Genomic DNA, 72,089 nt, shown 5'->3' on the forward strand with positions numbered 1-72,089 from the left:
CGCAGCGGAACTCAGGGACGGAGTAGGGGGAGCCCTTTACAGCGGCAGGCCGGCAGCACTGAGCGGTGCTCAGGTATGGGGTAGGGGGAGCCCTTTACAGCGGTAGGCCGGCAGCACTGAGCGGTGCTCAGGGACGGGGTCAGGGGATCCCTTTACAGCGGCAGTCCGGCAGCACGAAGCGGAGCTCAGGGATGGGGTAGGGGGAGCCCTTTATAGTGGCAGCACAGAGCGGAGCTCAGGGATGGGGTAGGGGGAGCCCTCTTCAGCAGCAGCACGCAGCGGAACTCAGGGACGGAGTAGGGGGAGCCCTCTTCAGCGGCAGCACGGAGCGGAACTCAGGGGCGGAGTGGGTGGATGACTGCTCTCACTCTCAAATCCCTTGCAGACAGTGCTGGACTCGGGGACAGCGGCAGTGGGACAGGTGGAAGGTGTGTGTGGCCACATGGCGGCTATGACGGCGGGACACAAGCGGCAGCAGCGGAACCTAGTTACGACCCTGAATAGGACCCACATTTCAGAAGCCCCCCTTCCTCCTCGGGTGGATGTAATGTAAATACCAGCAAGGATTAATCATTACAATAACAGCCATGGGGAAGGGGAATTTACTAGACGTTTTTGATCCCGGGAAGGTACTGGAAACACTGTGTACCAGCCTGTGGAAACGTGCAAAGACTAAATATACCATTTGGGCTGCTGATAAGGAGAGTCAGTCAAGCAGTGTCAGTCTGAAGGGAGGAAGGGAGCAGTACCTAAAGGTGTGTATACATGGTGCAATATGCATTTAACTTTCCTTATGATTTTGACTATATATACAAAATTGTAAGGAAAGTTAGTGCATATCGCACCGTGTGTACACAGCTTGTGATGCCAATGCGTTGTCCCGTGAGATTGGCATTGCAAGGAAAATAGACTGCGCAGGCTGCCCAACATTGACTATATTGGCGGGCTGGGCTCTGGCCCCGTCGAATAATCAGGGTCAGGCAAATAGCGCATTGCGCCATGTGTACACGGTTTAAGATAGAGATACGGTAGCGCTGTTAATCATGACTGGTGGCATTAGTGCTGTGTCCGGCAGCTGCAGTGGATGGAGACAAAATATGTCTGGAGAGCCAGCATATCGGACGAAGAGAAGAGAAAAGACTGCTGGAGAAGTTGCACCCTGTCATTAGTGAGGGATAATTAATAGGAGGATTAACCTGTCAGTCAGATATGGGCAGTTGCAGCAGACACAGAACAGCCTTGGGCAGGGGAAGGGGGGGGATGGATTACTGAGTGGGATAGACCATAGTGGGATAGACCATAGTTTGGGCTGATATATCCAAGGAAAAGGAGGTACTGAGGGTGATGCACAGCATCTCAGAGAACTGACTGGGGAGGAAGCCGATTGTGAAGTACAGAGTTTAGAGTGGAGTGGAACATCTGGATAAGGTAATAAAACAGCGCTTCAATCTCTTTCATGGACACATAATGCAGCCTGTAATTAATATAAAGCTTTCAGATAATTAACCCAATATTAATAGTAATTAAAAATAGTAATTAATATACAGCTTTCAGATAATTAACCCAATATAAGGGAAGTCCTTAACTAAAAGGAAATTAAATCCTTTCAGACTGTTATAGAACCTAGTGATAAAAGCCTCAGCACACCACTGTGAGGAATGCATCACTAAACACTAATAACTGTATAATAAAACTACAGACAGTAACTGTTTATGCTGATTTACACTGACAAATTGTTTTATAAATATATAAAAAGAATTCTACTGCATGCAAAGAGGGTAAGATACAAATATTTTACTTTAAATGAATAGTGTCAATAGATTGGGGGAGAACAAAGTAACTATGACAGCTATTATACAGGGTTTGGTATGATATACCGCCGCCCGGGATGCCGAACGTCAGTATCCTGACATCGGCATCCTGAGCAGTAGAATAGCAGCAGGGAGGAAAGCGCAAAGAAGCCCCGTGCAGGTTCGCTTTGCCTGCCACGCTGCGGGCGTGACACACAAGTTCTATTCACCCTCTGTGGATGTTGTGAACAGCCATAGAGGAGGAATCACCTATCTCACAGGTATCCCGGTGGCGGTATGGTGGCTGCTACACCCGCCACAGGTTCTATTCTCCCTCTATGGGTGTCGTGGACACTCATAGAGGAGGAATCATCTACCTCGCCGGTGGTATGGTGGCCCTGTCGGGATCCCGGCGGCGGTATTGTGACAGCCGGGATCCTGGTGAGCGGTATGCTAGCTGCATACCATTATTGGGTAACACCTTAGAACTATTAATGAAGGATTCAATTCAACAATGGAGGAAATCTCTTAGGTTCAAATAACATTTATTACACTGCTCAACAAAAAAAAAATTTTGTTAAGTGCCTGGAATGTTAGTATTGATTTTATTGGTTATTGGTTATATTGGATGTGCTAATTGCAAATACAAAAACAGTTTTTCTCTATCAGCTATACTTTTTGAGCATAAAAGTTCATTACTTACACAGCCACTTGGACCGTTTCCCAGAAAATTTTGGTGATATGAGTGAAGAGCAAGGCAAAAGATTTCACCAGGACATTAAAACAATGGAAGATCGCTACCAAGGAAGATGGGGTATACATATGATTGCAGATTACAGCTGGAACTTACAAATAGACTGTCCAAACACAGGGGCAGATGTATTAACCTGGAGAGGGCATAAGGAAGTGATAAACCAGTGATTTGTGCAAGGTGATAAAGGCAGCAGCCAATCAGATTTTAACTGTTAATTTACATATTGGAGCTGATTGGCTGGTGCCTTTATCACCTTGCACATATCACTGGTTTATCACTTCCTTATGCCTTTTCCAGGTTAATACATCTGCCCCAGAGGGCCTAATTCAGACCTAATTGCTGCTGTGCGTTTTCGCACAGCAGCCGATCAGGTCTGAATTGCGCATGCGCCAGTGCCGCAGTGCACCGGCGCAAGCCAGGCAGCCCATGGCCATCTCAGCCCAACGATCGCATCTTCCTGATTGACAGGCAGAGGCAGTCACTGGGCGGGAGAGGGTGGGCTGGCAGTGTTGGGACGCCGTTTTAGGGGCACGGTCCAAGCAACGCAGGCCTGCCTGGGCCGTGTGGGGGTGGGCCGCGATGGCTGCATGATGTCACATGCAGCTGCTGCAACCCGGACAGCGACGGGTAGCTCCCTGCCAGCATGCAGGAGCTGCGCTGGTAGGGAGCTACTCTTCAGGTACAGTACAAAAGCATCACCGTCGTGCGATGCTTTTGTACCTGTGCGCGGCTACGATCAGGTCAGAATTAGGTCCAAAGTCCATTCAAGTATGTCCCACAAAAGAAGCTTCTAAACTAATTTTCTTTTCATTTATAGTTTAATTTTATTATTTTGATGAAAGAGTGTTATTTGAGTCACTATAGTGTCACTGTAATGTTAGCGTGATTTAAGAATGTCACTAAAATATTCTCGAAAATATTTTTAGACTATGTTTTTTAACGTTTTGTGTTTTCTTTTGTGAATCATAGGCCTAATATTAAATAGGGTAACACAAATCAGACAATATTTATAACTAAAAAAATTTGAGTTAATAGGCGAAAATGAATGTTATATTTGAAATCATCACACCAAATATACATAAAATCAGCTAAGAAATCCTCAACACCAAAACACGTGTTGGGCTGTGTTATACATAGAGAATCCTTCTTTTTATATCTATCTACCTTTAGGAGTCTGGGAAACTGTTTTCTTTCTTGGGCTGCGGTTAAAGGGTAGACTCTGTTGCTGACCCATTTCTATTTATTCTATAAACTGTAATATAAATTAACAACGTAGGACCTCAGGGGGTATTCAGGTTTGTTAGCAAACTAAAAAGTTAGCAATTCGGCAAAACCATGTGTACTGCAGGTGGGGCAGATGTAACATGTGCAGAGAGAGTTAGATTTGGGTGGGTTATATTGTTTCTGTGCAGGGTAAATACTGGCTGCATAATTTCTACACTGCAATTTAGATTTCAGTTTGAAAACACCCCACCCAAATCTAATGCTCTCTGCACATGTTACATCTGCCCTACCTGCAGTGCAACATGGTTTTGCCCAATTGCTAACTTTTTTGCTTTGCTAACAAACCTGAATAAGGCCCTCAGCTTGAATTGCTATTGAGACAGAAATTGTGATTTTCTCAGTCGTGCTTCTGTTAAAAATCGCATGTGAAGAGCTGCCCAGAAAGGTAAAAGACGCCCACCGATGCAATCACAAATTGCGATGAATACGCAGAAATCGAGTACCATCAACAATTGCGGTTGACCCAGGGCTACTCAGAATAATGAGAATGCAGTTGTACCTGCGCCATGTTTGTAGTTGCAATCCATTGCAACTGACGTCAGATACACACATGAAAACGGCCATGATCCACCTGCGTTTTTCCAACCTCTCCCCACAAAATGCCATGTTAACACCCACGAACGATCACTATCTGCCAATCAAATTGCAATCGCATTTCACTAAACTGCAATCACAATTTAGACTTTGTGCATGCACAATGCGTTTGCAGTGCATGTGCAGACTGCCGGTAATTACCCGATTTGCGATTTTGCAATTTTGTAACTGAAGCTGAATGACTCCCTTAGTCCCCAGTTATATAGTAGTTACAGTACTATATAACTCGGGCGTCATTACATCCAGCCCATGGAATCAGATTTGTGAATATAATTATGTTAGCTGAAGGGGTGTATTTAATGTTTTAATATAAATATATATCAAACACTAAAGTATCAGATTGTTTTCAGGTAACACTGGGAATGTGTAATATGTAATGAAAATGTTTATTCCCACAATAAGAAATAATAGTTGTGGCTGTCATTTATTTTTATATTTTCTTTATAATATCACATAGACAGCTGTTTGAGGTCAGAAATCTGTGCTGAAAATCTGTACACAGGGATTGATTCAGGTTGGATTGCTAAAAGCGATTCAAGCGCAAAAAGTACGATGAGAATGCTGGCACATGCGCAGGACCTGTCCCATGCATGTGCCCGCATTTTCTGCAAGCGCCCACAGAAAATGCGAATGCCTCTTCCTGTCAATCAGGCAGAGGCGTTCTGCCGTTCGCAGGGCGAGGGAGCGGCAACGATCCATTTCCTAAGCAGAGATGGAGCGTTGCGGGGGGGAGGGGGGGAATGGGGGCGGCGTCATGAAAATGGGGTGTGTGGCTTGGGCGTGATCGTGGTGGCTGCGTGACGTCACTCGCAGCCTCCGCGATCAGAAAGATGGCTGCGTGCCTCCTGCGGGCCCAAGCGGGAAGCAACCCTAATTTTTGTGATCAAGCCGAAATCGTAGTGCGATCGCAATTTCTGCTTCGATCGGCATGTTGGGCGGCATTGCCCTGTGATGGTTGGTCCCCAGCATGCAATCACAATAATTGCAAATTCTAGTAATTAGCAGAATTTGCAATCCTTACTGAATTGGGCCTATAGATCTTAAATTCAAAGAAGGGTTCTTAAATCAAATAGTCACAACTATTTCTTATGGTAATATATATTATATTTATTACACACTTCATATATTACCTGAATACAATCTGATTGTTAGGGGTGTGAGTGTTATAAAGTTGATATATTTTTATTAAAACTTATATGCACACACCACAAAAAGGGTAAAAAGAAAAAAAAAGTTTAAACATCCCTTGTGAGGCGGCAGCTGTATTTCTTCAAGTATACCTCAAATTCTAAAGTTAAGTGACAATGGGGGTCATTCCGAGTTGATGGCTCGCTAGCTGTTTATATAAGCCATACGAGCACATAGTCACCGCCCACAGGGGAGTGTATATTTATTGTGCAAGGGTGCGATCACTTTTGCAGCCGAGAGTTGCAAACACAATTTGTGCAGTTTCTGAGTAGCTCAGAACTTACTCAGCCACTGCGATGACTTCTGCCTGTTCAGTCCCGGAATTGACGGCAGACACCCGCCCTGCAAATGCCTGGACATGCCTGCGTTTCTACAACCACTTCCGGAAAACGTCAGTTTTCACCCAGAAACTCCTCCTTCCTGTCAATCTCCTTGAGAACGCCCGTGCGAACGGATTTGTCGTAGAATCCATCGCTGGGCGCCGATCCACTTTGCACTCGTACGACGCGCCTGAGCATTGTGGCACATATGCATACGCAGTTCTGATCTGATCGCTGCGCTGCAAAAATCTGCAGCGTGCGCTCAGGTCGGAATGACCCCTAATATTCAGATAGTAGTAAAGAGTGTCTTCAGTGTGATAAGTATCTGTTAGTGTAACTATTACATGCGTACCAGATGGTGAATATTCCATAATTATCTATATTCTTTTTATCTTCCTTGGTCTCTTGTATCCAACCAGAATACTCAGATGCAATGTAGGCCATAAATTCAGAAAATGTACTGTATACAGTGTAATAGTGATGTGTCTGTTCAATGCTCTCATTCTCATAGAGGGCCGATGCTACCCACTCAGCAAAGTGATGTAAAGCAGGGAGGTGCCGGGAGAGACATTGGGGGTCATGTTTTGTTGCAGCGCTGAGATCAGGTCAGAACTGCGCATGCATATGCTCCGCAATGCGCAGGCGTGTCGTCCCCCAGCGACGGGGATCTCTGGACAGTGACCAAATGAACGAAGAAAGAGATCGCACCGGCGATCGCAAGAAGATTGACAGGAAGAGGTCGTTTGTGGGCAGGGGCGGATTGGGAACAAAAAGCCCACCTTCCTTGTGGAATGGGCTTTTACTGATTTAGGATGCGGCAGTCCAACCGCAGAATGCGCCAGCTGAATTGTGCTACAAATCCAGCGAGCAATAGTCTGCTCAGAAGCAGGAGCACCCAGTTTGTTGGGTGCATACAGGATAAATAGCGAGTCAGTTTTCCTGACTCTAGCCGTCCTGGAAACATAAATTTTCAAGGCCCTGACTACATCCAGTAACTTGGAATCCTCCAAGTCCCTAGTAGCCGCAGGCACCACAATAGGTTGGTTCAAGTGAAAAGCTGATACCACCTTAGGGAGAAACTGAGGACGAGTCCTCAATTCCGCCCTATCCATATGGAAAATCAGATAAGGGCTTTTACATGACAAAGCTGCCAATTCTGACACACGCCTGGCTGAAGCCAAGGCCAATAACATGACCACTTTCCACGTGAGATATTTTAGATCCACGGTTTTAAGTGGCTCAAACCAATGTGATTTTAAGAAACTCAACACCACGTTGAGATCCCAAGGTGCCACTGGAGGCACAAACGGGGGCTGAATATGCAGCACTCCTTTCACAAACGTCTGAACTTCAGGTAGTGAAGCTAGTTCTTTCTGGAAGAAAATCGACAGAGCCGAGATCTGTACCTTAATGGAGCCTAATTTCAGGCCCATAGTCACTCCTGCTTGTAGGAAATGCAGAAATCGACCTAGTTGAAATTCCTCTGTTGGGGCCTTTTTGGCCTCACACCAAGCAACATATTTCCGCCATATGCGGTGATAATGCTTTGCAGTTACATCTTTCCTGGCTTTAATCAGCGTAGGAATTACTTCCTCCGGAATGCCCTTTTCCTTCAGGATCCGGCGTTCAACCGCCATGCCGTCAAACGCAGCCGCGGTAAGTCTTTGAACAGACAGGGCCCCTGGTGCAGCAGGTCCTGTCTGAGCGGCAGAGGCCATGGGTCCTCTGAGATCATCTCTTGAAGTTCCAGGTACCACGCTCGTCTTGGCCAATCCGGAACCACGAGTATTGTTCTTACTCCTCGTTTTCTTATTATTCTCAGTACCCTTGGTATGAGAGGCAGAGGAGGGAACACATAAACTGACTGGTACACCCACGGTGTCACTAGAGCGTCCACAGCTATCGCCTGAGGGTCCCTTGACCTGGCGCAATATCTTTCTAGTTTTTTGTTTAGGCGGGACGCCATCATGTCCACCTGTGGCCGTTCCCATCGATTTACAATCAGCGTGAAGACTTCTGGATGAAGTCCCCACTCTCCCGGGTGGAGGTCGTGCCTGCTGAGAAAATCTGCTTCCCAGTTGTCCACTCCCGGAATGAACACTGCTGACAGTGCTAGTACGTGATTTTCCGCCCATCGGAGAATCCTTGTGGCTTCTGCCATTGCCATCCTGCTTCTTGTGCCGCCCTGTCGATTTACATGGGCGACTGCCGTGATGTTGTCTGACTGGATCAGTACCGGCTGGTGTAGAAGCAGGGATTTTGCCTGACTTAGGGCATTGTAAATGGCCCTTAGTTCCAGAATATTTATGTGTAGGGAAGTCTCCTGACTCGACCATAGTCCTTGGAAGTTTCTTCCCTGTGTGACTGCCCCCCAGCCTCGAAGGCTGGCATCCGTGGTCACCAGGACCCAGTCCTGTATGCCGAATCTGCGGCCCTCTAGAAGATGAGCACTCTGCAGCCACCACAGCAGAGACACCCTGGTTCTTGGAGACAGGGTTATTAGGCGATGCATCTGAAGATGCGATCCGGACCATTGGTCCAACAGGTCCCACTGAAAGATTCTGGCATGGAACCTGCCGAAAGGAATTGCTTCGTAAGAAGCCACCATCTTTCCCAGGACCCGCGTGCAGTGATGCACCGATACCTGTTTTGGTTTCAGGAGGTCTCTGACTAGAGATGACAGCTCCTTGGCTTTCTCCTCCGGGAGAAACACTTTTTTCTGGACTGTATCCAGAATCATACCCAGGAACAGCAGACGTGTCGTCGGAACCAGCTGTGATTTTGGAATATTCAGAATCCAACCGTGCTGGTGTAGCACCTCCTGAGATAGTGCTACTCCCACCAATAACTGCTCCTTGGACCTTGCCTTTATTAGGAGATCATCCAAGTACGGGATAATTAAAACTCCCTTTCTTCGAAGGAGTATCATCATTTCCGCCATTACCTTGGTAAACACCCTCGGTGCCGTGGAGAGTCCAAGCGGCAGCGTCTGGAATTGGTAATGGCAATCCTGTACCACAAATCTGAGGTACTCCTGGTGAGGATAGTAAATGGGGACATACAGGTAAGCATCCTTGATGTCCAGGGATACCATGTAATCCCCCTCGTCCAGGCTTGCAATAACCGCCCTGAGCGATTCCATCTTGAACTTGAATTTTTTTATGTATGTGTTCAAGGATTTCAAATTTAAAATGGGTCTCACCGAACCGTCCGGTTTCGGTACCACAAACAGTGTGGAATAGTAACCCCGTCCTTGTTGAAGTAGGGGCACCTTGATTATCACCTGCTGGGAATACAGCTTGTGAATTGCCGCTAGCACAGCCTCCCTGTCTGAAGGAGTAATCGGCAAGGCAGATTTTAGGAACCGGTGGGGTGGAGACGCCTCGAATTCCAGTTTGTACCCTTGAGATACTATTTGCAGGATCCAGGGATCCACCTGTGAGCGAGCCCACTGATCGTACCTGGCTCCGCCTGTGGAGCCCCACCGTCATGCGGCGGACTTGGAAGAAGCGGGGGAGGACTTTTGCTCCAGGGAACCTGCTGTTTGTTGCAGCCTTTTTCCCCTACCTCTGCCTCTGGACAGAAAAGACCCGCCTTTTCCACGCCTGTTTTTCTGAGTCCGAAAGGACTGTACCTGATAAAACGGCGCCTTTTTAGGCTGTGAGGGAACATGGGGTAAAAATGCTGACTTCCCAGCAGTTGCTGTGGAAACTAGGTCCGAGAGACCATCCCCAAATAACTCCTCACCCTTATAAGGCAAAACTTCCATGTGCCTTTTTGAATCTGCATCCCCTGTCCACTGGCGAGTCTATAAGCCTCTCCTAGAGCAGAAATGGACAATGCACTTATTTTAGATGCCAGCCGGCAGATCTCCCTCTGTGCATCTCTCATGTATAAGACTGAGTCTTTTATATGCTCTATGGTTAGCAGAATAGTGTCCCTGTCTAGGGTGTCAATATTTTCTGACAGGGAATCTGACCACGCAGCGGCAGCACTGCACATCCATGCTGACGCAATAGCTGGTCTTAGTATAATGCCTGAGTGTGTATATACAGACTTCAGGATCGCCTCCTGCTTTCTATCAGCAGGTTCCTTGAGGGTGGCCGTATCCGGAGACGGTAGTGCCACCTTTTTAGACAAACGTGTGAGCGCTTTATCCACCCTAGGGGGTGTCTCCCAACGTGACCTATCCTCTGGCGGGAAAGGGAACGCCATTAGTAACTTCTTAGAGATTACCAATCTTTTATCAGGGAAAGCCCACGCTTCTTCACACACTTCATTTAATTCTTCTGATGGGGGAAAAACTACGGTTAGTTTTTTCTCCCCAAACATAATACCCTTTTTAGTGGTACCTGGGTTTATATCAGAAATTTGTAACACCTCTTTCATTGCTTCAATCATGCATCGAATGGCCTTAGTGGACATTAGACTAGACTCATCATCGTCGACACTGGTGTCAGTATCCGTGTCGACATCCGCATCTGCCATCTGAGGTAGCGGGCGTCTTAGAGCCCCCGATGGCCTTTGAGACGCCTGGACAGGCACGTGCTGAGAAGCCGGCTGTCCCGCATTTGGCATGTCGTCAAATTTTTTGTGTAAGGAGTCGACACGTGCACGCAATTCCTTCCATAAGTCCATCCACTCAGGTGTCTGCCCCGCAGGGGGTGACATCCCTTCTATAGGCATCTGCTCCGCCTCCACATCATTATCCACATCAAACATGTCGACACAGCCGTACCGACACACCGCACACACACAGGGAATGCTCTAACAGAGGACAGGACCCACAAAAGCCCTTTGGGGAGACAGAGTGAGAGTATGCCAGCACACACCAGAGCGCTATATAATGCAGGGACTAACTGAATTATGTCTCCTATAGCTGCTGTTATATATACTGCGCCTAAATTTAGTGCCCCCCCCTCTCTTTTTTACCCTTTTCTGTAGTGTAGACTGCAGGGGAGAGCCAGGGAGCTTCCTTCCAGCGGAGCTGTGAGGGAGAAATGGCGCCAGTGTGCTGAAGGAGATAGCTCCGCCCCTTTTCCGCGGACTATTCTCCCGCTTTTTTATGGATTCTGGCAGGGGTAATTATCACATATATAGCCTCTGGGGCTATATATTGTGGTATTTTTGCCAGCCAAGGTGTTTTTTAATTGCTGCTCAGGGCGCCCCCCCCCCCCAGCGCCCTGCACCCTCAGTGACCGGAGTGTGAAGTGTGTATGAGGAGCAATGGCGCACAGCTGCAGTGTCTTCTGCCGCCGATTTTCCGGACCTCTTCTTGCTTCTGGCTCTGTAAGGGGGACGGCGGCGCGGCTCCGGGACCGAACACCAAGGCCAGTTCCATGCGGTCGATCCCTCTGGAGCTAATGGTGTCCAGTAGCCTAAGAAGCCCAAGCTAGCTGCAAGCAGGTAGGTTCGCTTCTTCTCCCCTTAGTCCCTCGCTGCAGTGAGCCTGTTGCCAGCAGGTCTCACTGTAAAATAAAAAAACCTAATTATATACTTTCTTTTTAGAAGCTCAGGAGAGCCCCTAGTGTGCATCCAACCTCGGCCGGGCACAAAATCTAACTGAGGCTTGGAGGAGGGTCATAGTGGGAGGAGCCAGTGCACACCAGGTGACCTAAAAGCTTTCTTTAGTTGTGCCCAGTCTCCTGCGGAGCCGCTATTCCCCATGGTCCTTTCGGAGTTCCCAGCATCCACTAGGACGTCAGAGAAATTTGTACTAGTGGCCCCACATGGGCAGCACCAGTGTAAGGTCTAGCCATGGGCCATGGCATGGCAGCAGCACCCTCCCCCCAAGACTTTCCAGATAGTGGGCATGTCCAGCATCAAGGGGGAAGTTAAAAGGAAATAAAATTAAATATTATGAGCACATTATATGATACACCTTTAGAATTTAGGAAACTATATAGTTCTTTAGAAAGATATATTTTCTTGCTTATTACACCAACCGCGTATCCCAATCACTATTCACTCAATCTTATATGTCAGCCAAGCAGGCAGACAGAGCATACACTAGATCATCTGCAATCACAGGCTAAGTGGCAAAAAAAATTTCATATAAGCAAATTATTTTGCATCTTATTCATTATGTCTATAAATAGGACCACATGTCCTCAATCAAAACAGGCATCCGCAGGTGCGTCGGCCCACCGGGGATCTTCCCTGTAAGGCCTATGGCCAATCCGCCTCTGTTTGTGGGTGTCACCTAACCTTTTCCAGGGAGTGTCCTGAAAAACGCAGACGTGTCCAGCCATTGGAAGGGAGAGTTCCTGAAGTCAGCTCCGGACCGGATGATTGCACTGGAAGAGTAAGTCCTGAGCTGTGCAGAGACTGCACAAACTTTTGTTTGTGCAGCTCTCTGCACATCAGATCGCACCTCTGCACAGCGATTTCCCCCTCTCCCTGTAAGCAGCGACTACCTGATCGCAGAGAAGCAAAAAATGCACTCTAGCAATCAGGTCTGAATTAGGCCAATTGAGCTTAATTCAAAGTTGATCGCAACAGCAAATTTGTTAGCAGTTGGGCAAAACCATGGTGGTCATTCCGAATTGTTCGCTCGGTAAATTTCTTCGCATCGCAGCGATTTTCCGCTTAGTGCGCATGCGCAATGTCCGCAGTGCGACTGCGCCAAGTAAATTTGCTATGCAGTTAGGTATTTTACTCATGGCATTATGAGATTTTTTCTTCGTTCTGGTGATCGTAATGTGATTGACAGGAAGTTGGTGTTTCTGGGCGGAAACAGGCCGTTTTATGGGTGTGTGCGAAAAAATGCTACCGTTTCTGGGGAAAACGCGGGAGTGGCTGAAGAAACGGAGGAGTGTCTGGGCGAACGCTGGGTGTGTTTGTGACGTCAAACCAGGAACGACAAGCACTGAACTGATCGCAGATGCCGAGTAAGTCTGGAGCTACTCAGAAACTGCTAAGAGGTGTGTAGTCGCAATTTTGAGAATCTTTCGTTCGCAATTTTACTATGCTAAGATTCACTCCCAGTAGGCGGCGGCTTAGCGTGTGCAAAGCTGCTAAAAGCAGCTTGCGAGCGAACAACTCTGAATGAGGGCCCTTGTGAGGTGTGAGGTGTTCAGAATAGACTGAAAATGAGTGGAAATTATGGGTATTGAGGTTAATAATACTATGGGATCAAAAAGACCCCCAAATTCTATGATTTAAGCTATTTTTGAGGGTTTTTTGTAAAAAAAAAACCGAATCCAAAACACACCCGAATCCGACAAAAAATTTTCAGGGAGGCTTTGCCAAAACGCGTCCGAATCCAAAACACGGCGTGGAACCGAATCCAAAACCAAAAAACAAAACCCGAAAAATGTCCGGTGCACATCACTACTTTATACACATTACACCAGGTATAGCGCCATATACACGTTACACCAGGTAGAGCCCCTTACACACATTATGCCAGGTAGAGCTCCTTACACACATTACACTAGGTAGAGCCACTTATACATGTTACACCAGGTATAGCCCAAGATCGTGAGTAAGCGTCATCATTCACTACCAGCTCCAGTTCCTGCCGGCCGCAGCACCGACTGGGACACGGAGTTGTTGGTGAGTGATTACACACATGCAACTTACAGACTGCATATAATTTACAGCTTCTGGGGTTGCCTGGGATGGGTGATGGGTCTCCTTCTCCTCATGGCCGAGGGCTGAGGCAGGCAGACTGCAGTCAGGCTGAAGAGGCTGCACTGTCTGCGCACTGCTTACGTATATGGTGCTGTGCTGCTGCTGGTGGCGGGAACCAGGACTGCCTATGTGATGGCCATGTCTCATTCTATTCGGTGCTCAGGCTGCTCATGAGTGATCGCAGGCGTGCCGGCCCTGATACTCCTCTTGCATCTTCTCTCCAGGACCATCCACTCCAGTGCTGCTGACGTATCTGTCCAGTGTCCATCCACTCCAGTGCTGCTGACATACCTGTGCAGTGTCCATCCAAAAGAGTTTTAAAAAAAGAAGTTTTTAAAAAATAGTAAAAAAAGTAAAAAAAAAGGAAAATGTTAATTTTTTTTTGTTTGTACAAATTATTGTGTATGCTGAACCCCAGTGCATTTGTTCACGTGCATATAAAAGCACTGTGACTCCATTTAACTTGAGCTGAGCAGTGAATTAAAAAAATAAAAAATATATATTGTTCTATTGTTTGTATTGCATCTGTGTTCTGTACCCGTGTGTTTGTTCACGTACATATAACAGTGCTGTGACTCCACAGTGTGATCTGAGCTCTGAATTTTAAAAAAGTTTAAAAAAACTATATTGTTCTATTGTTTGTATTACATTTGCTGTACCCCAATACATTTGTTCATGTACATATAAAAGTACTGTGACTCCATGCAGTGTGAGCTGAGCTGTGGATTAAAAAAAAGAGAGAAAAAGAGATATATATTTTGTTCTATTGTTTATACTATGTCTGTGTGCTGTACCCCGATGCATTTGTTCACATACATAAAAAAGTGATGTGACTCTATGCAGTGTGAGCTGAGATGTGGCTTTAAAAAAGTAGAAAAAATATATTGTTCTATTGTATTTACTGCTTCTGTGTGTTTGTTGATATGGAAAATGATCATTAGAGAAGAGCAGTAGCAGCAACCAACTACTAGTGCTGCAGCTGCTGCCAGTCATGATAGTACAACATCTACTAAAGGTGGTCCAGGGGCAGCAAGTTTAGGAAAGGGCATGTGAAATCAAAATCTTTCACAATGTTGAAATAAAAGGGGTTGAGATGTCACCTTAAAAAATGACAATTCATTGCCCCTCAAAAAAGAACACTAAGACTAAAATGATGTGTTCCGAAATCACTTGGAAGAGTCTAGTGGTGTCCATGTTAGCTATTTGTGTCTGACATTTCTCACACTGTCCTCGTAGAGATGTCTCTTTTGTCTCCTTTCACCATTTCTACACCATCTGCATGTGTGGTGAGAAGTACAAGTAAAGGTGGTGATGAGGACATAATAGGAATTGAGTATTCTTGTGTGTAAATGGAACAGGATGAGGGGGATAATTGTGTACTACTACTCTCTGGCACTAATAAGGAGAATGAGGATGTTGATGTTTATGTAAGTAAGCCACCAGTGGCTGCAGTTTTTGCCTGTGATAAAATTAATTTATTGTGATGCCTGGGCATAAAATAAAAAAAGCCACATCTAAGGTGTGGGATTGTTTTTATCCAAATCCTGACAGCGTTTGTGAAGGCATCTGCTCCATTTGTGAGACCAAAGTTAGTAGAGCTAGGTACATTAACCATCTAGATGCCTTCTCCATGTCATTTGCAGTGAGTTCATGAAATGTATTTTAAAAAATTATAATGTAATTAACACACTCATCATCAACCTCCTCATTAGTGATTGTAGGGAAATCCTTAAAAATAATTGGATTGTGGAGGCCTAAACAAACCAAGCACTTCAGCCACAAAAGGTGCAGTCCCTGTCGCTGAAGTGCTTGGTTTGGTAAACTGTGCACGTTCTTTAGTAAAGTGGGTCAGACGGCCCAAGGACAATTCCATCTTGCACCACTTTTCTTTTCATAATGGGCTGTATTTGGGAGGGGGGGGCATTAGTGATAGTCTTTGCCTAATTTGCACCACATTTACTGAAATACATGTTGTGTGTTTGTGCCACTGCTTTATTGCATGGTTTAGCCAGCCATCCTTTAGCCAATATTGGTGAAGAATATTGTAAGCTTTGAGGTGGTCAAAATTGACTGTAAATGACTGGAAAGTAATAATGAGGTTAATAACACTGTAAGAACAAAAAAAGCACAATTTATGTGATTTTAGTAGTTTTTATCAATTAAAAAAAATCCAAAACTAAAATACAGAGCTCGGCACACATCTCTAGTAATATTATTATTATTATTATTATTATTAATATTATTAATTCATTAATTTTTTTTGCTAATATGATGCTTATAGATCCAATCCTTTATGTTATTCTCTACCCAGAATGCTACTGACTGGCATCTCCAAGCTAGTCACTCTGCAGAGAGCGCTGACCTGCAGTTTCCCTAAATCACTGCAGGTGAGTAACAATACATTCTACTTATGTGTAGTGAGGAAGCAATTCAGGTGCTAAGACATGGTCACTATTACTGACGTGGTCACTATTACTAATGTGGACCCTCTTGTCATCTGTGGTTCCAACCAGAGCCAGATTTACACACAATATATGAGCCCAAGGGCATAGACGTTTCTATAATGGGTGCAATGTGTGTGGTGCACACGTGCCCCGGGGTCCAGGAGGGACCCACATTGCACACACTGCACCCATTTCTAATACTTGTCTTTCCGTAATCCAGCATCAGGCGCTGTACTTGTGGTAAAATGTCCACCAAAATGTCCACCGCGCATGCGCAGTAGTGATTTTGGTCCCCAGAATGCTACAATCCTGAGCACTCATGTTTTGTTATTGTTATAAATTACCTTTGCTTCAGTTTGTGGAACTACAGGTCACAGCTAGCTCCTGCATAGTTGTCTCCCAGTGCCTTAGCTCCTGCACTCAGAAACTGACTTCACAGGTGTCTGGATTCTGTAATTACAGCTCGTTACCTGAAAACTACTATTCAGCTGGTCAGCCTGCTCAGTCTGCACTGCAGCTGCATGTTATATCAATTACTGGGGGCCTGTCTGGTGCTCACAACTGATTGGTCTAGCCTGTTCTTTTAAGCCTCTCAATCCCAAGAGGCTTTGCCAGTTATAGCTACTCCATGTGGTGTTCTGCTCTCTGGTTCCTCTCTGGTTTCAGTTCATCTGTCCAGTGGGTATTGCCTTGTTCCAGTATTGAATTCCAGCTTCAACATCTTGCTGACGACTTTAGTCTGCCGACTGCCGTTAGCTTGTCTCCAAGTGTCTGCACCCCAGTCCGTCCGTGTGTCGCTACCTCCTGTGTCACCCCTGGAGTGCCTGCTGCTGTTCCATCTCCACGGCCCCAGCGTACCATCTGGCCGTATGCACCCTGCCACCTTCTCCAGTTCCTGTTTGTTCCTGTGTATCCCTGCGGTTGGTCATATACAACACCTCTACCACAACTCTAGTCCAGTTCAGGTATCAAGTGACCCAGACAGGGGGCCGCGACCTGCACGTCGGAAGCCGCAAAGCCCATATCCCCTTGCGGGGTTCCCTGATGAAAACCTCCCGGCATGTTAGACTCCTCGCCTCTGTTCTGGGTAACGTCAACCACTTGGTACCTGATCCCGAATTCCGGATTCTGCACCAGTTCCTGACATTCTAACTGGCCCACCACTTCCTGGGCATGGACCCGTCACAGCAAAATCCGGCTCAAATCTTGGCTGGTCAAATACAAAATTTGACGCAGCAACTGCAAGATCTAAAGCTCCGAGTTTCCACCCAGGAAGAAACTAGCAGGTCATTAGTTGTAACCAGAGCTCCTGGGCCTGAACCAAAGCTGCATCTTCCAGATCGGTTTACAGGTGACTGGAAACAGTTCCAGAATTCCGTGATAGCTGCAAGCTATATTTCAGACTCCGGCCATTATCGTCTGGTTCTGAGGCTCAGCGAGTAGGTATCATCATCTCCCTCCTGCAGGGGGAACCCCAGTCCTGGGTGTTCGGATTAAAAATGGAGAATCCCACCTTGCACATAGTGGATGCCTTTTTTAGCGCCCTAGGAATTCTTTATGAGGACCCGGACCGAGCAGCTTCTGCAGAGGCTCACTTACAAGCCCTGAGACAAGGGAAAAACACGGCCGAGGTATACTGCACTGAGTTTCGCAGATGGGCAGGTGATAGTGGTTGGAATGACCCAGCCCTCCGAAGTAAGTTCCACTTAGGCCTCACTGAGCAAATTAAAGACTACCTTGTCCAGTATCCTACTCCTGAAACCCTGGACAAGCTCATGCAGTTAGCAATTCGAGTAGATCGTCGGATCAGGGAACGGAGGATGGAGAAAGGTGGAGGGTCACCATCTCCCTCAGCAGTAGCCTTGGAAGAAGCCGAAGATTCCAGTGAACCCATGCAGATTGGGGCCTTTCGTCTTTCTGCTCAGGAAAAATCTCATAGGCGATCGATGGGCCTATGCTTATATTGTGGAGCAAAGGGTCATTTTGGTAATGTTTGCACCCTGAAGTCGGGAAAAGACAAGACCCAGGGGTAAAAGGGGAGTTACTCCTGGGTCTGGCTGGAATCTCTCCAAAAAATTCAGTCTTGCTTCCAGTCCAAATTAGTCTACCTACAAGTTGCAGTCAAGGCTTTTGTTGATTGTGGTGCAGCTGCCAACTTTATGGATATCTCTTTCGCCCGGTCCTGGAACATTCCTATACTAAAGATGAAGCCTTCTGTGACTATTTGTGGCCTTGACGGTAACCCCCTCCTCAGTGGGCAAGTGTCTCAGCAAACTCCTCCTGTTCATTTAACTACTGGTCTTCTGCATTCGGAGAAGATTAGTTTCCTCCTTGTCAATTGCCCCATGGCCTCCATAGTCCTAGGGCTTCCATGGTTGAAATCCCATAATCCATCCATCTGCTGGAAGACAGGAGAACTCTTACAGTGGGGAACAGAATGTACAGGAAGATGTTTGTCCTTGCCAGTGCGATGCTCTCAAGTTATAAAAGAGGGGCTACAGACTCCATAACATTCATTTGCGGATGTCTTCTCCAAGAAAGAGGCGGATACTCTTCCCCCCCATCGACCTTACGACTGTGCCATCAGTCTGGTATCCGAAGATAAATTACCTAAGGGTAGATTATATGCTCTTTCTTTGCCAGAAACTAAAGCCATGGAGGACTACATTCAGGAAAGGGTTTATTCGTCCCTCAAAATCACCAGTAGGAGCAGGATTCTTCTTTGTGGCAAAAAGGACGGCTCCTTACGTCCATGCATTGATTATAGAGGACTCAACAAAATCACTGTTAAGAATTCTTATCATTTGCCTTTGATTTCCGTGTTGTTTGATCAACTCCGGATGGCGGAAATCTTCTCTAAAATTGATCTTCGGGGGGCATATAACCTCATACGAATTAAGGCCGGTGATGAGTGGAAGACGGCCTTCAACACTCATTCTGGGCATTATGAATACCTTGTTATGCCATTTGGATTGTCAAATGCTCCTGCCGTCTTCCAAGATTTTATCAATGATGTGCTCCGAGAATTTCTGGGAAAATTTGTTGTGGTCTACTTGGATGACATCCTGATATATTCACGGTCACTTGAGCAGCATCGAGTCCATGTCCAGATGGTGTTGCAAAAGCTCCGGGAGCACCATCTATACGCCAAGTTAGAAAAATGTGAATTCGAAGTGAAGGAAGTCGCTTTCTTAGGCTACATCATCTCTCCCAAGGGGTTCTCCATGGATCCCAGTAAGCTTCAAGCAATTCAAGATTGGGCACAACCTACTAACCTTAAAGCTATACAACGCTTTCTTGGGTTCGCTAATTATTACAGGAGATTTATTCGTTCATTTTCAGACATTGTTGCACCTATTGTTGCTTTGACCAAGAAAGGTGCGGATCCGTCACATTGGTCACCTTCAGCTCTACAAGCTTTTCTCAAGTTAAAAAAAGCCTTTATATCTGCACCTGTTCTTAGTCATCCAAATCCTGACCTGCCTTTTGTTATGGAAGTGGATGCTTCTGAAGTGGGAGTGGGAGCAGTCCTATCACAGAAAGATCCAGTGGATTCTAAACTTCACCCGTGCTCTTTTCTGTCCAGAAAGTTCTCTCCTGCCGAAGCCAACTATGATGTTGGAAATCGTGAACTGCTTGCTATCAAGTGGGCTCTAGAAGAATGGAGGCATTGGTTGGAAGGGGCGAGACACGTGATTACAATCCTCACTGACCATAAAAACCTATCCTATATTGAATCAGCCAAGAGACTGAATCCAAGACAGGCACGATGGGCATTATTCTTCACTAGATTCAACTATGTGATCTCCTATTGGCCAGGATCGAAGAATCTTAAAGCAGATGCCTTGTCACGAAGCTTCCTTCCAATTCAAAATTCATCCTGCTCTTCTGAACCAATTATTCCTGTTTCCAATATCCATGCTGGTCTTGCTCAAGATTTAGTCTCCCAGATTCAAGCCAAACAGTCTCTTGTACCCATGGGGACTCCCTCAAGACTCCTCTTTGTCCCTAAAGAGTACAGGAAAGCAGTTTTGTCTGAATTTCATGTAAAAAGAGTCTCTGGGCATCCAGGGATTTCTAAGACTCTGGATTTATTGTCTCGCTCAGTTTGGTGGCCTTCTATGTATCAAGATGTTAGAGAGTTCATTCTTGCTTGTGAGATCTGTGCTCAACATAAAACTCCTCATAAAGCTCCCATGGGACATCTTACGCCTCTTACGGTTCCCTCAAGACCTTGGTGCCATATTTCTATGGACTTTGTGGTTGATCTTCCTAAGTCATCGGGGTACAATACCATTTGGGTTGTGGTAGACCGGTTCAGTAAGATGGCTCACTTTGTTCCTCTTCGCAAGCTCCCCAGTGCCAGGGAATTGGCAACCTTGTTTATCCAACATATCTTTAAATTACATGGATTACCACAGGACATCGTCTCCGACAGAGGAACTCAGTTTATTGCTCAATTCTGGCGAGCTTTCTGTTCAGCCTTGGATATTAATCTTAGTCTATCCTCTGGTTATCATCCACAATCCAATGGACAGACTGAGCGAGTGAACCAGTCTCTTGAACAGTATCTCCGTTGTTATGTTTCCAAGTACCATAACGATTGGGTGGACCATCTGGCATTTGCTGAATTTGCATATAATAATTCCAGTCACTCTTCTTCACCCATGTCACCCTTCTTTTGTCTCTCTGGGTTCCATCCTAGGTCTAACGCTTTTGACATCCTGCAGCAACAGACTTCTTCCCTTGATCCTGTAGCTCGTCTGAGGAAAATTTGGAGGAGAGTACGTCTGGCACTCAACCAAGTCTCTGTTCGTTCCAAACAATTTGCTGACAGACGACGAAGACCTTGTACTTTTAAAGGAGGTGACATGGTGTGGCTGTCCACTCTAAATATCAAGTTACGCCAGCCCTCTCAAAAATTTGGGCCTAGGTTCATTGGTCCATTCCGGATTATTAGACAGATTAATCCAGTAGCCTTTCGACTCCTTTTACCAAAATCACTTAAGATCAATAACACTTTCCACTGTTCCTTGTTGAAACCAGCATTTGTGTCCCAGAGATTTGGAAGATCTCCTTCCAGAAGGCCTGCCGCTGTGTTAGTCCAAGGTCACAAGGAGTTTGTTGTGGAAAAGATTCTGGATTCCAAGTTCAGGAGGGGTCAAGTTCATTTCCTCGTGCATTGGAAGGGTTACGGTCCGGAAGAGAGAACCTGGGTACCAGAGCGGTTTCTTCATGCACCCAGACTTAAGAGGTCTTTCTTCTGTGAATTTCCGGATAAGTCTGGTTCTAGGGGTTCTTAACCCCTCTTCAAGGGGGGGGGGGGTACTGTTACAATCCTGAGCACTCATGTTTTGTTATTGTTATAAATTGCCTTTGCTTCAGTTTGTGGAACTACAGGTCACAGCTAGCTCCTGCATAGTTGTCTCCCAGTGCCTTAGCTCCTGCACTCAGCAACTGACTTCACAGGTGTCTGGATTCTGTAATTACAGCTCGCTACCTGAAAACTACTATTCAGCTGGTCAGCTTGCTCAGTCTGCACTGCAGCTGCATGTTATATCAATTACTGGGAGCCTGTCTGGTGCTCACAACTGATTGGTCCAGCCTGTTCTTTTAAGCCTCTCAATCCCAAGAGGCTTTGTCAGTTATAGCTACTCCATGTGGTGTTCTGCTCTCTGGTTCCTCTCTGGTCTCAGTTCATCTGTCCAGTGGGTATTGCCTTGTTCCAGTATTGAATTCCAGCTTCAACATCTTGCTGACAACTTTAGTCTGCCGACTGCCGTTACCCTGTCTCCAAGTGTCTGCACCCCAGTCCGTCCGTGTGCCGCTACCTCCTGTGTCACCCCTGGAGTGCCTGCTGCTGTTCCATCTCCACGGCCCCAGCGTACCATCTGGCAGTGTGCACCCTGCCACCTTCTCCAGTTCCTGTTTGTTCCTGTGTATTCCTGCGGTTGGTCATATACAACACCTCTACCACAACTCTAGTCCAGTTCAGGTATCAAGTGACCCAGACAGGGGGCCGCGACCTGCACGTTGGAAGCCGCAAAGCCCATATCCCCTTGCGGGGTTCCCTGGTGAAAACCTCCCGGCGTGTTAGACTCCGCGCCTCTGTTCTGGGTAACGTCAACCACTTGGTACCTGATCCCGAATTCCGGATTCTGCACCAGTTCCTGACACAGAACCATGTTTCTGCGCATATACGGTAGACTCCGGAACAATGCTGGAGTCTATTGTGACGTACAGAGGATGAGGCCCACCCGGAGGTGCACACAGGCCCCCTCCTCTGTCTAAACACCCCTGCCCAATGGTGCATTTGGGTATTATACACAGGTGCAGCAGTATATAATGCTGGAAACTTGGTGAGGTTTGATCAGAGGTGTGTGGAAAAGATAGGCAAGGGAGGTAATGCCTCACCTCCTATAGACTTTTTACCCAGAGTTTTGATTCTAAAAATGATTAAAATAATACAAAGAAGATATTTCTAATATATTCTTTGTATTTTTCATATACTTTATATAGTCACAACGTATACTGGCATATACTTTAGTATGACAGGAAAGACTCTTCCTAATCTCACCACACGTCACTGCACAAAGATTACAGACAGATTAGAAAGTTGATGTGGATACAAACAGAAAATATATCACTTAGCGCAAACCAATACTAGGTATGTACTATCTTATAAGGATACTAGGTGATTCATCACGCCCTACGGGTGCTCTTCTCACCGTCGTAAGGGGCTACACCCCCTTAACCCTTGCATGCCCTTGTGGTGTGCAATATTTTTATTATATGGATTATTACCTCCAATTATAATTGTGTGAGTGGTTAAATATTGCACGGACAAAGGGCGTGCAATGGTTAAGGGGTAATAGCCCCTTGCAATGGCGTGAACAGTGCCCGCAGGGCCTGATGAATCACCTAGTGGGTGCTGTGGTTGGGGGAGTGGTGAGTGCGGGGGAGTTGCGGATGGGGTCCAGGGGAGACATGGGTTGGGGAGGGGCGGTTGCGGAGTTGCCGCGGGTGGGGGAGGGGCTGGTGCAGTGGTGCCGCAGGTGGGGTCCTGAGCCACCGTGGGTGGGGGAGGAGCGGTTGCCGTGGTGCCACGGGTGGGGGCGGATGTGGTGGTGCTGCGGGTGGGGTAGGGGTGGGTGCGGTGGCGTCGTGCGTGGGTGAGGGGCATATGCGGGGGTGCTATGGGTGTGGGCAGGGGTTTGGGGCCACTGTGGGTGGTGGTGGAGGTTGCCGCGGATGGGGCCCGGAGGTACTGCGAGTGAGGGAGGGGCGGGTAATGCACCTCCTGCTTCTCCTCCTGGAAGTAGCTAAGCTGCTGTCCTCCCTTTGGCAGTGGCTCTCCCGGAGACTCGCACAGCAGCCAGTCACTATTGATAGCACTGGTGTCCCAATGCGCCGCATTACGGGGAAGAAGATGCACTCAATAAACTACAGCTCCCAGCAGCCCTTAGTGCCGGAATGCTTTGGCGCTAAGGGCTGCTGGGAGCTGTAGTTTATTTAGTGTGTCTACTTCCCTGTAATGCGGCTCGTTGGGACACTGCACTGTCACCTTTTACACTGATTCAGCGTCCTTCCGTGATATCACCCACTCTATCCGTTACATTAGCCTTCTCAGGGCTTCCAGGCCGGCAGCCCAGGTGCTGTGTTGTGGAGTCAGGGCCTCTGGGGATCTGGGAGCGGCTGTGGCAGGAAGGCACTTCTGTGACATCACGCGCAGAGGAGGCTCCGGGGCTCATAGAGTATCCGGCGCAGGGAGGGTTATGAAAGTCTTCCGCTGCGCCGCTTTCATACACATCTATGCCGGTGGCCACAGCAGCTTTTGTTCCACCTGCGCCGTGGTTTGGTAGTGGGGATTGTTGATGCTGGAGGGGGCAGGCGGACTGGCAGCAGGACATAGGGTGCTGCAGTAAAAGGTTTCTTTTTTTCCCTATCTACAGCGCAGAGACTTGCGTCATACCCTCCAGCTGTACCTTTTTGGCAGGTACAGTAGCTTTTCTTATGGTCTGTACTGATTTTTGGCTCTCCAAACTTCTATTGAAAGTATAGGAAAAGGGGCGTGACCACGCCACTTTACCTGTGACCACGCCCGCTTTTCGAATTTAATGTATAAATTGTTGGAGGGTATGTTGCTGCAGATGCAGTGGGCCTATTTTGGGGTGTGGACCTGGAGCTGCAGCTCTATCAGCCCCATTGTTAATACTGCTCTGGGAACACACAGCAGCCAAATGGCAGAGCCTCCCATTGGATGTAATCAGCTGTGGACTGGGTGTGATAGTTCTGATGCTAACCCAATGAGAGCTCCTAGCTACACCCAGCGTTATACACACAGCACAGAGTCACAGATATGGGCTATTATATAGGAGATGTGTGGATCACTATAACTATATCTCCACATGTAGAAGGAAATATATAGAAACCTCCTTGATAATGTCACCATAAAACACCATAAAAGGAAGGCTGCACTTATCAAGTCACAAGCTTCAGAGCCAAAACACGTTGTGATAAGGACAGTAGGCTGCCAGGTCGGGATCCCAGCAGTCAGAATACTGACGCCTGGATCCTGACCGCCAGAATTCAGGCAGTAGCGCCACAGCTATTCCCACTCCTGGGTGTCCACAACATGGAGCGGGAATAGAACCTGTGGTGAGCGCAGCGAGCCACGAGCCCGCTAGGGCCTTTTGTTGCGCTTGCCCCCTTGCCAGCATTCTGGCAGTCAGGATCTCAGTGTCGGTATTCTGACCACCGGGATCCCAACCGTTGGGATCCCGTACCCAACATGCCAGGTATGCTGGGATGATGTTCTAAGGATTGCGTACCTGTACCATAATCAGCTCCACTTCGCCCCGGATCCGGGATATGGGGGTATTCTGACATTCACTTACAGGTATACATTTTCTTGCACCCACCTTTTCTGGTACGCCTCCATCTGTCCACTAATGGTGGAATTGTTATATTTTTATATATTTTATGTTTTGTTGTGTAACCACCTTTGCATTAATCCTACGATATTTCACTATGTGGAGATCCTTGTTTTTCTCTCTGTCTTTTCCATACATATGGACATTGGTTTAATGAGAGGGGAAAAGAATCCTAAGATTACAGTCTAGAAGGTGGAATTACATCTTATTTGGAAAGAGCATATATTTGAGGAAAAAGGACATCTAAGAGACTACTACATCCGGGATCAGTGTGAGATTCCGGCGGTCGGGATCCCGGTGCCCCCTCGTGGGCTTGCTGCGCTCACCATGCTTCGGGCCTGCTGTTCTATTCCCCCTTGGCTGGTGGCGTGGACCATCATCCAAGTGGAGATACCAGCTAGTGGTTGGAATTTAAACCGCCAGTATTTCACCTGGTGTCGGGATTCTGGCGTTGGTATCCTGACAGCCTTCCTTATGTTTTATGACATTATCAAGGAGGTTTCTATATACAGTATTTCCTTCTACATATGAAGATATACTATATTGATCCACACATATCCTTATAAGACTGTACATACCTAGTTGTGGTATGCGGTAAGTGATATATTTTCTGTTTGTACAGTATCTGCTTGTTTAGGCTTTGGAGGGACTACCCTTATTATCACTATTTTAGCAGAATTCGAGTAAAGTGCAGGTTCCTACACCCGATTTTTTGTCCTTAGAAAGTAGACGTGACCCTGCCCAAACAACATTATTTAATATTTTCTTCATTTTGCTACACCCAGATGCTGCTACCCTGTAGTGTATATAGTATTTGCCTCTTTCTGCATCTTTATGGAGCCATTTCTCCATATATGACCTATTACTCTTTGCCAATAATTCAGGTGTCTGGAGCTTTGTATAATATGATGAACGGAAACCCTTTCAGGCTACAAGTATTGGTGGACCGATGGCCAGACTTCACTTCTGTCGTATGTCGCCCCCCACTGGAGGTGAGTTAGTGGCAGCTGATTAAAAATCACCACAGACCATGGCTTCACAGTTTCCTGTGTTAAATTACTTAACCCAGCAGCTAAAACAATGTGCTGTATACATGTTTCTAATGTTTTCACTACTCATTTGTCATCACTGTATTCATTTCTTCTTGTTTTCCCATTATGAAACTTGGTTACAAAGCTGAAAATAATGTGACTGTCTGCAGGCTGTACCTTTTTTAGACTGTGGGATCAATTCAGACCTGCTCACTGCTGTGCGTTTTCGCATAGCGGGCGATTATCGAACTACTGCGCGTGCGTATGCACTGCAATGCGTACGTGTGCCAACAAACAGTGACAGGAAAATTTAGATTGCACGGCTGTTCACAAGGTAATTGACAGGAAGAGGACGTTTGTAGGTTGCAACTGACCGTTTTCTGGGAGTGTCTGGAAAAACGCAAGTGTTTGGAAAAGGAGGGGAGGGCTGGACTGCACACCCTATTACTAAAGATATTAAGAGGTGCTATCATGCTGAGGCTTCTAATTCAGGGGGTAATTCCAAGTTGATCGCAGCAGTAATTTTGTTAGCAGTTGGCCAAAACCATGTGCACTGCAGGGGAGGCAGATTTAACATGTGCAGAGAGAGTTAGATTTGGGTGTGGTGTGTTCAATCTGCAATCTAATTTGCAGTGTAAAAATAAAGCAGCCAGTATTTACCCTGCACAGAAATAAAATAGCCCACCCAAATCTAACTCTTTCTGCACATGTTATATCTGCCTCCCCTGCAGCACACATGGTTTTGCCCAACTGCTAACAAAATTCCTGCTGCGATCAACTTGGAATTACCCCCACTATGCTGGAGGAAGAGAGATGCAGATGCACACTCCTAGCACTACGAACACGGGTAGTAAGAATAGTTTAAATAAACCCTCACAATTCACATGGAGTATAATTGCACACATTTTCGCAAATATGCAGGCCCATGTAATGCGGCCAGGTGACTTCAACACATGGGTCCCTAACATTACTAATACTGTCACATTATATCAATTTATTCAGGACTGTAAATGCCGATTTACGTACAGGAATAAAAGCAACACTTTAAAAAGACATTTCATATACTTTAAATGAAGCCGCTGCGGCCGCTATACTTAATCCACAATCTACGTACTTATTACCCAATTAGCGTACAGAGTCCCGTACCGTGTATGGACTTTGCGTACAAACGCCGCGCTGGCTGTACAAAGTACACACAGCGCGTACACACTCAAAGATACACCGTGAACCCTTAACAGCTATGCATGCAATGATAATACACTTTAAACCTTAGCAGGGAAAGGAAGACACGACACCAGATTGTGATTAAACTGCTGGGTTCCGACACCACAGCATATTATTACTAAAAGGGGTTACAATAACAAAACAATACAATACAAAAGAATAATGGCTACAGTCAATGGTACATACTTGTTTGGATTTCGCCGTGCTACCCAGTCTGGTCCTCAGTCATCTAGATAGATAAGTTTAAGAGTCTTGAGAGAGACCGGGCCTGCAGCTAGCTCTTTTTATACAATCTTCCAAAATTTAACACAATGGATACTGTAATCTCTTTGTCCATTGGACACAGGGATGTTCATTTACAGTACAGGAGAGGTCATAGGTTGATTTGAATAGGTGGGCAATGTCTGTTCCAGATGCACTTGTGGGTGGTCTCCTCTGGGTTCCTGCCGCATACCTAATGTACAGTAAATACAGTTTATATTTATATTCTGCTCCTGCACATAACTATCCACAGGAACGTGCGATCTTCTGCAAACCAACACCGGAATATTACCCTTAAAATACACTACAGCTGGATACCAAACACCACCTTATAAACTTGTTCTGTCCTCTCCTATCCTGTAAAGGTGAATCCCTTTGTTTTGATACCATTTAAACTGTTGTAACTTGCTGGTGTGATGCGAGGAGACTATGTGTACATTGTGCACTATTTGCATTAAATATGTAGTGTGTTTTGATAGCTTTTCCATGCGTCCACAAACTCTACCATAAATACTCATACCACGCGCTAATACGCAGGACCGCGGGAGCGACCATACGCAAGTTGTGAATATGCACACGCACAGCAGAACAAGTACATGCACGGAGGCCATCTGTGTGTAGTTTGTACGTGATGTGTGTACTGCAATATTTCTCGACTTTGGCAGTCACCAATAACTGCCACTACCTAATCAATAAACAGAAAAATATCTACACAATATCTACAAAAGTTTGGATGGTCGGGAGAGAGTTGTAGGTGGGAAATATATGACCTAGTGAGATAGTAAAAGCATGTATGTATGAATCCATGTCTGAGGGTCATGTATCATCGTGCCGTATATGTTCTACATAAGCTTCGAGGTATATGCAAAGTATACATTAAATCCTTCTCATCCCATATTAAGGGTCTGTAAATGGGCCAACAAACACTACCGAGCTCTTTTCGGCTTCTTGTTCCAACAAATGGGGTGCACATTTAGTTGATGATACATGGATGGGGAAACATATGTGAGTGCTAGTATATGTGGATATCACCTGTCGACTATGTGTGCAATTAGCTGGAGGTTGCAGAGATGAAGATAAGACACATATATAAAAATACATTCACAGAAACATGTTGCGTAGGGCTGATGTCTTTTCCGGATGGATGTATCTGGGCAGAGGGGGAGACAAAAGAAAAACGGGTGAAAGAAACAGGCCATGAACTTCATTTGCAATCTTTATCATAACACTGTCTCTATGGATGGGTCGTAAATTAAATCTGCTGCTATAACAGCGCCCTCGCTACTTAGACTCAGATTTGTGCCGTGCTTGCGCCGCATTAGAATTTGAACACATCTAAATATCGAACCAATAATTATGAAGACTCCCGGGATACAAAGGAGAAACTTCCCCACACTCATAATGACATTCTGAGCCCATTCTCCTAAACCTGAGAAACATTTGCGTGGGTTCAACCATGAGACCCAGCCGGTCAGTTCATTACTCACAGTCGCTAAGGTAAGGTTGTGTTTCCTCCTGAACTCCCACTTCAACTGCAAGATATCGTCCATCTTTTGATCGATGATCTCCATTGGGTCATCAGTGCTGTTTGTAATATACGTACAACACTTCACACCATATTGAGTTGCCAGAGTAACACAGTACCCACCTGTCACGGCTGTGACATAATTAAGGACCATCCTGTGCTAAATCAGTTCCTTCTTGTAAGCTTGTAACTCCCTTCCCATATACCTGAAGGTGTCGTCATACATCTCAGTGATATTATCTATCAAGTTCACTAGCGCATGGATATACCTATAAATTTATAGTTCCTCTGGCAGTACGGGTGATGTCTAATGCGAGAAGGAACTGAATCCCGGTGGATTTGTGGATCAAATCAGAGGCTGCGTGCTCTGGCCTATCTATGAGGTGTCTCTTGATGATGTGTTCGTAGTGAGTATGAGTATAAGGAGCCTGAGCACTGCGGTGAACATCTTTCATTCTATCATGGGTTATGGTCATGACCTCTGGTAGTACTCTCCCAATATAACACAATCCCTCTGAGCTTGGGGCAAGCCACTTGTACGCCTTCCTCCCACATATGAAATAGGCATCATCTGGGAGAACATAGGGGACAAAATATAACATCACCATATTACAAATTTTCCAAGTAAAGAAACCAATACCTAGTTCTCCCATCTGCTCAGTACAAGTATCGGGCTGGATGATATGGGCACAATACCCTGACGATACTTTTCCAAGCCACATGGTCTTGCTTCCACGGGTGTACCTATACCGAAAAATACCTCCCACTTTTGGCTATTTGGCGTACAAGTTCAGAGTCTATGGGTATCCTATCAGCTCTGTGTGAAAAGGTCATTGTCTGGTTATTCCACGTCACTTCCCAATTTCCCGGTTTTCGGTAATTGGAAATATTAAAACACAATAAGGACCTGTCTACATGATACTGGTGGAGCTTCAAACTAGGGGGCCTAGAGATATTGAATTTCTTGTCGACCGGTCTCTCACCCCGCAATTCGAGTACCTCATCTATTGCTAAAGGGTATGGTACTAATCCTGACTTACTCTGACCTTGAGGTACTTGTGAGCACACCCAGCATTCCATCTGGTTTAAGACCTTACCCACTAATGAGTGGTAATCACTCAACGGATGACGGTCCATGTTGATATTCAGGTTGGACTGACATCTCTGGATGCACCCATCCTCTACTATGTTCTCACAATTCCTACAAATACAATATTCATCAGACAATAACCCCTCACAGTGCCTCCGAGCTCCCTGACTACCAGAGCGCTTACTGATGCCAGCCTTTACTAAAGTGATGTGCTGCTCCTGAGACCCTACAAATTCATACTCGCCATTAGAACCCATTCCAGATCCCCTTTTGACCTCTCTGGGACCCTCACCAAAACAAACTGTCCTGATCAAAACCAGAATTACTAACAGAACCCGAAACGCAGTCTCTTGTGATCGATCCATTTCGTTAGGGGAAAGGAGGAAAATAAGAAGGAGAAAAGAAAGGAAAAATTCAGGGGGAGGTGAAAAAAGAAAATGGTATGGCAACCGTTCTAGATCTTGTTACTCTCTGTGCTCAGATGCCCTTCAACAGTCCTGCCTCTCAACTTTCCTGGAACAGACACTCCAGTGATACGAGATTCTCTACACTCCGCTCTTTGTCACGAGTTCTCTCCAATACATTGCATTATTCCTGGTGAGGATTACTTCCTATCGGTTCCCCCATTGGGAGTAACTATTTCCAAGACAGGATGTAATCCTACCATTCCGTTTCTAATCTGTTTACTGTAAGGTGTTGTTGTCTCTGTGCAATGACCCGTCTCACACTTACCAGTAGCTGTGACCTCACCAGTTCTTTCAGTGGGGAACACTGGTACTGCTCTAACTGGGTGGACAGGCCCCACCTGAGTTTCCTGCAAGGCGACTGCCTGAATGAGAGCTGTGATTTGGCTGGATCCTTCATCTTCCTGTGACCTAAAACCTTGGAAAGACTTCAAAACAGGATACAACTTGCAAAGGTTAGGGTTAATACATTGCTCTTGCATACTACTATCATTTACAGATGTACCATTGATTGTAGCCATGTTTTTCCCTTCGACCTGTGTCTGTAATGGTGTGTTTGTGTCTCCATTCCTGCTAGGTTTGGAACCTGCTTTACAAGTTTGTTCCCTTTACATTTCCCCCTCTTGCTGCCATAAATTTAGACAATCGTTATGTCTAATCCTTTGTTTTCTGGATTTAAGAAGACATATTTTACTGCCTACATTCTGTAGTACCTCTGGTTCAAAGCTGCCCACCCTAGGGAATGGTACCCTATCTTTGTCAGTCATACATAACCATTCATTGCAAAAAGCCTCCGTGTGTGAACCATACTTTTCACACATAATAAACCTTGCTGACCCTCTAGGTCGCAATTCTGACCTTCTCGATCCCAACTCTTCAGCCTGAACTCTAGCTACTAAACGCCCACCGCTTGTGCAAGTGGATCCCATCGCGGACTTTTTGCCAATAAACGCAATCCCCAATGCACAAGACAATAGACGGTGAAAGACACCTAATGCTTTCACTCGCTCCTTCTCCGCTGAGTACCACGACTCACTTCAATAATGAACACCGCAAACCCAGTGAGGCCCTTACTGGTTTCTATTTACTGGAAGTGTTAGGAGTGACTTACCTATTCCAGTAAATATCTGCCGGCGGAGATTTTCCTGAGAGAGACCAGCGAAAACTCCCTATTACTTACACAAATCACGCTTGCGTATGCTCTACACAGCGCTCATGATACCGCGATTCTACGAAAAAGTTCGTAAAAAGGTATCAAGTTGCGCTGTATATCACACCCACAAACGCGCGGTCCAATCGCACAGCGTATAGGTACTTGTTACCTATCTGCCGTACAACCACGGGTCGATGTACAAACTGCGACCTTCAGCTCGGAGCATAACAAAAAAACGTTTTACTTCAGTACTACACAATGCACAATTCCCTATTACGCTCCTCTGCAAATCTCTTCACGATTTGCGTATTTCAATCTTATATTAACGTGAGTCAGCCGCCTCACGCCACCAAGCCTCCTCTTACTTAGTGTACCACGGGACCCGATTTCCGGAGTTCAAATCCACTCATTCCTATGTTCGCTCACTCAAATACACCTTGGTTTTTTCTGTACAGAAAATTTTCATTCATAAGATAGGCAGCCTTACCCCCCGAGGCAATACAGTTTTAAACAAAAGTTTTATACTAATCTGCTTTAGAAACCGGGCACTTTTGTGCTATTGTAGCGTGGCTACTGTCCCATCTTTTAAACTAAACGACACTATTGTGTAATTTGTACTTAGCGCCCACACTCTTATGCACTTTGCGTAAACACGCGACCGTGCATGTCTCTTACGCTGCGTGCGCAGTCCTGTACTTTGTCCCAGACACGTGTACAAAACCCTGCATCCACAATAAAACAAATCCCACAACTTCTATAAATGTGAGCAATACTAACTGTAATCGCTCACTAAACACAACTTGTTCTGCATAAACTTTTATGCAGACCTGCGTTTGTGTCTTTACACTTACTTCCTTAACTTTAATTTTTTTAACTATATAGCCACAAATGTATCCGGTTTCACACAGATCTAAATGAATCTAGCACTCTGAGTCTTTATGGCAACAATGTGAGAGGGTATGCAAACTATGAGTGTCTTTGTGTATGCTTTTTTTTTTTAAATAGCTTTTTTCCTGTTTAACGGGTTCTTCCAGCAACTCTGCAGTCTAGGCAGAGCAGACACACTCTAACAGCACACAAATAGGGTTTTAAAACATCCAGCAACCAGAAAAAGGTTTATCATGGATATCTTTCCCCCTTTGCTGATAGATTAAGTCTGCTATGACCTGCTAGGCTGTGAGCATGTGAATCGCCGGACGATGCTACCAATTGTAAATGCCGATTTACGTACAGGAATAAAAGCAACACTTTAAAAAGACTTTTCATATACTTTAAATGAAGCCGCTGCGGCCGCTATACTTAATCCACAATCTACTTACTTATTACCCAATTAGCGTACAGAGTCCCGTACCGTGTACGGACTTTGCGTACAAACGCCGCGCTGGCTGTACAAAGTACACACAGCGCGTACACACTCAAAGATACTCCGTGAACCCTTAACAGCTATGCATGCGATGATAATACACTTTAAACCTTAGCAGGGAAAGGAAGACACGACACCAGATTGTAATTAAACTGCTGGGTTCCGACACCATAGCATATTATTACTAAAAGGGGGTTACAATAACAAAACAATACAAAAGAATAATGGCTACAGTCAATGGTACATACTTGTTTGGATTTCGCCGCGCTACCCAGTCTGGTCCTCGTTCATCTAGATCAGAGGTTCTCAAACTCGGTCCTCGGGAGCCCACACAGTGCATGTTTTGCAGGTTACCCAGCAGGTGCACAGGTGTATTAATTACTCACTGACACATTTTAAAAGGTCCACAGGTGGAGCTAATTATTTCACTTGCGATTCTGTGAGGAGACCTGCAAAACATGCACTGTGTGGGCTCCCGAGGACCGAGTTTGAGAACCTCTGATCTAGATAGATAACTTTAAGCGTCTTGAGAGAGACCAGGCCTGCATTTAACTCTTTTTATACAATCTTCCAAAACTTAACACAATGGATACTGTAATCTCTTTGTCCATTGGACATAGGGATGTTCATTTACAGTACAGGAGAGGTCATAGGTTGGTTTGAATAGGTGGGCGATGTCTGTTCCAGATGCACTTGTGGGTGGTCTCCTCTGGGTTCCCGACGCAAATCTAATGTACAGTAAATACAGTTTATATCTATATTCTGCTCCTGCACATAACTATCCGCAGGAATGTGCGATCTTCTGCAAACCAACACCGGAATATTACCCTTAAAATACACTACAGCTGGATACCAAACACCACCTTATAACCTTGTTCTGTCCCCTCCTATCCTGTAAAGGTGAATCCCTTTGTTCTGATACCATTTAAACTGTTGTAACTTGCTGGTGTGATGCGAGGAGACTATGGCCCTCATTCCGAGTTGTTAGCTCGCAAGCTGCTTTTAGCAGCATTGCACACGCTAAGCCGCCGCCTACTTTGAGTGAATCTTAGCTTAGCAAAATTGCGAACGAAAGATTCTCAAAATTGCGAATGGAAATTTCTTTGCAGTTTCTGAGTAGCTCGGGACTTACTCTGCCACTGCGATCAGTTCAGTCAGTTTCGTTCCTGGTTTGACGTCACAAACACACCCAGCGTTCGCCCAGGCACTCCCCCGTTTCTCCAGCCACTCCTGCGTTTTTCCCAGAAACGGCAGCATTTTTTCACACACTCCCATAAAACGGCCAGTTTCCGCCCAGAAACACCCACTTCCTGTCAATCACATTACGATCACCAGAACGAAGAAAAAACCTCGTAATGCCGTGAGTAAAATACCAAACTTCTTAGCAAATTTACTTGGCGCAGTCGCAGTGCGAACATTGCGCATGCGCAATTAGCGGAAAATCACTGCGATGCGAAGAAAATTACCGAGCGAACAACTCGGAATGACCACCTATGTGTACATTGTGCATTATTTGGATTAAATATGTAATGTGTTTTGAAAGCTTTTCCATGCGTCCACAAACTTTACCATAAATACTCATACCACGCGCTAATGCGCAGGACCGCGGGAGCGACCATACGCAAATTGCGAATATGCGCACGCACAGCAGAACAAGTACACGCACGGAGGCCATCTGTGTGTAGTTTGTACGTGATGTGTGTACTGCAATATTTTTCGACTTTGATAGGACTTACCTCTAAATAGTGCCCTTATCAATGTGGGATCTGAAATGCAGGAACCCAGCTAATTAAAATACCTGAGGGTAGGTGGGAGGCGTTCACACAGCATACACATGCCCCCGCACACTTGCACGAGGAGAATTTTCACCCCGGGCGATGACTGTCGGATCAAAGGACAATGTAACTTGCAGCACAGCGATCAGTTCTGAATTACGCCCAAGATGCAGTAACACCCCCAAAGTTGAGGAAAGCAGGGCTTGACATTCCCGGAGGCTATTTCAGAGATTACAGGACACTACAAGCAGAGGTGTAGCTAGGTGCCATGGTGGCTGCAGCAATGGTATGTTTCGGCAACCCCCCTCCCTTCCCACCGTACTGAATTTGATGCATGTTGCGTCTAAAAAGAAAAAAGAAAATATATTTGAAAATCCTAAATTGGTGACAGGGCTGGGTCTAGACCTTGTAGAGCTCAGGGAAAAAGTTTCCTTTGGGTGGACCCCATGTTTAAAAAAGGGACAGTGAGCACCAAAAATATAGGGGCATGGCTTTATGGGGAATGGGCGTGCCCACATAATAGTATCAATTCAAATTACACCACACAATAGTGTCCATTATTCACATTACACCAAACAGTAGTGCCTGTTATTCACGTTACCCCACACAGTAGTGTCTGTTATTCACATTACCCCACACAGTAGTGTCTGTTATTCACATTACCCCACACAGTAGTGTCTGTTATTCACGTTACCCCACACAGTAGTGTCTGTTATTCATGTTACCCCACACAGTAGTGCCTGTTATTCACGTTATCCCACACAGTAGTGTCTGTTATTCACGTTACCCCACACAGTAGTGTCTGTTATTCACGTTACCCCACACAGTAGTGTCTGTTATTCACGTTACCCCACACAGTAGTGTCTGTTATTCATGTTACCCCACACAGTAGTGTCTATTATTCACGTTACCCCACACAGTAGTGCCTGTTATTCACGTTACCCCACACAGTAGTGTCTGTTATTCACGTTACCCCACACAGTAGTGTCTGTTATTCACATTACCCCACACAGTAGTGTCTGTTATTCATGTTACCCCACACAGTAGTGTCTGTTATTCACATTACCCCACACAGTAGTGTCTGTTATTCACGTTACCCCACACTTTACGCGACACAGTAGAGTCCCTTATACACGTTACACAACACAGTAGTGCCGCTTATACATGTTACGCCACAGTAGAGCCGCTTATATGTTACACCACAGAAGAAATGCTTATGCATGTCATACCACAGTAGAACTGCTTATAGATGTTACTCTCAAGCTTCTAATGCAGAGAGAGGTGCTGCAGTAGCAGCTGGGGCAGAGAGAGGTGCTGCAGCATAAAAGTAGAAAGAGGTGCTGTAGCAGCCGAGACAGAGAGGGATGCTGGAACAGCCAGGGGGGCAGAGAGAGGTGCTGCAGCAGATGAGGCAGAAAGGGGTGCTGAGACAAAGAGAGGTGCTGCAGCAGCTAGGACAGAGCAGCTGGCACAGCTACAAGCAGACAGCGAGACATATAAAAAGGGTGGCAGAGTTCCGGCATGTATCAGCTGTCAGTGTCTCCTGCTGTCACCTCTGGCCTGCCCTGTTCCCTACCTAGTCTCCGAGTCCGAGTCAGTGTGCGACCCTCTGCTTCTCCTCCCCCTGCTCTGCATCTGCCTCCACAGCGGCCCGCAGTATAGTGGGCGGAGGGAGAGGGGGCAGGTGGCGGCAGACCCCCCAACCTTTCCGGTGTCCGGAGCTCGCGATCCACCCAACCCACCTTTGCTACACCCCTGACTACCAGCGGTAACAGTAATCCCCAGCTAATACTGTTGTTTAATTATTTGGTCCTTGGGTGCCAATTTTCAAGCCTCACCCTTGCTGCTCCCATGCTGTGGAGTGTTGGGTAGTAGTAGGGAAGCCAGTTGCTGCTATGACCCAATTGGTATAGTTTATGATGCAAGAGCACAGAACTTGGCCTGATTCAGAGATTGACACTAATGCAGCTGCGAATGTGCCTTCTTTTGCAGCGTGACTGTGAATGGATGTTATTGCCACAGTCAATGGGCTTCTTACTGAGATGCCCATCAACTGCCTCTCTAATCCACCACTGATTGGTTGCTCAGATGGTGCCAGTGCAGCTGAGTCTTAGGATGCAGTTGCTTGCCACAACATGCCCACATCTGTCCAGCTGTTCCCTATATGTCATCTCAGGTACACCCAGGAAATACATTCTCCCTGCATCCAAATTTGTTCTGCGATCTCAATTGGTAATCATCAGTAATGCACGTGCAAACTTAAACCATCGGCTGCTTGTGTCCACCATCGACAATGCATCTACCACTGAATCAGGCCCTCAGTCTCTGCTTCTCCAGGACCCCCTTTTGGCCGCCTCAATCTTTTCTAGGTTACCAGTGCTTCCTTAACATCTGGTCAGACATTTTAACCATTAATAGCATTACTTATTGTAACACCTGCTACTTGAGTCCTGTGATACTGTTTCTTGCGGTGCTTCCACCTGAGAGTCTTGGCTATTTTGCTAGAAGAAGGGAGTCCACCAGCAGTTTGTCCTGGAAACTGCTATTACCTACATTGATGTGGTGGACTGTATTCCCAAAGAAAGCACATAATGGTTTATGGAATGTGAAAGTAAAAACCTCCCAGGGATTGGTTGTAGGGGGACACACAGTAAGGAGTCCCCCTGCCATAACAGCAACCAGCCCAAATTGGCTAGCCCCTAGCTGGAATCCCTAGCACAAGTGGGAACCCCACAAAATAAATGAGGTCCTTCCTCCCCAAAGACAACAAGCCCTTCAATAGCTGCCTCTTTCTTTTTTCCTCAGAAAGCCTCTGGCCACAGCACTCTGCCTCTATCTGCCAGTTTACTTCAGGCTGCTCTCCCTCTTTTCCCAAAACAGATGTAGGGGAGCTGACAGGAATCTACCTGTGCTATCAATTACCTCAGACCACTTTCACTTTGATTCCTCTGCAATTGTAGCTCCTAGGTTGACACAGAAACCTCCCTCCAAATCACCTCATGCCTTTAGTATGTGCATTAACACCCTCACAAATGGGTGTGTGTGTGTGTGTGTGTGTGTGTGTGCGTGTGTGTGTGTGTGTGTGTGTAGTGGGGTTACATTAATGACCATTTACAATGGAATGCACTGCGATTAGCTTTGGCTAAAACAGTGTAATCAAATAATGGATTATTTTGTGACAGATAACTTATATTCATCATAGAACAGTAACATCGTGTAAGCCCCATGGCAATATTTAAGAACTGTCTTAGGCAGTCTTAGCATTTACTTTTTTTTACCAGGTAACCCCCACTCACATAACACATACGCCCAACACAGACCACAATGAAACAAATGGAATGCAAAATATCAAAGTAAGGACCACAGTAGCATCAAGAGAGGAGGAGGCCAGTGTGCAGACTCCGTCTGGGCCCCCTCTTGTTGTTGACTCTGGGCACTAAGGTCACTAGAGGACCCTAGTGCTGTCTCAGAGTCTAGTGCACATGTGCAGGTCTCCAGGAAAATGCTGTAGCAGTCATTTCCCCAGTGATTTTCCTACTGCGAATGCACAAAATGTCAGGAAAATGTCTGCTGTGCCATTTTCCTGGTGATTTGCTGATGCAGGACTCTAAGTATTGAAAAAAGTGGTTGCAGGGTGTGCTGTGTGGGTCCCCATGGACCCCAGGGACCCATGTGCATTGCACACACTGCACTGCACACACTGCACCCATTATTAATACGCCAGTTGGAAGAACTAAAAAAACTTGAGAAAGTGACGGTGCAACTATGTCTGTGCCCAGCAATGCCGGTCTGTCTTCCCATTGTATCAGGTTATAATTTATTTTTCCTTTCCTAGGAAACGATGGAGCCCTTGGACCCTTATAATGATGCTTATTTCCTGTTCAGTAAACACCCAGAAAGTCTGTTCCAGATGCTTCATGATCCCCAAATAATAAACTGGAACAAGGATGTTCATATAGAAGGTCAGGAGAACAGGTTTTAAGAACTTAAAAACTAAAATGTTCAAGTGTGTATCTGACTTGTTTGATAAATGAATGAATTATGTATCTTTAGTACATGAGTTGTGTGGCTACTTGTATGAACAACTTTATTTTTTGTCATATATCTTTCACTGTGGTAGTTATTATTAGAGATTTTTATTACCTGGAATTTGAGACTCCGAAATTCCAGGATCCGAGTCTACCTGAGCCAAGGCTTGTAATTTCCTGACAGACTCAGATTCCAGATCAAGGCGAAATGTCATTTTCCCAGCATTGGATTTTCATGGCTTTTGGATTCTATAAAATAAGAATTTACTCACCGGTAATTCTATTTCTCGTAGTCCGTAGTGGATGCTGGGGACTCCATCAGGACAATGGGGAATAGCGGCTCCGCAGGAGACAGGGCACAAAATTTAAAAGTTTGACCACTAGGTGGTGTGTACTGGCTCCTCCCCCCATGACCCTCCTCCAAGCCTCAGTTAGGATACTGTGCCCGGACGAGCGTACACAATAAGGAAGGATTTTGAATCCCGGGTAAGACTCATACCAGCCACACCAATCACACCGTACAACTTGTGATCTGAACCCAGTTAACAGTATGATAACGTAGGAGCCTCTGAAAAGATGGCTCACAACAATAAACAACCCGATTTTTTTGTAACAATAACTATGTACAAGTATTGCAGACAATCCGCACTTGGGATGGGCGCCCAGCATCCACTACGGACTACGAGAAATAGAATTACCGGTGAGTAAATTCTTATTTTCTCTGACGTCCTAGTGGATGCTGGGGACTCCGTCAGGACCATGGGGATTATACCAAAGCTCCCAAACGGGCGGGAGAGTGCAGATGACTCTGCATCACCGAATGAGAGAACTCCAGGTCCTCCTTAGCCAGGGTATCAAATTTGTAGAATTTTACAAACGTGTTCTCCCCTGACCACGTAGCTGCTCGGCAGAGTTGTAATGCCGAGACCCCTCGGGCAGCCGCCCAAGATGAGCCGACCTTCCTTGTGGAGTGGGCATTGACAGATTTAGGCTGTGGCAGGCCTGCCACAGAATGTGCCAGTTGAATTGTGCTACAAATCCAACGAGCAATCGTCTGCTTAGAAGCAGGAGCACCCAGCTTGTTGGGTGCATACAGTATAAACAGCGAGTCAGATTTTCTGACTCCAGCCGTCCTTGAAATATATATTTTCAATGCTCTGACAACGTCCAGCAACTTGGAATCCTCCAAATCGCTAGTAGCCGCAGGCACCACAATAGGCTGGTTCAGGTGAAACGCTGATACCACCTTAGGCAGAAAATGAGGACGCGTCCTCAATTCTGCCCTGTCCGAATGGAAAATCAGATATGGGCTTTTATACGATAAAGCCGCCAATTCCGACACTCTCCTGGCTGAAGCCAGGGCCAGTAGCATGGTTACTTTCCATGTAAGATATTTCAAATCTACCGATTTGAGTGGCTCAAACCAATGGGATTTGAGAAAATCCAAAACTACATTGAGATCCCACGGTGCCACTGGGGGCACAACCGGGGGCTGTATATGTAGTACTCCTTTCACAAAAGTCTGGACTTCAGGAACTGAAGCCAATTCTTTCTGGAAGAAAATCGACAGGGCCGAAATTTGAACCTTAATGGACCCTAATTTGAGGCCCATAGATAATCCTGATTGCAGGAAATGTAGGAATCGACCCAGTTGAAATTCCTCTGTCGGGGCCTTCCTGGCCTCACACCATGCAACATATTTTCTCCAAATGCGGTGATAATGTTGTGCAGTCACCTCCTTCCTGGCTTTGACCAGGGTAGGGATGACCTCCTCCGGAATGCCTTTTTCCCTTAGGATCCGGCGTTCAACCGCCATGCCGTCAAACGCAGCCGCGGTAAGTCTTGGAATAGACACGGTCCCTGCTGAAGCAGATCCCTTCTTAGAGGTAGAGGCCACGGATCTTCCGTGAGCATCTCCTGAAGTTCCGGGTACCAAGTCCTTCTTGGCCAGTCCGGAGCCACTCGTATCGTTCTTACTCCCCTTTGCCGTATAATTCTCAGTACCTTGGGTATGAGAGGCAGAGGAGGAAACACATACACTGACTGGTACACCCATGGTGTTACCAGAGCGTCCACAGCTATTGCCTGAGGGTCTCTTGACCTGGCGCAATACCTGTCCAGTTTTTTGTTGAGGCGGGACGCCATCATGTCCACCATTGGTCTTTCCCAATGGACTACAATAATGTGGAAGACTTCTGGATGAAGTCCCCACTCTCCCGGGTGAAGATCGTGTCTGCTGAGGAAGTCTGCTTCCCAGTTGTCCACTCCCAGGATGAACACTGCTGACAGTGCTATCACATGATTTTCCGCCCAGCGAAGAATCCTTGCAGCCTCTGCCATTGCCCTCCTGCTTCTTGTGCCGCCCTGTCTGTTTACGTGGGCGACTGCCGTGATGTTGTCCGACTGGATCAACACCGGCTGACCCTGAAGCAGAGGGTTTGCCAGGCTTAGAGCATTGTAGATTGCTCTTAGTTCCTATATTTATGTGAAGAGACGTTTCCAGGCTTGACCACACGCCCTGGAAGTTTCTTCCTTGTGTGACCGCTCCCCAGCCTCTCAGGCTGGCATCCGTGGTCACTAGGACCCAGTTCTGTATGCCGAATCTGCGGCCCTCTAACAGATGAGTACTCTGCAACCACCATAGCAGAGAGACCCTTTTTTTCCAGGACTCTTGTGCATTGATGCACAGACACTGTCCCTGGTTTTAGGAGGTTCCTGACGAGTTCGGATAACTCCCTGGCTTTCTCCTCCGGAAGAAATACCTTTTTCTGAACAGTGTCCAGAATCATCCCTAGGAACAGCAGACGTGTCGTCGGGATCAGTTGGGATTTTGGAAAATTCAGAATCCACCCGTGCTGTTGGAGCACTACTTGAGTTAGTGCTACTCCGACCTCCAGCTGTTCTCTGGATCTTGCCCTTATCAGGAGATCGTCCAAGTAAGGGATAATTAATACGCCTTCTCTTCGAAGAAGGATCATCATTTCGGCCATTACCTTGGTAAAGACCCTGGGTGCCGTGGACAATCCAAACGGCAGCGTCTGAAACTGATAATGACAGTTTTGTACCACGAACCTGAGGTACCCTTGGTGTGAAGGGCAAATTGGGACATGAAGGTAAGCATCCTTGATGTCCAAGGACACCATAAAATCCCCTTCTTCCAGATTCGCTATCACTGCTCTGAGTGACTCCATCTTGAACTTGAATTTTTGTATGTACAGGTTCAGAGATTTCAGATTTAGAATAGGTCTTACCAAGCCGTCCGGCTTCGGTACCACAAATAGCGTGGAGTAATGCCCCTTTCCCTGTTGTAGAAGGGGTACCTTGATTATCACCTGCTGAGAATACAGCTTGTGAATGGCTTCCAATACCGTCGCCCTGTCTGAGGGAGACGTTGGCAAAGCAGATTTTAGGAACCGGCGAGGGGGAGACTTCTCGAATTCCAACCTGTAACCCTGAGATACTACCTGCAGGATCCAGGGGTCCACCTGCGAGTTAGCCCACTGTGCGCTGAAATTCTTGAGGCGACCCCCCACCGCCCCTGAGTCCGCTTGTAAGGTCCCAGCGTCATGCTGAGGCGTTTGCAGAAGCCGGGGAGGACTTCTGCTCCTGGGAAGGGGCTGCTTGCTGCAGTCTCTTACCCTTTCCTTTGCCTCGGGGCAAATATGAATGTCCTTTTGCTCGCTTGTTCTTATAGGAACGAAAGGACTGCGGCTGAAAAGACTGCGTCTTTTTCTGCTGGGAGGGGACTTGAGGTAAAAAGGTGGACTTCCCGGCTGTTGCCGTGGCTACCAAATCCGATAGACCGACCCCAAATAATTCCTCCCCTTTATACGGCAATACTTCCATATGCCGTTTGGAATCCGCATCGCCTGACCACTGTCGTGTCCATAGACTTCTTCTGGCAGATATGGACATCGCACTTACTCTTGATGCCAGAGTGCAGATATCCCTCTGTGCATCTCGCATATAAAGGAATGCATCCTTTAATTGCTCTATAGTCAATAAAATACTGTCCCTATCCAGGGTATCAATATTTTCAGTCAGGGAATCCGACCAAGCCACCCCAGCACTGCACATCCAGGCTGAGGGGATTGCTGGTCGCAGTATAACACCAGTATGTGTGTATATACTTTTTAGAGTATTTTCCAGCCTCCTATCAGCTGGATCCTTGAGGGCGGCCGTATCAGGAGACGGTAACGCCACTTGTTTGGATAAACGTGTGAGCGCCTTGTCCACCCTAGGGGGTGTTTCCCAGCGCGCCCTAACCTCTGGCGGGAAAGGGTATAACGCCAATAACTTCTTTGAAATTAGCAGTTTTTTATCAGGGGTAACCCACGCTTCATCACACACGTCATTCAATTCCTCTGATTCAGGAAAAACTACAGGTAGTTTTTTCAGACCCCACATAATACCCCTTTTTGTGGTACTTGCAGTATCAGAGATATGCAAAGCCTCCTTCATTGCCGTGATCATATAACGTGTGGCCCTACTGGAAAATACGTTCGTTTCTTCACCGTCGACACTAGATTCGGTGTCCGTGTCTGGGTCTGTGTCGACCGACTGAGGCAAAGGGCGTTTTACAGCCCCTGACGGTGTTTGAGACGCCTGTACAGGTACTAACTGGTTTGCCGGTCGTCTCATGTCGTCAACCGACTTTTGCAGCGTGCTGACATTATCACGTAATTCCATAAACAAAGCCATCCATTCCGGTGTCGACTCCCTAGGGGGTGACATCACCATTACCGGCAATTGCTCCGCCTCCACACCAACATCGTCCTCATACATGTCGACACACACGTACCGACACACAGCAGACACACAGGGAATGCTCTGATAGAAGACAGGACCCCACTAGCCCTTTGGGGAGACAGAGGGAGAGTTTGCCAGCACACACCAAAGCGCTATAATTATATAGGAACAACCTTATATAAGTGTTGTTTCCTTATAGCTGCTTAAATATATATAATATCGCCAAAAAATGCCCCCCTCTCTGTTTTTTTACCCTGTTTCTGTAGTGCAGTGCAGGGGAGAGCCTGGGAGCCTTCCTAGCAGCGGAGCTGTGTAGGAAAATGGCGCTGTGTGCTGAGGAGATAGGCCCCGCCCCCTATTCCGGCGGGCTCTTCTCCCGGTTTTTCTGAGACCTGGCAGGGGTGAAATACATCCATATAGCCTCATGGACTATATGTGATGTATTCTTTTTAGCCAGAAAGGTATTAACATTGCTGCCCAGGGCGCCCCCCCCAGCGCCCTGCACCCTCAGTGACCGCCGGTGTGAAGTGTGCCTGAGCGCAATGGCGCACAGCTGCAGTGCTGTGCGCTACCTCATGAAGACTGAAAAGCCTTCAGCCGCCGGTTTCTGGACCTCTTCTTACTTCGGCATCTGCAAGGGGGTCGGCGGCGCGGCTCCGGTGACCCATCCAGGCTGTACCTGTGATCGTCCCTCTGGAGCTAGTGTCCAGTAGCCTAAGAAGCAAATCCATCCTGCACGCAGGTGAGTTCACTTCTTCTCCCCTAGGTCCCTCGTTGCAGTGAGCCTGTTGCCAGCAGGACTCACTGAAAATAATAAAACTATAAAAACTTTTACTCTAAGCAGCTCTTTATGAGAGCCACCTAGATTGCACCCTGCTCGGACGGGCACAAAAACCTAACTGAGGCTTGGAGGAGGGTCATGGGTGGAGGAGCCAGTACACACCACCTAGTGGTCAAACTTTTAAATTTTGTGCCCTGTCTCCTGCGGAGCCGCTATTCCCCATGGTCCTGACGGAGTCCCCAGCATCCACTAGGACGTCAGAGAAAAGGTGGTGATGCCATTTATACTTCATGCACACTGCTGTGACAGCAGTCACTGTGTCCAGCCAGAAGCTGTCACTCACTGTGTCCATCCACAAGCTGTAAGTCACTGTATCCAGCCAGAAGCTGTCACTCACTTTGTCCATCCACAAGCTGTAAGTCACTGTATCCAGACAGAAGCTGTCACTCACTGTGTCCATCCACAAGCTGTAAGTCACTGTGTCCAGACAGAAGCTGTCACTCACTGTGTCCATCCACAAGCTGTAAGTCACTGTATCCAGACAGAAGCTATCACTCACTTTGTCCATCCACAAGCTGTAAGTGACTGTATCCAGACAGAAGCTGTCACTCACTGTGTCCATCCACAAGCTGTAAGTCACTGTGTCCAGACAGAAGCTGTCACTCACTGTCTCCATCCACAAGCTGTAAGTCACTGTATCCAGACAGAAGCTGTCACTCACTTTGTCCATCCACAAGCTGTAAGTCACTGTGTCCAGACAGAAACTGTCACTCACTGTGTCCATCCACACGCTGTAAGTCACTGTATCCAGCCAGAAGCTGTCACTCACTGTGTCCATCCACAAGCTGTAAGTCACTGTATCCAGCCAGAAGCTGTCACTCACTTTGTCCATCCACAAGCTGTAAGTCACTGTATCCAGACAGAAGCTGTCACTCACTGTGTCCATCCACAAGCTGTAAGTCACTGTATCCAGCCAGAAGCTGTCACTCACTTTGTCCATCCACAAGCTGTAAGTCACTGTATCCAGACAGAAGCTGTCACTCACTGTGTCCATCCACAAGCTGTAAGTCACTGTGTCCAGACAGAAGCTGTCACTCACTGTGTCCATCCACAAGCTGTAAGTCACTGTATCCAGACAGAAGCTGTCACTCACTTTGTCCATCCACAAGCTGTAAGTCACTGTGTCCAGACAGAAGCTGTCACTCACTGTGTCCATCCACACGCTGTAAGTCACTGTATCCAGCCAGAAGCTGTCACTCACTGTGTCCATCCACAAGCTGTAAGTCACTGTATCCAGCCAGAAGCTGTCACTCACTTTGTCCATCCACAAGCTGTAAGTCACTGTATCCAGACAGAAGCTGTCACTCACTGTGTCCATCCACAAGCTGTAAGTCACTTTATCCAGACAGAAGCTGTCACTCACTGTGTCCATCCACACGCTGTAAGTCACTGTATCCAGCCAGAAGCTGTCACTCACTTTGTCCATCCACAAGCTGTAAGTCACTGTGTCCAGCCAGAAGCTGTCACTCACTTTGTCCATCCACAAGCTGTAAGTCACTGTATCCAGACAGAAGCTGTCACTCACTGTGTCCATCCACAAGCTGTAAGTCACTTTATCCAGACAGAAGCTGTCACTCACTGTGTCCATCCACACGCTGTAAGTCACTGTATCCAGCCAGAAGCTGTCACTCACTTTGTCCATCCACAAGCTGTAAGTCACTGTGTCCAGCCAGAAGCTGTCACTCACTTTGTCCATCCACAAGCTGTAAGTCACTGTATCCAGACAGAAGCTGTCACTCACTGTGTCCATCCACAAGCTGTAAGTCACTTTATCCAGACAGAAGCTGTCACTCACTGTGTCCATCCACACGCTGTAAGTCACTGTATCCAGACAGAAGCTGTCACTCACTGTGTCCATCCACAAGCTGTAAGTCACTGTATCCAGACAGAAGCTGTCACTCACTGTGTCCATCCACAAGCTGTAAGTCACTGTGTCCAGACAGAAGCTGTCACTCACTGTGTCCATCCACACGCTGTAAGTCACTGTATCCAGACAGAAGCTGTCACTCACTGTGTCCATCCACACGCTGTAAGTCACTGTATCCAGACAGAAGCTGTCACTCACTGTGTCAATCCACAAGCTGTTAGTCACTGTGGGGGTCATTCTGACCTGATCGCACTCTGCAGTTTATCACAGCAGAGTGATCGGGTCAGTACTGCGCATGCGCCAGCGCTGCAGTGTGCCGGCGAATGCCAGATGGCCGAAGGCTGTCGTTGCCTAGCGATTGCCTCTGCCTGATTGGCAGCGAAGAGGTTCTCCCGGCCAGCCGCAGGAGCTGCGCTTGCCGGGTGTTACTCCTCAAATGCAAAAGCATCGCCGCTGTGCAATGCTTTTGCATTTCTGCATCGTGGGGGGGAGGGGGGGGCGGCACTGACATGCGGTGCGGACTAGCCCTGTGCTGGGCATCCCCCCGCATATCTGAGTGCCTGATAGTAGCTGTGCTAAATTTAGCACAGCTACGATCAACTCAGAATGACCCCCTGTTTCCATCCACAAGCTGTAAGTCACTGTATCCAGACAGAAGCTGTCAGTCACTGGGTCCATCCACACGCTGGAAATTGACACTGAGGGAGTTGGTGGTGTGGTTTGCAGGAGCTTGGTTACAAGAGGAAGGGAATTAGTGGTCAGTGGCCTGCTTCCGCTGTCACCCAAAGTTTTTGAACTTGTCACTGACTTATGATGAATGCGCTGCATGTGACGTATAAGGGAGGATGTTCCGAGGTGGTTAACGTCCTTACTCCTACTTATTACAGCTTGACAAAGGCAACACACGGCTTGACACCTGTTGTCCGCATTTGTGTTGAAATAATTCCACACCGAAGAGCTGATTTTTTTTGTATTTTGACCAGGCATGTCAATGACCATATTCGTCCCACGGACAACAGGTGTCTCCCCGGGTGCCTGAGTTAAACAAACCATCTCACCATCAGAATCCTCCTTGTCAATTTCCTCCCCAGCGCCAGCAACACCCATATCCTCATCCTGGTGTACTTCAACAGTGACATCTTCAATTTGACTATCAGGAACTGGAGTGCGGGTGCTCCTTCCAGCACTTGCAGGGGGCGTGCAAATGGTGGAAGGCGCAAGCTCTTCCCGTCCAGTGTTGGGAAGGTCAGGCATCGCAACCGACACAATTGGACTCTCCTTGGGTATTTGTGATTTAGAAGAACGCACAGTTCTTTGCTGTGCTTTTGCCAGCTTAAGTCTTTTCATTTTTCTAGCGAGAGGATGAGTGCTTCCATCCTCATGTGAAGCTGAACCACTAGCCATGAACATAGGCCAGGGCCTCAGCCGTTCCTTGCCACTCCGTGTCGTAAATGGCATATTGGCAAGTTTACGCTTCTCCTCAGACGCTTTTAATTTTGATTTTTGGGTCATTTTACTGTACTTTTGTTTTTTGGATTTTACATGCTCTCTACTATGGCATTGGGCATCGGCCTTGGCAGACGACGTTGATGGCATTTCATCGTCTCGGCCATGACTAGTGGCAGCAGCTTCAGCACGAGTTGGATGTGGATCTTGATCTTTCCCTATTTTAACCTCCACATTTTTGTTCTCCATTTTTTAATGTGTGGAATTATATGCCAGTATCAATAGCAATGGCCTACTACTATATATACTGCGCACAACTAAAATGCACCACAGGTATAAAATGTAGATGGATAGTATACTTAATGACGACACAGAGGTAGGTACAGCAGTGGCCTTCCGTACTGTACTGCTATATATAGTATACTGGTAGTCACTGTGTCAGCAAACTGCAAAACTAAAATGCACCACAGGTATAGAATGTAGATGGATAGTATACTTAATGACGACACAGAGGTAGGTACAGCAGTGGCCTTCCGTACCGTACTGCTATATATTATATACTGGTGGTCACTGGTCAGCAAAACTCTGCACTGTACTCCTCCTATATAATATTATACTGGTGGTTCCCAGTCCCCACAATAAAGCAGCACACTGAGCACAGATATGGAGTGTTTTTCAGGCAGACAACGTATACTGGTGGTCACTGTCAGCAAAACTCTGCACTGTACTCCTGCTATATAATATACAGCTGCTCCCCAGTCCCCACAATTAAGCAGTGTGAGCACAGATATATGCAGCACACTGAGCACAGATATGGAGCGTTTTTTTCAGGCAGAGAATGGATAAAACTGGTGGTCACTGATCAGCAAAACTCTGCACTGTACTCCTCCTATGTTATACAGCTGCTCCCCAGTCCTCCCCACAATTAAGCAATAATGCACAATCAAGTTCAACATAAACAGAGAGGACGCCAGCCACGTCCTCTCCCTAACATTTCCAATGCACGAGTGAAAATGGCGGTGACGTGCGGCTGCTTATATAGAATCCGAATCTCGCGAGAATCCGACAGCGGGATGATGACGTTCAGGCGCGCTCGGGTTACCCGAGCCATACGGGAGAATCCGAGTATGGCTCGGACCCGTGTAAAAAGGGTGAAGTTCGGGGGGGTTCGGTTTCCCAGAAACCGAACCCGCTCATCACTAGTTAATACTGATGGTTTCTCTTTGACAGAGTGCATACTTTCTCTCACCCACTTTCCAAGATCCTTATGTGTCTTCTATCTTTGTCACATCTTCCCTCCTCTTGATACAGTTGGTTTAGGTTATTTGATGGTTTAAAGGTGCAGGTAGCGCATTTACATTTTTAATCTGATCTACTAAATCTCAGACTAGTTCTGTCTTGATATTTATGTTATACTTGTTTCTTATGATCACTCTAAATTTTATCTTAAGCAACATCCCTACTTATATGTAAACAATGAAAAGATTTCACAAAAAGTTTTCACAAATAAAAAAAGATCTCCTGTGCAAAGTTAAACCGAAGACTGTTTAACCCCCGGGGGACATTAAACAACGAGGAGTTTGAATGTTGCCCCCTTTAATAATGTGTTGGTAGTTTCCTTTAAGACAATCAAATTAATTTTTGAACAGCCAATAGTAGTTAAATGGGGAGCAGTTTTTGTCTTTAACCGTGGTGTGAGTCAGAGGAACCGCCTCTTTGTTCCAGTCCCAGTAACATCCTCCCACCCCTGTTTGTGTATGGTTTATTAGTGTGTGTGTGCGTGGTGAAGAAAGAAAGGTAGATTTTCTGTTAAGTTTTAGTGGGTTCACTCTCCTTGCAGTGGGGTATGGAGTAAACCATTGTCCTGGATGGGAAATGGTTACACCACCTGAATGGGGGTGGGTTGTGGAATGTAGAGTTGAACACCAATGATTGGTTTCTGTGTGGGTGTATTTGGTTGTTCTGCCCACTCTTTAGTGCTGCCACCATTTCAAAAATGTAATTTTAAAAGTATTGTCAATAATACATTTGACAAATAATTTTAAACGCCAGCACTGTTGTCTGTGTTTTTATTCTTAGTGATTAAGGAGTGGCGGGGATTCTGTGTTTCCTCTATCTATCTATCTATCTATCTATCTATCTATCTATCTATCTATCTATCTATCTATCTATCTATCTATCTATCTATCTATCTATCTATCTATCTATCATAGGTACAAGTAACGTTTAAAGGGTTAACACGAAATACGCCGCTAGTAGGTTTATGTGCATCTTCTCACACTGCACAGTGAGACTGGGACGGACTATACATGCCAACATCGCTGATTGGATGAAGGCAGCACAATATAAGCCACGCCCACATCCAACCAAGTCATATTCATATTGTGTGAGGCCACACCTATTTCAAAGCCATTAACTTGTCTATACTGCTGCTTGCTTTGAATTTAAACTATAAAATTCTTTCCCATGTGAGTTTTCTTTGTATAAAAGGGTTTGCGATGAGTCTGTCACTGTGCACAATGGTCACTTTGATTATATCCCCCCACAGTGTGCCAACCAGCACTATGGGACATGCTGCACACAATTGGTTCCAAACATGGAAGACAGATGCAGACACTCCGTTTCCTCTTATGCGTGAGAGATGAAATGGACAGCGAGGAACTGGAGCAGATCAGCAATGTAAGGTAACACATACTCTTACTGCAGTAAATTCATGTTCACTGTTCATATCACATTACCTTGAATGCCATTACTGCTGTGTCTGTTAATAAATATGGGCCCTCATTCCGAGTTGTTCGCTCGGTATTTTTCATCGCATCGCAGTGAAAATCCGCTTAGTACGCATGCGCAATGTTCGCACTGCGACTGCGCCAAGTAACTTTACTATGATGAAAGTAATTTTACTCACGGCTTTTTCTTCGCTCCGGCGATCGTAATGTGATTGACAGGAAATGGGTGTTACTGGGCGGAAACACGGCGTTTCAGGGGCGTGTGGCTGAAAACGCTACCGTTTCCGGAAAAAACGCAGGAGTGGCCGGGGAAACGGTGGGAGTGCCTGGGCGAACGCTGGGTGTGTTTGTGACGTCAACCAGGAACGACAAGCACTGAAATGATCGCACAGGCAGAGTAAGTCTGGAGCTACTCTGAAACTGCTAACTCGTTTGTAATCGCAATATTGCGAATACATCGGTCGCAATTTTAAGAAGCTAAGATTCACTCCCAGTAGGCGGCGGCTTAGCGTGTGTAACTCTGCTAAATTCGCCTTGCGACCGATCAACTCGGAATGAGGGCCATAGTTCTCATGAGCGTGAAGCAATAAAGATAGATACAAGATCATGTAGTTGTGAAGACAAAGTGGGCCTGTTCCCAGGACCAAAACTAGGATTGCTTTCACCCGGGGCAAGACAGTAAATTTGTGCCCCCCCCCCCCCAAAAAAAGAAAATAATTATAATTAAAATACAATTATACATATAATCCCACACGTTACACCACAGAGGAGCTACTTATACATGTTACACCACAGTACAGCTGCTTAGAAATGTTACACCACAGTACTACAGCTTATACACATTACACCGCAGAGGAGACACTTATGCACATTACAGCACAGAAGAGCCGCGTATATACATTACATAGATTGTATAGGGGGCACACTGACACACATATGGTGCAGGTCCCAGGGGAACACTGACACCCACACAGACCAGGAGCACACTGACACAAAAACAGATTTTATAAGAACACATTGACACACACAGTATAGGGGCCAGATGCACACTGACACACACACACACACACACACACACACACACACACACACACACACACACACACACACTGTATAGGGAACAGATGCACACTGACACACACACACACACACACACACACACACACACACACACACACGCGCGCACACACACACACACACATACACTGTATAGGGAACAGATGCACACTGACACACACACACACACACACACACACACACACACACACACACACACACTGTATAGGGACCAGATGCACACTGACACACACACACTGTATAGGGACCAGATGCACACTGACACACACACACACACACACACACACACACACACACACACACACACACACACACATGTTGTAGAGGGGGAGCTGTCTGCCAGGCAGAGAAACATACCTCGTAAATCTCCTCTCTCTGTCACACGGCAGCTCCAGCTCCCCCTCGTTCAGAGTCCATGCTGCTGCACTGTGTCCCTCCCCCTGTTCCCAGGCATGGGGAGGGCTGTGTGCACTGCTCAGGGCTGCAGGAGACTGCTGCGAAAGTTCCCCTGTCAGAGGAGCCTGCCGAGGGGAGACCCACAGATACCGTTCAGAGGTCGGACCCCGAGTCCAGCATCAGGCGGGGGGAGCAGGAGCAGCTGGTGGAAGTTGCAGCAGGTGGAAGGAGATGGGCGGAAGCTGCAGCGGGTGGACGGGAGCCGAGCGGAATTTACGGCGGGTGGAAGGGAGTCGGGTTGAAGCTGCGGCGGGCAAAGTGGGTGGAAGCCCCGGCGAGCGGAAGGAGTGCGCCATCTCATCACCCTCTGAAATCCGTCACCAGGGGCACATGCCCCCCTAGCTTCCCCCCCTAGTTACAGCCATGCTGTTCCATAGGTAGATGCAGAAGCTTCTGCGGCTTCTTCTTTTGCTGTAGTTTCATCTATTTCTTTCTTAGGTGTGGCCCAATGTGCCACCAACATTTAGCATCTGTGCATGCTGTAATACCGATTTGGGCATCCTTAGATGCCGCCATTGGGTTGCATCATTAAAACTTGCACTTGCTCTATCCCCACCCATGCATGGCCTCCTATGTGAGTGTTTGTGTCTTTGTATCGATTCCATTTTCTTGACATGCCCACATCACGCCTCCAACACTCTCATAAAATGCAACAACTCTGTGCGTCATTTTAGCCATATCCTGTTAGCTCCCAATAATGCCTACTGAGCTCCATAGACAGTACATCCGGTTCTGCTCTGCGTCTCGGAGTAACAACCAATGTGATGCATGCACAGACTAGGATGCAGGTACAAATAAACCACCATCTTGTGTCTGACATTACCTCTAAATTGGGCCTAGGCTTTCCCCTCCCCTGAGGTATTCATAGCTCAGTGTTAGGAGCCATGCCATGTTGGCAGTCTAGTAAACCATCATCGTCCTACAGTACCACTTGGACCTGGCAAACGTAAAATTTTTCACTGTAAAAATCAGTTTTGCGTTTGTGCCACTAAAACATTGCACATCCATACATTGATCATCTTCCCACCAAAGACTTGACATGCTGTAGTACAGTACATTACCAAATCCCCATATATATACTTATCCAGAGGCGGCCCTAGCCAATTTGATGCCCTAGGCAAGATTTTGGCTGGTGTCCCCTAGCACCACCACTTATTCTGCCTCTGACCCTGCACCCCTTTCCCAGCACCATCACCCCTCACCCATAGCAGTCCTTATTTTGGTGTTCCTACCCCCTGTATTTGAAATAGGAAAAGTGTGCACATTTGGCGCACAGCCCAAAAAGGGGTGTGTTTTTGCTGGAAAGGGTCATGGTCGCACAATAATAACCCCAATTGAAATTTTGCAACACAGTACTGCAACTTTCTTTACATTTTACCATGCGATAGTGTCCCTAATTCACGTTACATCACACAGTAGTACCACTTTACCTTATAAATGTTTCTCCTCACAGTAGTGCTCCTTATTTACACTACATCACACTGAATTGCTCTTTATTCACATTAGACCACACAGTAGTGCTCCTTCTATATGTTATGCCACACAGTAGAGCACCTTATACACATAATGCCACACATTAGTAATGCACTTATTCACATACCATACAGTAATTTCCCTTACACATATGACACACATTATTAATGTCCTTATAAACATAATGCGCCTTACACATTATGCCAATCTTTATTAATGCCCTTATACACATAATGTCCCTTACACACATAACACACATTATTAATGCCCTTATACACATAATGACATACATAATGTCTCTTACACATATGCCGCACATTACTAATGCATTTATACACATGACACACATAATGCCCCTTACACATATGCTGCACATTATTAATGTATTTATACACATGACACACAATGTCCCTTACACATATGCTGCACATTATTATTATTCTTATACACATAATGACACACAAGGTACCCCTTACACATATGCAGCATATTATTAATGCCCTTATACACATAATGATACACATAATGCCCCTTACACATATGCAGCACATTATTAATGCACTTATACACATAATGACACACATAGGGGGAGATTCAAATGTTTGAAAAGTCGGTTGGGTGTCTGTTTTTTCCTGTCTATTAGATAGGAAAAAACAGACTCCCAACTGACTTTTCAAACATTTGAATCTCCCCCATAGTGTCCCTTACACATTTGCTGCACATTATTGATGTGTTTCTACACGACACGCATAATGCCCCTTACCATAACTCCCAACATTTGAAGTCCACGAAGAGGGACTTCTGGGTGCACGAAGCGCCCATATACCCGAAAAGGGGCCTGTGGATGCCGAACACTATTTCACAACCAACCCACTCTCACACACACACACACACACACACATACACACACATACACACACACACACACACACACACACACACACACACACACACACACACGGCTGCTAACACTGACCTCTGCCTTTGCTTGGATATAGATGTGTCCTCATAAATCTTGCCTTGATGCACCATGCAGCAGGAGATACCTGGTGCGAGTCAGCTCACAGCTCTGCTAACGTTGGGCACCTTTTTTTTGATGAAAATGCAATTTATTTGCATTGCTATGTGGCTAGGATGCACAAGCAGCTTCTGCTGATTAAAATGATATGCAGCATGCCTATATACTGTTTTCGACTGTGGCTGTATCTGCATACGAAATGCTACACACAGAATATAGGCATGCTGCATATCATTTTAATCAGCAGAAGCAGCTGGTGCCCCATGGCATACCAAATGCCCTAGGCATTTGCCTAGTTTGCCTATGCCTAGGGCCGGGTCTGTACTTATCCTCCAATCTGAGGACTGGTGTGCTTTAAAAGATGCCCTTTCAATGCCAAGATAGACGCCTTAAAGGCAATACACCATACCACAAACTTCCATCACTAACTTTAAGCTCTAGACTTGCAGGCTACCACACCATTAATTAAAAAGACATAAAAAAAAACAGACCTCGTCATGTATAATCCCTTACAGCAGGCTCGGCCAACCTGTGGCTCTACAGCTGTTATGAATCTAGCATGTTCCAGCATGCCCTGCCACAATTGCACTACTAGTGAATGCTACAACTGTGACAGGGCATGCTGGGATGTGTAGTTTCACAACAGCTGGAGATCCACAGGTTGGCCAGGCCTGCCTTACAGGGTATTTTACAGTTTTCTAAGTATCCAGCTACTAAATATATTGCTAATTCTGGTCTTCTCTGTGATGCACTTTGTTATGCAAATGTTTTATCTAGGCTTAATAGGTAAGTGAGGGGAGGTGATGGTGATCAGGGTCTCCATCAGAAGGTAATTACAGTGATGCTGTAAATAATCGCTGATCCTCACAAACAGTATAGATGTGCTAGTCCCAGATTGAGGAGCGGTGGCGTATCTATAATTGGATGTAAGGTGTGTGGTGCACATGGGCCCCTATGTCCAGGGAGGGCCCACACCGCATACCATGCACCCATTTTTTTTTTAATACTTACCCTTACGGAATCCCGCTTCGGTGGCAGCAACACTGCAGAAATCTCTGGGAAATATCCATTTTCCCAGCCTTTTGTGCATGTGTAGTGGGAAAATCACTGAGAAAATGGGCACTATGCCATTTCTCCAGAGATCTGCGCGTGTGCACTAGTCTCTGGCACAGCGCTAGGGCCTCCTAGTGACCCTTGTGCTCAGAGTCTGCCGGCTAGAGAGGAGGGGGTCCAAACGGAAACCTCATATGGGCCCCCTCCTCTCTGAGGGTTCTATTCATTAAGAAAACAAAAACTGAATCGCTACGTATCACTATACATCGCATCGCTTCCATGAAATGGATAGCTGTAATATGTAGCAATTCATGTATACTTAACCTTTCCAACGTTGCGCTGCAGAATCCAGGGGTCCAGCGGTGAAGTCTTCTCTAGGCAGTCGACTCTCTGATGCGCGGAGACAGCCGGCGGGTTCCTCTACACAAGCATCACCTGTTGACCAACCAGCAGGCCGCAGTGGCTGCTGGGAGGTTGGGGGCGGAGCCAGCACCAGATGCCGAGCAGAGAGCAGGAAAGCACTGCGCTTCCCTGCCATCTCCGCACCGCAGTTCAGGTTATGCTATCCTGAAATGGCAAACCTGAACTCCATGGAGAAGCGGAAAGCTGAGCTTTCTGCTCCTTCATGATTCGAACTCACCATACAAAAATATGGTGATGCAATTCAGGCACAGAGCGGAGGTGTCACTGTAGAAGTCTGTGACTTCTCCACGGTACCTGCCTCTGTGAATTGCACTTGGCAGAGAAAAGCCCTGTAACGCAAAACAGGGCTTTTCTCTGCTACATGATTAGACCACTTAATACGCCCCTGCTGAGGAGTGCTTCTAAACTCTTAAGGGCCCTACGCGGCGGATATGGCCGACGGGCAACCCGACGGCGGGGGGGGAGGTGATGGGGGAGTGGTTTCTTCACTCCCCCCGTCACCCGGCTCCATAGCAGTGCATGCTAATATGGACGAGATTGTCCATATTGGCCTGCATGCATAAGCGACGGGGCATCAATGATTAATGAGCGTGGGGCTGCACATCGTTAATCACTGGTGCCTACACACTGCACGATATGAACAAGTTCTCATTCATTAATGAACGAGAATGTTCATATCGTGCAGTGAGATCTGCCAGTGTGTAGGACCGATTACAGTGGACAGTAAAATCATTCAGGAAGGCTGAGTATGAAGAAATTATAATATCTTTTACTTTTACTGAAATTTGATGTCAATATTTTAATAGTGGTTTCTAATATAAAACCACTCTGTCCCCTCCCTCTAATTTCCTTTGTAATTGCCTCAGTGGGAAAAGCTGATTAGTATACAGGAAGTAAGGTATGATGCTGTACTGTTAGCAGGGGTGGTCTTTAGGTTGCTGGCGGCCGGGCTCCCGACGACTACCATACCGGCACCGGAATCCTGACCGCTGGCATACCGATAGATTTTCTCCCTCTGGGGGTCCAAGACCCCCTGGATGGAGAATTGAGCCACCGTGCCCGCAGCGTGGTGAGCGCAGCAAGGGGCTCATTTGCGCTCGCCCAGCTGTCGGTATGCCGGCGGTCGGGAGCTCGACCGCCGGTATCACATGTTACACAGGTCAGCAGGACCCTGGACAGTTACTATGAGCCCTTATGTCATGTGATGATTTAGCTGGAGGGAATGACACATAACCTCTCCGTTTCTATGTTCCCACAGCACAGGTGATCTGATCTATACATCACTGTTGCCACAGGATGCAGCCCTCAATAAGTGGGAGTATGGCAGAAATGAGCGCAGTCTGAAATATGTGGAAAGCTGCATTAAGAACTTCCCTACTATATGTGTTAGGAAAAAAGGATTGGAGCAGCCAATCGCCTGGTTAGCTACTGACAAATCTGCGGAGATATGTATGGGGTATACGGACCCAGCCTACAGGAATCTGGGGATTGCACGTACAATGATACTGAAACTCTCTGCTGCCAATTACAAAAGAGGAGCACCTATCTATGCAGCTGCTAGTGCAGATAATAAGCAAATACTGGCTGTGGCGAGAAACACAAAATTCCAAGTTAGAGGTGAAATATTAGTTGCTACTAACTTCCAGTATAAAAGTTTACCTGCCAATTAATAAGAAATGTATCATCCCATTTCCAGTACCTTTGCATAAACTAGCACCTCTTACTTCTGAGATGTCCTTGTGTCTGGAGATTATGGCTACAAAACAGAGAGAATAGGAATGATGGAAGTTGTTTCAAGACAAAAAAAAGATTAACTTGCTAAATATATGAAATAGAAAACTCTCATCTCATTTCTTGCTGGAAAAACTTTTATTGTTTACATTATTTAGTTATTTGCTCACATAATAGTCTTCTATGTTCCATTTCTCGCTGCTTAAATTCAAATGTAGATGCACCATCATATGTACAGGTACAGCTATAGCTAGCATTACCATGACCCTCTTACTATAAGAGACTGTGGCAAACATTAAGGGGCCAATTTAACAAGCAGTGATAACCCATTTTTCAGGCATTTTCATCTGAAATAGGATTTATCACTGCTTCAGGCAATTTACCAATAGGGATACCATAGAAAAATCGCTGTGCACATCATCATATCTCCATAGATGGGTATGGAGACTTCGATGTCTGAACAATTTATAAAAGTGTTATAAGCTCTGTTTGTTGCAGATTTTGAAAATAACATTGCTCCATTTTAGGATGATGTTATGGATGCTTACTGTGCAGTCCAGCGTCTGAAGTCCTCCTCAGCTGTAATGCAAATGCATGCTCTTCAGCAGTGCTATTTTTGTAGAAAAATAGGTTCAGGAACTCCCAGGGGTGGGCAGAGCTGTGGGGAAATGTGGGAGGAGCTACAGTGGGTGGGGCATCTTTGTAAGAATAAAGCCTTTTCCTATGTACGAAAACAAAAATTGTGCACACCTACGGGGCGTGGCCTTGCTGCAATGGCCATGGCCTTGCAGAAAAAGACTACCTTATACCCCAGTTTTGCAAAATGCACACCCAGACATTGGCCACCACTGGAGAAATAAATATCCTAATTCATGCTCATTACATTATTTGTCATTTTTCATCTTTATGCACATATTTTTTTATCTTTATTACAGTCTGTGGCACAATATGCCACACACCGTAATGCCCATTACACATTGTGCCACACCGTAATGCCCTTTACACATTATGCCACACACCGTAATACCCACTACACATTATGCCACACCGTAATGCCATTACACAATGACACACCGTAATGCCCATTACACAATTTGCCACACACTGTATCCCCATTACACAATATGCCACACACCGTAATGCCCATTACACGTTATGTCACAAACCGTAATGCCCATTACACAATGACACACCATAATGCCCATTACACATTATGCCACACACTGTAATGCCCATTACACAGTAATACACCATAATACCCATTACACAATATGACACACACTGTATTGCCTATTACACAATATTTCACACACCGCATTGCTTATTAGACAATATGCCAGACACCGTAATGCATATTACAAATTATAACACATACCATAATGCCCATTGCACATTATGCCACACACCGTATTGCCCGTTACGCAATATGCCACACACAGTATAGCTCATTGCACAATATGCCACACACCATAATGCCAATGATACATTACGCCATATACCATAATTCTGATTACACAATATGCCACACACAGTTATGCCCCACACACAATAATGCCACTTACAAATTATTCCCCACAGTAAGGGTTATTACTTTTAAATTATCTGCTCATTGCCAGGGGTTTCATGCTCTGGCTTCCATACTCGCTGCCAGGGATTTCCCTGCTCACTGCCAGGGGTCTCATGATCGATCCACGGGGTTTCCTGCTTGTTGCCAAGGGGTCTCCTGCTCGTTGCCAAGGGTTTCCTGCTTGTTGCCAAAGGCTTTTCTGCTCTCTCTTAGGAGTCTCATGCTCTTTGTCAAGGGGTTTCCCTACTCACTACCAGGGGTCTCATGCTCATTGCCAAGGGGTTTCATTGCTCATTGCTAAGGGTTTCATGCCCATTGCCAAGGAGTTTCCCTGCTCACTGCCAGGGATCTCACGCTCGTTGCCAAGGTGTTTCCTGCTTGTTGCCAGGGGACTCATGCTCATTGCAAAGGGGTTTCCTTGCTCACTGCCAGGGGTCTTATTCTCGTTGCCAAAGGATTTCCTGCTCATTGCCTAGGGGTTTCCTGCTCTACAGAAAGTTCTGGGAACTGTAGGGGAGCTGTAGTGGCTTGGGAGCACTGTGGGGAGCCCACTGTGTAAAAAAAGGCCCACCCAAATAGCCACCACGGAGCAGGAGACAGATGCTAGAGATCCTACTTGACTTCTAGTGTCTGTCTCAAGCTCCACGGTAACTATTTTGGGTGGGCTTTTTTTACACAGTCGGCTCCTCCGCAGCTCCTGGTGCTCCTAAGCCACTACTGGGGCTGCGGGGGCTAACTCTATGCAACCTCCGCACCTGCCCGCACCCACCTACATTTAAAAAAAAAAAAACTTTTGTATTTCCTGTACACTACCGAGAGTATTACTACGTTCTATGCCAGGAACATACCAAGCGCTTAAAAATATAATATTGCTCATTGTGTACTTAATATAAAATGAGCAAATGTTGTGTTTATATAATTCAAGGTGACAATGTGCTCTAACTGACCTCAGAAAATAAAAAAAAACAAAATAGTGCATTTTATTTTGTCGATTCCTGTACTGCCTTGATCTTGGCTTAAATTGACTGCATGTTTTTTACTTAGTGTACATGTTGTGTAAACTGTCTTTTTGCTTAAATATATATACATACAGCAACAGCCGGCACTCCCATAAAATGGTCAACATGCTCAGGTGCCAGAATCCGAATGTGTACAAGTCCAACAACAAACGGCATTCTGAGACGGCAAGTGATGAAAAACAGTGTATTCCCTGTCAACGTTTCGGAGCCCAAAGCTCCGTCGTCAGGACAAGCAAGAAGTGAGTTTGCATACACAGTTTTTCAATGCTTGCAGTATCAGAGTGCCGTTTGTTGTTGGACTTTATATATATATATATATATATATATTTTAGAGATGAGTGGGTTCGGTTCCCTGAAAACCAAATTTCCACGAACTTCATGCTCTGAGTCCGGGAAAGTGGCATGGTGCGTGGGGTGGCGACCTGCTCTTTTGTATCATTCCAGTGGTGCTGTCTTGTGCTGCATCAGTCCAGTAGTGGTGTCTTGCGCTGCATCAGTCCAGTGGTGCTGTCTTGTGCTGCATCAGTCCTGTGGAGGTTGTCTTGTGCTGTATCAGTCCAGTCACAGTGCTGGTATCCTGTGCTGTCATAAGTCCAGTACTGCTGTATACATCCAGTCCAGTGGTGCTGTCTTGTGCTGCATCAGTCCAGTGGTTGTGTCCTGTGCTGCCATAAGTCCAGTGGAGGTGTCCTGTGTTGCCATAAGTCCAGTGGTGCTGCTGTATAAGTCCAGTCCAGTGGTGCTGCCGTATAAGTCCAGTCCACTGGTGCTGCCTTATAAGTCTAGTCCAGTGGTGCTGCCGTATAATTCCAGCGGTACTGCCATATAATTCCAGCAGTACTGCTGTATAAGTCCAGTCCAGTGGTGCTGCTGTATAAGTCCAGCGGTACTGCCGTATAAGTCCAGCAGTACTGCCTTATAAGTCCAGTCCAGTGGTGCTGCCATATAAGTCCAGTCCAGCGGTACTGCCGTATAAGTCCAGCGGTACTGCCGTATAAGTCCAGGGGTACTGCCGTATAAGTCCAGTGGTACGGCCGTATAAGTCCAGTGGTGCTGTCTTGTGCTGTATATTATTGACTCCAAAATAGGGTTTATTAATATCTAATCCAAATAATTTTTACAGGGTTTGCTCTGTGTGGTGTAGGGGTACGTTCTCCTGTGCTGCATATTATTATAATAACTCCAAATAAAAGGGTTATTAGCCAAATAATTTTTACAGGCTTTGCCATGTGTGTGTGGTTTAGGGGTACGCTCTCCTGTGCTACATATTATTATAAGAACTCCAAATAAAAGGGTTATTATGCAAATAATTTTTACAGGCTTTTCCATGTGTGTGTGTGGTTTAGGGGTACGCTCTCCTGTGCAGCATATTATTATAATAACTTTAAATAATAGGGTTATTATCCAAATAATTTTTACAGGGTTTATCCTGTGTGGTGTAAGGTTATGCTCTCCTATGCCGCATATTGTTCTATAACTCCAGAAAAAATATGGAGAAAAAAAATGTGGAGGATAAAATAGGGACAGATCAAGAACCACTTCCTCCTAGTACTGAAGATGCTGCAACTAGTCATGACATAGACAATGAAATGCCATCAACGTCGTCTGCCAAAGCCGATGCCCAATGTCATAGTAGAGGGCATGTAAAATCCAAAAAGGCCAAAGTTCAGTAAAATGACCCCAAAAAAATAAATTTCAATCGTCTGAGGAGAAACGTAAACTTGCCAGTATGCCATTTATGACATGGAGTGGCAAGGAACGGCTAAGACCCTGGCCTATGTTCATGACTAGTGGTTCAGCTTCACATGACGATGGAAGCCCTCGTCCTCCCGCTAGAAAAATGAAAAGAGTTAAGCACAGCAACGAACTGTGCGTTCTAAGGTGGTATCACAAATCCCCAAGGAGAGTCCAAGTGTGTCGATGGTTGCAATGCCTGACCTTCTCAACACTGGATGGGAAGAGGTGGCTCCTTCCACCATTTGCATGCCCTCTGCAAGTGCAGGTAGGAGCACCCATAGTCCTGTTTCTAATATTCAAATTGAAGATGTCACTGTAGAAGTACACCAGGATGAGGATATGGGTGTTGCTGGTGCTGAGGAGGAAGTTGATAAGGGGGATTCTGATGGTGAGGTGGTTTGTTTAAATCAGGCACTGAGGGAGACAGTTGTTGTCCGTGGGATGAATAAGCCCATTGTGATGCCTGGGTAAAATACCAAAAAAGCCACCTCTTCGGCGTGGAATTATTTATCCACAAATCCGGACAACAGGTGTCAAGCCATCTGTTACCTTTGTCAATCCATAATAAGCAGGGGTAAGGATGTTAACCACCTTGGAACATCTTCCCTTATATGTAACCTGCAGCGCATTAATCATAAGTCATTGTCAAGTTCAGAAACTTTGGGTTATAGCGTAAGCGGTCCACTGACACCTAAATGATGTGGTTTTGTTTGTTTGAATATTATTTCTCTCTGAAGATGAGAATGTAAACAGTGAAAGAAATCCGGCACTCCAGCAGGCCCTTAACTGCAATAATCCTTGCTCATGGTACCCTCCCCAGAGAGGCAAGCAGTTTCCAATACATCCATCGGAAGGAGGCGGCACTGAGAGACTTACAAAGGGATAAACGGGTGCAGTTTAATGCATCTATGTTTCAGGGCCGTAACCCCATCATCAGGATAACAGTGAATAACACACAAACAGTTTAAATACCTTTACAGCATTGAGTCCTCCCACCGCCGCCATCCACGCTGCCCGGCTTCTGGATAAGTCACGTCCGGCACACCTGGAAGTGACTATCACTCGGCCCGTCCAGCAAGCGTGTGGGGGCTGGAAAAGAGTAACCATAGCAACATATATAAATCATTACATAGTGATACAGTCATGAATAACGTGTCAAAACTTCATCAAGCTGTGAAAAACACATAGGTAAATTCTAATTACCAATATACAAACAAGACAATATAGACAAACAACAAATATATCTAAATACATGTAACACAAATGAGGATGATATCGCAGTCCATTAGTACTCGTCACTGTCTGACCCTGTGTGATGATTAATCACTAACTATACACTCTATTTATTTATTTATTTATTTATTAACAGTTTCTAACACAGTAACATAGTAACTAAGGTTGAAAAAAAGACAATTGTCCATCGAGTTCAACCTATTTGTGGTCTCCTATGCAGTCTTATTATAGGACTAGTTATTTTTATGTTAAGACTAGTTAAATTAACTATAATACGCACCATAACCCTGAATATCTTTATCCATTAGGAATTTATCTAACCCATTCTTAAAGGTGTTGACTCATTCCGCAGTTACTACTCTCTCAGGCAGGGAATTTCAAACACGTATTGTGCTTACTGTGAAAAAAACTTTTTGCCTTAATGTGCGGAAACTCCTCTCTTCTAACCTAAGCGAGTGACCACTTGTAACATATGACATATAATAAATATATCACTATAGAAAACACTATAAAAAACATATTAGATTAAGGGATTCATTCAATTCTCTTGGGTGAATTGTGTCCAGTAAATGGATCCATTTTGTTTCCATCTGTAAAAGCTTTTTTGATCTATCTCCGCCATGCAGCGAGAACGTTACCTGATCTATAATCCGATACCTCAGGGTTGCCATTCCATATTTTGCTTGCATGAAGTGTCTGGCTACTGGCTGATCGCCAGTGCCACACTTAATAACTTCCCTGATCGCGTATCTGTGTTGTGCCATTCTCGTCTTGAATTGGCGATCTGTCTTGCCTATACAGGCAAGACCGCATGGACAATTCAATAAATAAATGAATAAAACGAGAATCACAAGAGAGGGGATATCTAATGGTATATTTCTTTCCCGTGTGTGGATGAAGGAATTTGTCATTGACATATTCCTTCATCCACACACAGGAAAGAAATATACCATTAGATATCCCCTTTGGTACCATTCACGCTGCATGGAAGATTTATATTAGTGATGTGCACCGGACATTTTTCGGGTTTTGTGTTATGGATTCGGTTCCGCGGCCGTGTTTTGGATTCGGACGAGTTTTGGCAAAACCTCCCTGAAAATTTTTTGACGGATTCGGGTGTGTTTTGGATTTGTTTTTTTTTTTTTTACAAAAAACCCTCAAAAACAGCTTAAATCATAGAATTTGGGGGTCATTTTGATCCCATAGTATTATTAACCTCAATAACCATAATTTCCACTCATTTTCAGTGTATTCTGAACACCTCACACCTCACAATATTATTTTTAGTCCTAAAATTTGCACCGAGGTCGCTGGATGGCTAAGCTAAGCGACACAAGTGGCCGACACAAACACCTGGCCCATCTAGCAGTGGCACTGCAGTGTCAGGCAGGATGGCACTTCAAACAAATTGTCCCCAAACAGCACATGATGCAAAGAAAAAAAGAGGCACACCAAGGTCGCTGTGTGACTAAGCTAAGCGACCCAAGTGGCCGACACAAACACCTGGCCCATCTAGGAGTGGCACTGCAGTGTCAGGCAGGATGGCACTTTAAAAAAATTGTCCCCAAACAGCACATGATGCAAAGAAAAAAAGTGGCGCACCAAGGTCGCTGTGTGACTAAGCTAAGCGACACAAGTGTCCGACACAAACACTTGGCCCATCTAGGAGTGGCACTGCAGTGTCAGGCAGGATGGCACTTCTAAAAAATTGTCCCCAAACAGCACATGATGCAAAGAAAAATGAAAGAAAAAAGAGGTGCAAGATGGAATTGTCCTTGGGCCCTCCCACCCACCCTTATGTTGTATAAACAGGACATGCACACTTTAACGAACCCATCATTTCAGCGACAGGGTCTGCCACACGACTGTGACTGAAATGACTGGTTGGTTTGGGCCCCCACAAAAAAAAGAAGCAATCAATCTCTCCTTGCACAAACTGGCTCTACAGAGGCAAGATGTTCACCTCATCATCATCCTCCGATTCCTCACCCCTTTCACTGTGTACATCCCCCTCCTCACAGATTATTAATTCGTCCCCACTGGAATCCACCATCTCAGGTCCCTGTGTACTTTCTGGAGGCAATTGCTGCTGGTGAATGTCTCCACGGAGGAATGGATTATAATTCATTTTGATGAACATCATCTTCTCCACATTTTCTGGAAGTAACCTCGTACGCCGATTGCTGACAAGGTGAGCGGCTGCACTAAACACTCTTTCAGAGTACACACTGGAGGGAGGGCAACTTAGGTAGAATAAAGCCAGTTTGTCCAAGGGCCTCCAAATTGCCTCTTTTTCCTGCCAGTATACGTACGGACTGTCTGACGTGCCTACTTGGATGTGGTCACTCATATAATCCTCCACCATTCTTTCAATTGTGAGAGAATCATATGAAGTGACAGCAGTCGACATGTCAGTAATCGTTGGCAGGCCCTTCAGTCCGGACCAGATGTCAGCACTCGCTCCAGACTGCCCTGCATCACCGCCAGCGGGTGGGCTCAGAATTCTTAGCCTTTTCCTCGCACCCCCAGTTGCGGGAGAATGTGAAGGAGGAGATGTTGACGGGTCACGTTCCGCTTGACTTGACAGTTTTCTCACCAGCAGGTCTTTGAACCTCTGCAGACTTGTGTCTGCCGGAAAGAGAGATACAACATAGGCCCTCATTCCGAGTTGTTCGCTCGGTATTTTTCATCGCATCGCAGTGAAAATCCGCTTAGTACGCATGCGCAATGTTCGCACTGCGACTGCGCCAAGTAACTTTACTATGAAGAAAGTATTTTTACTCACGGCTTTTTCTTCGCTCCGGCGATCGTAATGTGATTGACAGGAAATGGGTGTTAGTGGGCGGAAACACGGCGTTTCAGGGGCGTGTGGCTGAAAACGCTACCGTTTCCGGAAAAAACGCAGGAGTGGCCGGAGAAACGGTGGGAGTGCCTGGGCGAACGCTGGGTGTGTTTGTGACGTCAACCAGGAACGACAAGCACTGAACTGATCGCACAGGCAGAGTAAGTCTGGAGCTACTCTGAAACTGCTAAGTAGTTAGTAATCGCAATATTGCGAATACATCGTTCGCAATTTTAAGAAGCTAAGATTCACTCCCAGTAGGCGGCGGCTTAGCGTGTGTAACTCTGCTAAATTCGCCTTGCGACCGATCAACTCGGAATGAGGGCCATAGGTTTTAAATCTAGGATCGAGCACGGTGGCCAAAATGTAGTGCTCTGATTTCAGCAGATTGACCACCCGTGAATCCTGGTTAAGCGAATTATGGGCTCCATCCACAAGTCCCACATGCCTAGCGGAATCGCTGTTTTAGCTCCTCCTTCAATGTCTCCAGCTTCTTCTGCAAAAGCCTGATGAGGGGAATGACCTGACTCAGGATGGCAGTGTCTGAACTGACTTCACGTGTGGCAAGTTCAAAGGGTTGCAGAACCTTGCACAACGTTGAAATCATTCTCCACTGCGCTTGAGTCAGGTGCATTCCCCCTCCTTTGCCTATATCGTGGGCAGATGTATAGGCTTGAATGGCCTTTTGCTGCTCCTCCATCCTCTGAAGCATATAGAGGGTTGAATTCCACCTCGTTACCACCTCTTGCTTCAGATGATGGCAGGGCAGGTTCAGGAATGTTTGGTGGTGCTCCAGTCTTCGGCACGCGGTGGCTGAATGCCGAAAGTGGCCCGCAATTCTTCGGGCCACCGACAGCATCTCTTGCACGCCCCTATTGTTTTTTAAATAATTCTGCACCACCAAATTCAATGTATGTGCAAAACATGGGACGTGCTGGAATTTACCCAGATGTAATGCACGCACAATATTGCTGGCGTTGTCCGATATCACAAATCCCCAGGAGAGTCCAATTGGGGTAAGCCATTCTGCGAAGATCTTCCTCAGTTTCCGTAAGAGGTTGTCAGCTGTGTGCCTGTTCTGGAAAGCGGTGATACAAAGCGTAGCCTGCCTAGGAACGAGTTGGCGTTTGCAAGATGCTTGTTATGATCCTGACACTCAGGTCAGGGGAGATCTTATACGGTGGGACCTGAGTACCAGGACGTAATGCTGGGAAGGGGAAAACGGAATGGGAATAGCACCTGGCACCCTACCTCCGTTGTCTTACCCGTGCTGTCAGTTCACTCTTGCGAGACTATGGTTTCTTGGGCCCATGGCAGCCGTGTTTGAAGGACGGATTACGTCTGCCCAACTCCGATGCCCCCTCAGGTCTTAATGAGAGACAAAGAGTGAACTGAGACAGGGTAATAACAAGGGGCCCTCTAACTAAAACAACAAGGCCAGGGGCTACTGGCTAACCTGAAACTAAAAGTTTGCGCGGCTTACCGCCAGGGAAAAGAACAACCAAAATATTCCACTTGTCCACTCTCCTACACGGCACCGCCGAGTACCGGAGAGGACTATGGAAGCGGAAACCTCCGCAAATGCTCCAATACCAGAAAACAATACTAAAGCGGCCTAGGCCGCAACACGCGGCAGGGCCGCCACTCACGAAACCAAGTTAGAACCTCAATCGACTGCCAGAGGTAAATGAGGACCAGAAGAACTCCTTGGGACCAGGTGACTAACTCCAAGATTCAGGAACTCAGAGAACTGGAGGGACGGGGCACAGCAGACCAGGAACAGACGTTCACCAAACATGAGCAGCATGCAGGAAGCTATCACCGGCGTCTGTGTGAGGCACTGAGGAGGCATTTAACAGGGAACCCTCCAATGAGAGCACAGAGCCCAATTACAATAAATGTCGTGCAGCTGCAGTCCAGAGAAACATGTGTGAACACTCAATAATCAATCCCTGCAACGGGGAACGCGGTCCGCCTGTGGCGTCCCCGTTGCTATGGTCCCGGCGGCTCAGCGTGCACGGCGTTCTAGCGTTGCTAGGGACCCGTCGGCTCAGCGCGCACGGCGTCCCTAGTTGCTAGGTGCCGGGCGGGCAAGGAGAAGGGTGCAGCGGCTGCGGTCGTCGCTCGGAGACGGACCGAGCGACGCCACGGACCGCGGCGCCTAACAGTACCCCCCCTTGAGGAGGGGTTAAAGAACCCCTAAAGCAAGGTTTCTGAGGAAATTCCTGAAAGAATAATCTCTTGAGTTTAGGGGCACGTAGATCTTTATCCAGGACCCAAGATCTTTCCTCCGGACCATAGCCTTTCCAGTGAACCAAAAAATAAAGCCGGCCCCGGGAAATTTTTTAATCTAAAACCTTCTCTACCAAGAACTTCTGTTGCCCCTGAACATCCACCGGAGATCTACCCTGGGAAGTCCTCCAAGGAAATCTCCTGGAAGAAAAATACTGTTTCAAAAGGGAACAGTGGAAAGTATTTCCAATTCTGAGAGATCTTGGCAAGCGTAGCCGAAAAGGAACTGGGTTGACCTTCTTAATGATAAGGAATGGTCCAATAAATCTGGGTCCCAATCTAGCCGAGGGTTGTCGGAGCTTGATGTTGCGAGTTGACAACCACACCTTATATCCCACCTTAAAAGTGCAAGGACGTCGGAGCCTATCAGAAAATTTCTTTTCTCGGAAGGCAGCTTTTCTCAGGGCAAGGTGCACTTTTCTCCAAATTGCTCTGAGATGGGAGGTTAAGGTCAACGAGGAGACTGGAGAATGATGGAAAAAAGAGCTGGCTCTAGGATGAAAACAAAAAACTGAAAAGAATGGTGACTCCTTGGTGGAGGAATGACAAGAGTTATTATAAGCAAATTCGGCCAAAGGAAGAAATTCAGACCAATCATTCTGGAGTTTGGCCGAAAATAAGCGTAAATATTGTTTTAATGACTGGTTGACTCGTTCTGTTTGCCCGTTGGACTGTGGATGGTAACCAGATGTTAAAGACAGTTTCATATTCAATGAAGCACAAAAACGTTTCCAGAATCGTGCAATGAATTGTGGACCCCGATCAGAGACAATGTCAGTGGGCAAACCATGGAGCCTAAACACATGGCGGAGGAACAAAACTGCCAACCCTTGAGCAGAGGGTAATCGGGGAAGAGCAATGAAATTAGCCATTTACATTTTACCACCCAAATGACTCGAAATCCGGCTGAAAGGGGAAGGTCCACCACGAAATCCATGGATATATGAGACCATGGCCTGAGAGGAACGGCTAAAGGCATGAGTTGCCCGATCGGCAACGGACGAGGGACCTTATGCTGTGCACAAACCTGACAGGAATGGACAAATTCCTTTACGTCTTTAGAAAGACTAGGCTACCACACCGAGCGAGAGACTAACTCCAAGGTCTTAGTGATACCTGGATGACCCGAGACTTTGTTGTCATGAAACTCAGCTAAAACAGTGCCTCTCAAAAATTCAGGGAAAAAAAGACGATCAGCAGGAGTAAGTCTAGGAGCCTGGTGTTGAAGCTGGTTTAACTGAGTAAATAAATCCTGTGTGAGGCCTGCCCGGATGACTGATGATGGAACTATGGGGGTAGTAACAGGATTGCTATTGTGAACCGGAAGAAAGCAACGTGACAGGGCATCAGCTTTCGTATTCTTGGAACCAGGCCTGAAGGTGATAATAAACCTGAAACGAGTAAAAAACAATGCCCAACGTGCCTGCCGAGCATTAAGCCGTTTAGCTGACTCAATATATTGCAGGTTCTTATGGTCAGTAAATACTGTAATAGTATGCCTAGCTCCCTCCAGCCAATGCCTCCACTCCTCGAAAGCCCATTTTACTGCCAGTAATCCTCGATTACCAACGTCATAGTTGGATTCTGCGGAGGAGAATTTCCTGGACATGAAGGCTCAAGGATGTAATTCCTGAGACTCCGGATCTTCCTGAGAAAGGATAGCCCCCACTCCAACCTCTAAGGCATCAACCTCAACAATGAAGGGGAGCTCCGGATTAGGGTGTCTGAGGACAGGAGCCGAGACAAAGGCCTGCTTCAAGGCCCGAAATGCAGACTCAGCTTCAGGCAACCAATTGGAAGGATCCGCTCCTTTTATAGTCAAAGCTACTATAGGAGCGACCAGGTCAGAAAAGGTATGAATGAACCGCCTATAATAATTTGCAAACCCTAAAAAGCGCTGAATTGCTTTTAAATTAGTGGGTTGCGCCCAATTAAGGATGGCCTGGAGTTTTTTCGGTTCCATAAAAAATCCCTGGGGAGAAATAATGTACCCCAAGAAGGACACTTCTGTGATGTGAAAATCACACTTCTCAAGCTTTGCGTATAAATGATTCTCTCGTAGTTTTTGAAGAACAAGACGCACCTGGGTAACATGTTGTTCCATAGACTCAGAGTATATCAAAATGTCGTCTAAATAAACGACCACGAACTTCCCAAGGAAGTCACGGAGAACATCGTTGATGAGGTCTTGAAATACAGCAGGAGCATTTGACAGGCCAAACGGCATCACCAGGTATTCATAGTGACCCGACTGAGTGCTGAAAGCCGTCTTCCACTCATCCCCAGATCTTATTCGGATGAGGTTGTAAGCTCCCCTCAGATCGATTTTTGAAAAAATCACGGCGGAGCGTAACTGTTCAAAAAGCACTGAAATCAATGGCAGAGGATAGGTGTTTTTAACAGAAATTTTATTCAGAGCCCGAAAATCAATACATGGTCTGAGTGACCCATCTTTTTTCTCAACAAAGAAAAAACCTGCACTCAACGGAGATTTCGAAGGCCTAATAAAGCCTTTTTTCAGGCTTTCCTGAATGTAATTATTCATGGCCGTGGTTTCTGGCCCGGACAGGGCATATAATCTCCCCTTAGGCAAAGTGGCACCTGGTACTAACTCTATCGCACAGTCATAGGGGTTTATTTACTAAGATTCGTAATTTCCGTAAAAAGGTCAAAGTTCAATCACGAATGACATCGACAGTGTAAAACTGCAACTTTTTGAATTGATTACGATGGATTTACTAAGCTGTCGTATTCGGGTTTTTCTTTGCTTCCGATGTCGATGTCATTCGTGTTTTTTTACCTAATTTTACGGCAGTGATTAGCAAAACACTGCCGTTTTTTTTTACAATCAATCTCGGCTGGATCTGTGTGATCCGTGCTGGGGTTCGTATTTTTTTTAAAAAAAATTAAACAATGTAAAATTCCAAAAAAAAATGCGTGGGGTCCCCCCTCCTAAGCATAACCAGCCTCGGGCTCTTTGAGCCGATCCTGGTTTCAGAAATATGGGGAAAAAAATGACAGGGGTTCCCCCATATTTAAGCAACCAGCATCGGGCTCTGCGCCTGGTCCTGGTCCCAAAAATACGGGGGACAAAAAGAGTAGGGGTCCCCCGTATTTTTAAAACCAGCACCGGGCTCCACTAGCTGGACAGATAATGCCACAGCCGGGGGTCACTTTTATACAGCGCCCTGCGGCCGTGGCATCAAAAATCCAACTAGTCACCCCTGGCCGGGGTACCCTGGGGGAGTGGGGACCCCTTCAATCAAGGGGTCCCCCCCCCAGCCACCCAAGGGCCAGGGGTGAAGCCCGAGGCTGTCCCCCCCCATCCAATGGGCTGCGGATGGGAGGGCTGATAGCCTTTGTTGTAAAATAAAAGATATTGTTTTTAGTAGCAGTACTACAAGTCCCAGCTTGCCTCCCCCGCATGCTGGTACTTGGAGAACCACAAGTACCAGCATGCGGCGGAAAAACGGGCCCGCTGGTACCTGTAGTACTACCACTAAAAAAATACCCAAAAAAAGACAAGACACACACACCGTGAAAGTATAATTTTATTACTTACATACACACATACATACATACTTACCTATGGCCCCACGCAGGTCGGTCCTCTTGTCCAGTAGAATCCAAGGGTACCTGTTGAATAAATTATACTCACGAGATCCAGGGGTCCAGGCTCC

At 46.3% G+C, this 72,089-nt stretch overlaps 1 protein-coding gene across 3 annotated transcripts; it reads left to right on the plus strand.

Annotated features, from left to right (window-relative positions):
• The first annotated feature begins 1,323 nt into the window (after positions 1-1,323).
• Positions 1,324-60,258, plus strand: LOC135054977 (glycine N-acyltransferase-like). 3 transcript variants are annotated; one of them, XM_063958499.1, is made up of 6 exons: positions 1,324-1,428; positions 15,877-15,952; positions 25,827-25,934; positions 38,664-38,790; positions 50,308-50,443; positions 57,247-60,258. In XM_063958499.1, exons 2-6 carry the CDS (start codon positions 15,878-15,880, stop codon positions 57,656-57,658), a joined length of 858 nt encoding a protein of 285 aa, XP_063814569.1. In that variant the 5' UTR covers positions 1,324-1,428; position 15,877; the 3' UTR covers positions 57,659-60,258. The 3 variants fall into 3 exon arrangements, with proteins under 3 accessions (XP_063814569.1, XP_063814571.1, XP_063814570.1); XM_063958501.1 differs by having other exon boundaries at positions 50,308-50,438; positions 57,247-57,307; XM_063958500.1 differs by lacking the exon at positions 15,877-15,952.
• The last annotated feature ends 11,831 nt before the right edge of the window (positions 60,259-72,089 follow it).

This window comes from Pseudophryne corroboree, chromosome 3, assembly GCF_028390025.1.
Source record: "Pseudophryne corroboree isolate aPseCor3 chromosome 3, aPseCor3.hap2, whole genome shotgun sequence".
NCBI classification, from domain to species: domain Eukaryota; kingdom Metazoa; phylum Chordata; class Amphibia; order Anura; family Myobatrachidae; genus Pseudophryne; species Pseudophryne corroboree.

What these genes read in the sequence shown, in the direction of transcription:
- LOC135054977 (XM_063958499.1), top strand. Translation starts at nt 15,878, where the DNA reads ATGCTACTGACTGGCATCTCCAAGCTAGTCACTCTGCAGAGAGCGCTG. An exon ending in CAAGGATGTTCATATAGAAG is followed by an intron (nt 38,791 to 50,307) that starts GTCAGGAGAACA and finishes ATCCCCCCACAG; the next exon opens with TGTGCCAACCAGCACTATGG. An exon ending in GAGCAGATCAGCAATGTAAG is followed by an intron (nt 50,444 to 57,246) that starts GTAACACATACT and finishes ATGTTCCCACAG; the next exon opens with CACAGGTGATCTGATCTATA.